At 35.7% G+C, this 72089-nt stretch overlaps 8 protein-coding genes and 1 pseudogene across 10 annotated transcripts; 8 read left to right on the top strand and 1 right to left on the bottom strand.

Annotated features, from left to right (window-relative positions):
* Positions 1–2421: 2421 nt before the first annotated feature.
* On the bottom strand, positions 2422–28192 carry LOC141649837 (auxin-responsive protein SAUR68-like; annotated as a pseudogene).
* LOC141648232 (uncharacterized) lies at positions 2683–5038 on the top strand. 2 transcript variants are annotated; one of them, XM_074456744.1, is made up of 3 exons: positions 2683–4101; positions 4249–4610; positions 4707–5038. In XM_074456744.1, exons 2-3 carry the CDS (start codon positions 4266–4268, stop codon positions 4794–4796), a joined length of 435 nt encoding a protein of 144 aa, XP_074312845.1. In that variant the 5' UTR covers positions 2683–4101; positions 4249–4265; the 3' UTR covers positions 4797–5038. The 2 variants fall into 2 exon arrangements, with proteins under 2 accessions (XP_074312845.1, XP_074312846.1); XM_074456745.1 differs by having other exon boundaries at positions 4264–4610.
* Positions 8593–9181, top strand: LOC141646363 (auxin-responsive protein SAUR62-like). Its single transcript, XM_074454275.1, has one exon. The coding sequence runs from the start codon at positions 8710–8712 to the stop codon at positions 9100–9102; it is 393 nt and encodes a 130-aa protein (XP_074310376.1). The 5' UTR covers positions 8593–8709; the 3' UTR covers positions 9103–9181.
* Positions 27943–29860, top strand: LOC141646364 (uncharacterized). Of its 2 annotated transcripts, none has more exons than XM_074454276.1 (3): positions 27943–28229; positions 28346–28707; positions 29096–29860. In XM_074454276.1, the coding sequence occupies exons 2-3, from the start codon at positions 28363–28365 to the stop codon at positions 29183–29185; spliced, it is 435 nt and encodes a 144-aa protein (XP_074310377.1). In that variant the 5' UTR covers positions 27943–28229; positions 28346–28362; the 3' UTR covers positions 29186–29860. The 2 variants fall into 2 exon arrangements, with proteins under 2 accessions (XP_074310377.1, XP_074310378.1); XM_074454277.1 differs by having other exon boundaries at positions 28361–28707.
* Positions 29669–30081, top strand: LOC141649838 (auxin-responsive protein SAUR66-like). The gene is made up of 2 exons (XM_074458510.1): positions 29669–29805; positions 29856–30081. Exons 1-2 carry the CDS (start codon positions 29669–29671, stop codon positions 30079–30081), a joined length of 363 nt encoding a protein of 120 aa, XP_074314611.1.
* A 1242-nt stretch (positions 30082–31323) lies between these two features.
* On the top strand, positions 31324–31704 carry LOC141649839 (auxin-responsive protein SAUR66-like). The gene has a single exon (XM_074458511.1). It carries the CDS (start codon positions 31324–31326, stop codon positions 31702–31704), a length of 381 nt encoding a protein of 126 aa, XP_074314612.1.
* Positions 31705–32853: 1149 nt separating this feature from the next.
* LOC141649840 (auxin-responsive protein SAUR64-like) lies at positions 32854–33234 on the top strand. The gene has a single exon (XM_074458512.1). It carries the CDS (start codon positions 32854–32856, stop codon positions 33232–33234), a length of 381 nt encoding a protein of 126 aa, XP_074314613.1.
* Positions 33235–57605: 24371 nt separating this feature from the next.
* On the top strand, positions 57606–58789 carry LOC141648233 (uncharacterized). The gene is made up of 2 exons (XM_074456746.1): positions 57606–58128; positions 58514–58789. Exons 1-2 carry the CDS (start codon positions 57787–57789, stop codon positions 58601–58603), a joined length of 432 nt encoding a protein of 143 aa, XP_074312847.1. The 5' UTR covers positions 57606–57786; the 3' UTR covers positions 58604–58789.
* A 1023-nt stretch (positions 58790–59812) lies between these two features.
* On the top strand, positions 59813–60220 carry LOC141649841 (auxin-responsive protein SAUR66-like). Its single transcript, XM_074458513.1, has one exon. The coding sequence runs from the start codon at positions 59813–59815 to the stop codon at positions 60218–60220; it is 408 nt and encodes a 135-aa protein (XP_074314614.1).
* Positions 60221–72089: the final 11869 nt, after the last annotated feature.

Consider the following 72089-nt stretch of genomic DNA (forward strand, 5'->3'; position numbering starts at 1 on the left):
CCCATAATTAAGTTAATTACCCCTAGAGCTCCATGGCATAGATTTTGGTTAATTAATGTTGTATTTTATGATTCGGTTATGGTTAACTATCCAGAGTTAATAAATATTCCTCTTGTTATAGAGTTTGTTAATGTTTCCTTTTTCTCTCCATTCACGTATTACGTCGTCAAGCGATAGTCTTTATAGTTGATCTACGTCGTCAAGTGATCCCTAAGGGCTAAGTCCTATGGAATAGTTTTTACATGAATTCACAAGACATGTTTGAGAATTGTTGCAATTTCTTCATGGTACCATCTTGTTGATTTTTGTTTATCTCATTGTATATATTTAGAACCGTCATCGGTAGGCAGTTGGATTCTGTCTACTTGTAGACTTAAGTCCTTTTAAGCGTAGGAATGCAAAGAGGCTAAGAAAGACTAATGTGTACGTTTGAGTAGGTCAAGTTTCCTAATTGTACGTAAATTCGTACTACAGCTTTTCCTTATTGCAGTTGAAATCCTTTAACGTACCCGATTCCCGTTCCCGTTTGCTATATATACAACTACAAGCCTGACCATTAATTCAGAAAACAAAGATCAAGAACAATGACGAATGAGTGCTGGGGAAGTCTTCTACCAGGTGAGCATGCAAAACAATTCTCCACGGGCGATAGATCAAGAACAATGATGAATAAGTGGGGATTGTTGGAAATAGGGGCTATATTAGCCAAGAGTGTTTTTTCAAATTGTCCCACATTGGTGAGGAGTGGAGTGATTTATGTGTTTATAAGTGTACTCTCTCTTTACACTATCACTAGTGGATGAGCCTTCTGCTCCTGATTTCGTGCGGTTGACTGCTGCATTCTAGAGAGCACGATTTTGCTCTTAACCTGCTTGGCTATATAAGAGCCTCACTTCAACTATCAGAAAATACAACTCATAATCATTTCTGGGTAAAGTATTATTTCGTTCTAGGTCTCTTACATTCGAGTGGTAGTGTAATCCTTGGGGACTACCGGTCATCTCTTACATTCTGCTCCTGATTTCGTGCGGTTGACTGCTGCCATTCTAGAGAGCACGATTTTGCTCTTAACCTGCTTGGCTATATAAGAGCCTCACTTCAACTATCAGAAAATACAACTCATAATCATTTCTGTGTAAAGTATTCTCATCTTTCTCTCATAATCATTTCTGGGTAAAGTATTATTTCGTTCCAGGTCTCTTACATTCGAGTGGTAGTGTAATCCTTGGGGATTACCGGTCATCGCTGATCGCCACCACGGTCGATCCGGGCAAATAGTTTTCAAGTCAGCGGTTCTTTATCCGCGTCACTACCTTCCTGATTCTTTGTCACTGTCTTATTCTTTTTCGAATAACAGGGATGTCTTCTACTAGCTGTACAACTTGCATATCAATTCTTCAAAGTGGATGATGAAGTAAAACAATTCGTTTTAGAAATTCGGAAGGTGTTTCAATTCATTGTTGCGTCGATAGTTGGTTGGGGTTTGGGTCTAATTGGCACTTACATTATTCTATTTTGTATTATAAGGTTATTTACTCTTATAATAACTTCACTTCCTTTAGAGCTCCATAACATAGGTTTTCCAGTTAATTACTGTTAGAGCTCCATAACATAGATTTTCGATAATTAATACAATGTTCTATTTTATGATTCGGTTATAATAATTAATTATCCGGAGCTAATGGATATTCCGCTTTTTATTGAGTTCTTGATGTTTACTAGTTTACTAGTCCATCCCGTTGTTGATTATTTATGTTTCTCTGTGTGCTTTGAATCTGTTAGTCCTGCTTCAAACAACTATGATCAGGGTTTTATGGAGTACTACTCTAAACTCTCTAAGCCTCATGCATATTATAGCTTTTGTATCCGAATTTGTAATCTGTAAATCCCCTCACAAATTAATAAAACTCTCCTCCCTCCTGCCATGTGAACGTAGCCAACACACGGTTGGTGAACCACGTAAATCTGTGTGTATTGCTTTCTTTATCGTTCTTTGTCTTTCTCGCTTCTATTATAACAATCTCATTGTATTTTGAACATCACGACAACCATATCATGCATGTACTTAACTAAAATCGAGGTTGGCAATATCATTATTCGTTAATCACACGTAATGTGAAGAAACCCAAAGTCCCACTTGTAAGGGCTGTCCCACATTGATAAAAGAGGAGAAGAATTACCACTTTATAAGGCAAGGGGCTACTCCCTCTATTGCCAATTGGTTTTAGAGTGGAACCCTCTTGGGTCTACGTTGTGAACTCTTTCTCCTTCGTTTGGGTGTGGCCCAAATCCAAGGTCTGCTCTGATTCAAACTTTTTATGTTACGCGAGTGAATAAACAATTGCTACATCTATAATATCATGTCATTTACAAAGGAGGAGAAGACGATTACTTCTCCGCTGCCTAGCTAAAAACTACTCCCTAACATACTAAGAATTGGTGTTTGGTGTGATCTTGCTGCAAGCATAAAGTCGAGCAACAGTCACCAAAGGACAAAATAAATGCCTTCTGAAAATCCTCGGTCGAAGGTCTTTGTATCATAGAAATGGCATATTCAATTAAAGTTGAATCACACGGTAATGTAATAGGCCCTTCACTTGTTAGTCCAAACTCTTCTTCTGCCATTCTAAACAGCTCCTGAAGAATATCAATCTTGAGATAAGTTAAGGGGATCTATTAGGATATTAGGCCCATATTAGGATATTAGGCCCATTAGGGCCGCCAGCTATCGTCTAGGGTTTAGAGTATTAGGGTTTGGATTTCGGTACTATAAATAATGTATTGTTATCCTAAGTTACACAACTCAATAATACAAGATTCATGAAATACTCTCCCCTCTATAATCTTAACATGGTATCAGAGCCTCTTTCCTGAGGTCTCTAGATACGCTTCCGCTTTCTTGCCGGTGGGCGACAATCTACAATATGCTCACCGGCGGGATTTTCAATAATTTACTCATTTACTTTTCTTCCGTTGAATTCAAATCAGAAAAAATAAAATAAAATTGTTTATCAATTCCCACACAAAATCGTTTCTGGCAGTACAACATCATTCTCTTTGAGTTGTTTCATGCAACTCCATCCCTTAGAATCATCTATTGCGTTCTCTGCACTTCTCATACAAAAGCAATAAAATGATCCACCCACAGTCATGGGATATATCATCATCTTTAAAACTTTATTTCAAAATCTTCAACTTGAGCAAGGTGGTACAAAAAAAAAAAGAAAAAAAACTGGCAAGTTACGCAACTGAGTAAAAAAAACTGGCGAGTTACGCAACTGAGTAAAAAAACTGGCGAGTTACGCACTGAAAAAAAAAAAACTGGCGAGTTACGCACTGGAAAAAAAACTGGCGAGTCCTATACGCAATGAAAATTGTCTGGCGAGTCCTATACGCACCCCCTTACCACCTTGTGAAGATAGAAGCTTTATGAAGAAAGATAGAGATGAACCGTTTTTTTTATTGATTATAATTTTATTGTAATTCTCCAATCGTAAAGTTCGTACAATGTACAATCTTTACGATTGCGGGAGGGTATTAGGATATTAGGCCCATATTAGGATATTAGGCCCATTAGGGCCGCCAGCTATCGTCTAGGGTTTAGAGTATTAGGGTTTGGATTTCGGTACTATAAATAATGTATTGTTATCCTAAGTTACACAACTCAATAATACAAGATTCATGAAATACTCTCCCCTCTATAATCTTAACAGGATCGTAAACCTTTTGCCATCATTTGCGTAAATGAAGAAGTGACCTTTTTCAGCGACATTTGTTCTCGGCCAGGAAATTCTCCTTATGCTGGCAACTGCACTAGCTTTTGCCACTTCCTTGCCATTTTTATGAGTACTAATCATATTTGGAGCCAATTAAAATTAAAATTATCCGATGAGAGTAATCGGTCTGAAAAAGTCAAGCAATATGGGCCTTGAAGCAGAGTTTGGTAAAATCCAACTCAAGTTGCCGTCACAAGCAAGACGGACTAAACCCCCAATAACTATCCATTTGAGAGAATCACTCGAACAATCTAACCCTAAGAAAAATGGACGAGTAAGACGACTCATCTATCTTTATCACTCTTTACAATCCTTGAATTAGTTGGTATGATATTAATCTTTTTATTGTTTATATATGCATACGATCTTGATAGCACTGATTTGTCCTTGAATTAGTTAGTATTGATTTGTTATTGAATTTCAATTACTACTAATTTGATAACCATACTTTTATTTACTATTCAATTTGTAGTATTGATTTGTCCAGGTATGGCCGCCGCCCCATATTCGCCCCCAAATATGGAAGATTTCAAAGAGCTTGACTATCAGCAAAAATTTGATGTTTTTGCCGAGTATCTGCATAACGATGAGCTTCGCAATGGAAATGCAGGACCTTTTGAGGAACATGTTATTCGTGATGTTATAGCGATGCGGGCTCTGATGAAATCAGATGTTGTGTACACCATATCAGAAGTGTATCATCTCACCGCTCTTCACAATTTGCAGCAGGGGGAGATATGGTCGGGTCAATATGCTCGCTGTGCTAACTCCCTCTCCAAAAACGCCCAAACTAAATTAGTAAGCACCGCAGCAAACTGGAACCTTAACTTCAAGGTAATTTAATTTAATATTTTTTATGTGATTTTGTTGGTAATTTAATATAATATATATAAAAAAAAGCTGATAATCTCATCCTTTAATGTTTGGTAGGTCCTGTTGAAGAAGGAAAAGCTTCCTGTCTTACTCACTCCCAAACCATCAAGCAACCGCTTCTCTGCCTCCAGCTCACGCTCTCACTAAAACAACAAGAAACATTGTCAGTTACCAGTGAATTCCGAGTGAATTACTCCACAAGTTTGATTGCGTTTATGTGACATGTTTTCGACTTGGGTGCGTTGTTACTTATGATCCATCATTATTTTGAACATGATAATACCAAGCTTTTAAATTGGATCGGATGTTATGGTTAGTTGTTAGTTAGTTCAATTGTTGTTTGGTCTCTTGTTCATACCTCTTTGATTTGATACAAGACATTCATGAGTTGTTGATACGCCAAAAATGCAAAGAAACAAAGTTGGAGTGGAGAAATTACTTGGGCACGCTCAAACACGGCACACTATGAGTAGTGCCTCCGCCGCCATTTCATTTCACTGGCACGACACGAAGCCCACTTTCGTGGGCCTAGGCCGTGCCAATTTCTCCTCCAAACACGAGGCGTTGCCCGGCACAGCCCACTTCCATCTCTATTGGTGAGGATTCTTTTCTGATCGGTTTGATTCAAATGTAGAATGTAGTCATGTAGAGTTGGCCAACGTGGCGGTATATGCTGCCTCACCTCATTGGGCCCATTTTAACCAGCATTACTAGCCCAATATAACCCGCCTTCCAACTTGTGGGTGTTGCCATGTAAATTAAGACAATTGAACACTCGCCGCTCAATCTGTAAGGTTGGATAAGGATCCAGTCTCAGGTGTGGTTAGTTAGGTCCCATCAGTTTGGTCAGGTTTATTATCGAATGTCCCGGGCTGCTACATTGTCACAGTTATGATGACTCCAAATGATGTAGGAAAACTCCAAATGATGAAATGGACATCCACATGGGTCTGCTTCTGAAGTAGGACTACAAGGTTGTTACATTAATGTTACATGTTTTCAGGTCCGAGCTTTAAAGCCTATAGCCATTTGCCCATTTCATCCAAGTTGAACAACTCACTTAATCTCAACAATTTTCCATATATTCTATTCTTCGAAAGTTTCTCTCTTTATCTCAAATAAAATTCGACAAAAATGATCAGTACAAAGAAACTCATCAAGATGGCAAGGAAGTGGCAAAGAATAGCGATTGCCAGCAGGAAGAGGGTTTCTTGGTCGAGACCAGTGACCGATGAAGGTCATTTTGTTGTTTGCACAACTGATGGAAGACGATTCATGATTCCCTTAACGTATCTAAAGACTGATATTTTTAGGGAACTATTAAAAATGGCAGAGGAAGAATTCGGCATAGCTGCTTCAGGGCCAATTACCTTGCCTTGTGATTCGAGTTTCATGGGGTATATCATCTCTATGATCCAAAAGCATGTGGCGAAGGACTTGAAGAATGCATTGATTGCTTCTTTGTCCGGCTGTAGATACTCGTCATTAGTTGAACATCAACAGCAAAATAATCAACATTTGCTCATTTCTTGTTTCTAGAACATAGTACAGTATTTTTCTTTGAATCTTTTGTACAGAACAGATGTAGTTTTGCCTTAGAGCTCAGATTAATGAAACTTCTAGTGAATTCATCAGAAACAATTGTTTTTTTAGCTGTTTACGGAGTACTATTCGTCTATCTAGGAAATTAATCAAATGCAAGAACTTTTATAAAAACATGAATTATGTGCTTCAATAAAATGGATCAAAAAATGAAATGATGCATTCAACAAGAAATGTCACAAAGGCGCCCACTTTTGACATGGTAATGCATCAAACTGTTTAACCTATGAAAGCCAGTTAAAGTAAAGGTCTTTCTAACTCATCGATCAAACTGTTTCTTTTGTGGTGCTCATTTACACAATGTTGGTATTATCGTCTTAATCGAAGACAAGGCTAGAACTAAACCATGTGCATATAAGACCACAGGAGGAGCTAGTACACTCAGGTGGGTACTCCCTGCATTTATTAGTTGCAGGACAACTGCATGCACTGATGTACCCTTGTGTACATTATTAGGTGTACCTTACTTTGGTACAATGGTACTGTACATTAGCAAATTTAGTGGACAACATGAGTCCTATAAGTTACTACAATCAATCAACAAGAAGACATCTTGGTAATCAAACAAATCAAACATACCCACCTGAAATTTCCACATGCTTTGTCCTCCAAACTATCAAAACAAGGTGTTAGTTAGCATTTAAGTGATATGTCTTTAATTTGAGACTATAAAACTTGACCATTTCTCCAAAGTTAATTCACAACACAACACAACACAACACAACTACTTCATCTTTACAACATTTTCTCATTGTGAAATATTTCTTAAAACCGGCAAAAATGATAAGTACGAAGAAACTCATCAAGATGGCAAACAAGTGGCAAAGAATAGCGATTGCCAGCAGGAAGCGGGTTTCCTGGTCAAGACAAGTGACCGATGAAGTTCACTTTGTTGTTTACACAACTGATGGAAGACGATTCATGATTCCCTTGACGTATCTAAAGACTGATATTTTTAGGGAACTATTAAAAATGGCAGAGGAAGAATTCGGCATAGCTGCTTCAGGGCCAATTACCTTGCCTTGTGATTCAAGTTTGATGGAGTACATCATCTCTATGATCCAACAGCATGTGGCGAAGGACTTGGAGAATGCATTGATCGCATCTTTGTCTAGCTGCAGATACTCATCAATAGTTGAACATCAAGTGCAAATTAGCCAACAACAATTGTTCATCTCTAGTTTCTAAGGCATTCTTTTTGTTCCATTCTTTTGTACAGAGCACATGTAGTTAACCTCGAAATCAGAATTAATGAAAATAGATTTCTTCAGAATCGAACAACAATTTTCTCGGCAGCAACATGTCCATATGCTTTTAGCTTTTTGGTGTTAGGCAGGATGATCAAACACATCAAAGTGACCTATTACTCTTATAGGAAATGAATTACTAAGTAGTGAAAAATCCATGAATCAAATTTGATGCAGTAGAAGTGTAGAACAGCAACAAGTGCCTGAAAGCAGCCCACTTAGAACGAGGTACAGAAGTTGGATGTACGTAGCCATACCCATGTGTGTATTCAGCAGCAAAGAGAACATATTTCTGGATGACTCGTAACGTGAATTGTGTCCAGAATTGATGCAATATATTGTTAAAAGTTGAAAAAATATCAGTATGACAGAACATCATATGGATTTCAACAACACAGCACCTGCAAATTTTTCTCACTTTGTGACTATAAGAATCCTCTGACATGCTTACTGTTCAAAAACAGTCCTAAAATAAATCACAGCACATGCTTACTATTCTAAAACAGTCCTAAAATAATGTATTTTACTCGTTTACCACGGCTATCAAGGAACTGGTGACTTCACTAATATTTCTGAATTAATGGTTAGGCTGGTGACTTCTGGTGGAAGCACAAATAGACTGTTCTCAGATTCCCATTTATATTTTTGTCGAAACATGAATTTATCGACTGTGTTACTTCATGAGATGCGAAATAAGTTTATACTGTAAGTAATTTTGTTTACTCAAATCATTAAACTCAAATAATAACCCGTCATATTCTGTACCAGTCAGCTCTTGATGTTGAAGCTGTCATGCATTTCAGAGTTCAGACAAAAGGACAGCATTGCTGGCGAGACGTCGCATAAACATTACTCAATTGAAATTGTGGAATGATCAGTCAAGCAAAGTGACAGGCTAAAGCATTTAATCAATAATAATAACAGTAATCAAGAAACATCTTTGGGCTACATACATGTTTTGAGATCGTCCAAATTGATACGGTTGTCGAAATTTATATCTGATAGCCCCATCTGTACAACTCACATGGTTTTGCCTCAAAACTTCAGGAAAAAAACAGGCAACATTGAAGTGACTTGTCCTTAGCATGAAGCTATAAAACTTGATCATTCTCAAGTCTCAAGCATCAAATCCAAACACTCTTCAAGTAATTTCTTATCCAAGAACAAAAAAAAGCCATACTATACATTCATCACCCCTTCAAACCCACAAAATGATTAGCACAAAGAAGCTTATTAAGATGGCGAAAAAATGGCAAAGACTGGCAATTTCTAGCCGGAAGAGGATTTCTTGGTCAAGACCTGTTGCCAAAGAGGGTTACTTTGTTGTCTACACAACGGATGGAAGACGGTTTATGATTCCACTGACGTATTTGAACAACGAGATTGTAAGGGAGCTCTTGAGATTGGCTGAGGAAGAGTTTGGGATGACGAGTTCAGGTCCGATTACATTGCCCTGTGATTCAAATTTCATGGAGTACGCTATCTCTATGATTCAAAGACATGCTTCAGACGATGTAGAGAGAGCATTGATTTCATCCTTAGTCACGTGTAGATCATATGAACATCAAGGGATGAACCAACAGTTGCTCATCACTAGTTTTTAGATCACAAGTATATTCATTTGTACAGTGTATTTAGCATTTCAGAATGTAGAACAAGTTAACTTGGGATCTAATGAAATTTAACTGAAATAGTTATACTCTTACAGAAAACTAGCAATTATCTCTTTGATTCTTTCTTTCCTTCATTGGCTAAGCACTGTGTTCAACGTCTTTCGAGAAAGTTCAATTTTAACAATAGCAACATGGTAGAACAAAAAAAGATGTTTAACATCGTCTTCCTGGCTGAGAATTCTAATTATGAACCACACCATATATTATTACTTGTTCAAATTATCTCCAGGAAGGAATTATTGTACAAAGTCTAACTGGCCAAAGACGATGGACTTTGATGGTGACAGTAGCCGCACATACGCAACCTTAACCTAATTCAGTAAGTTCACTATACCAAAAGGACAGTCAATCTAAATAGCTTCTTCATGTTTTATGTCAAAATAAACAAGGGTAAACATAGTCTAAGTGGACTCATTCAGTAAGTTGTCCATATACTGAAAATCGGTTTTGTGTCGTTTAGCTAACAGACACGGTCTCTTCATTATTTGGATTAGCTTACAGAAACTTAAGTGACAGGTAACAGCTAAGATGTTAGATGAAGTCTTTCATATTATCCAAAACAAAGGCACATTAGTAGTACATTACTTTCATACAATATAAGTACAAATCTAATGGATAAACAATGAAAGGTGCTTGTAATTAATCAGCAAGAAGACATCTTAGGTCTACATAGCCTGAAATTAGACAAACCCACCTGAAATTTCCACATGGTTTTGCCACCAAACAATCAAAACAAGGTGTTAGTTAGCATTAAAGTGAGCTGTCTTCAGTTTGAACCTATAAAACTTGACTATTTCTCCATGTTTTTCATAACCAAAGACAACACCTATTAGTTCATCTTTACATTTCTTAATTACAATACTTTCGCATACTTTTCACATAAAACCTTACAAAATGATAAGTACAAAGAAACTCATCAAGATGGCAAAGAAGTGGCAAAGAATAGCGATTGCCAGCAGGAAGAAGATTTCCTGGTCGAGAATTCGAGATCAGTGACCAATGAAGGTCATTTTGTTGTTTACACAACTGATGGAAGACGGTTCATGATTCCGTTGACATATCTAAATACGAATATTTTCAGAGAATTATTAAGAATGGCAGAGGAAGAATTCGGCTTAGATGCTTCTGCACCAATCACCTTGCCCTGTGAATCAAGTTTCATGGAGTACACCATGTCTATGATCCAAAATCATGTGGCTAAAGACTTGGAAATAGCTTTGATTGCATCTTTAGCCAACTGTAGATTATCAGTAGTTGGACATCAAGAGCAAACAAACCAACATTTGTTTATCTCTAGTTTCTAACACTATTTTTTCATTATTTTGTACAAAGCAGATCATGTAGTTTTACCTAGAAATCAGAATTAATGAGATTAAATTTTCGTGTGAGTTAAACAACAGTTTTCTGGCTTTTTTTATTATAATTAGACAAGTTGTTGCAAAAATTTGAACTTCTACTCTTCTAGGAAATTATACAATACAGCAACAAATGCCTCAAAGGATCCCTCTTATAAGACTTAGGGTCCGTTTGGATTGAAGGAATTGGAGAGAATGGGAGGGGAGGGAAAGGGAGAGATTTAATTTCCTTTGTTTGGATAAAAAATATGGGAGAAAGGAAATGGAAGGGGAGAGAAATGAAAGGACTTATTTTCTCTCCTATAGAACAAACTATAATCTTTCCAAGGGTGGCAAAATTTGGAAAGAAAACATTATTTGGACTAATTATACCACCAGCATCCTTCAATCCTCCATCCATTCTTCATCTCCCTCCTTCCTCCCCTTCCATTTCCCTTCATAATTTTTGTTATCCAAACACCCATATCCCATTTGCCCTCCCCTTCTCTCCCCTCCCTTCACCTCCCCTCCCCTCACCTCCCCTCCCCTTCCCTCCTAAAATTGTATCCAAACGGACCCTTAGGGTTGAATGTTTTGTATTTCTGAGTGAATGATACTAATCCTAGAAGCTTATTTGAGAAAGGAAAAGGGAGCCTATACAAAAGATTTATGTACTAAAAGATTTTATACTCTTATCTTTACTATATTTACTAAGATAAAATATTATGGTTAATACGCCCCCGCAAGATGGACGTCGAAGGGAGAAGGCCAATCTTGTCTCGTAGGTTGAAGAAATGTTGCTTTTGAAGAGGTTTAGTGAGAGCATCAGCGAGTTGATCTTTGCTTGCAACATGTTGGATGCGGATAGCATTGAGTTGAAGTTGTTCCCGAACAAAGTGGAAGGATAGAACCATATGCTTCATTCTCGAGTGGAAAACTGGATTTTTAGCATAGAGTGTGTCCGACATGTTGTCACAATATATGGCTGGTGGCTTGGTAATGGTGACATTGAGCTCAGTAAGAAGATTGCGAAGCCAGAGTATCTCAGTGGTGACGGATGCAACTGCACGAAATTCAGCCTCCGTTGTAGATAGGGCAAGACCACGTTGCTTTTTGGAGGACCAAGATATTGGATTTCGGCCAAGATAGAGGATGTATCCAGTCGTTGATATGTAGTTATCTTTGTCTCCTGCAAAGTCGGCGTCACAAAATGCATGAAGACAAAGTGGATTGTTTGAGTAGAGTTGAATGCCATGATGTTGAGTGCCTTGAAGATAGTGAAGTAGGCGTTTTAGAGCAGTCCAATGCGTAACAGTGGGATGATGGAGGAATTGGGCAAGGCGATACGACAGGGTAAGGTTGTAAGGGCGCTGGATATACGTAGCCATACCCATGTGACTATTCAACAAAGCGAGCTTATTTCTAAGTGACTCCTACTGTAAATTGTTTCGAGAATTGATGCAATATTGTATTAAAATTGGAAAATCATCAATCGAGCATATAACCTTTTCTGATTACTCTTTGTATATGGAAATCACCAGATGTATAAGACACCACCAGCAAGTTTTCTCACTTTGTGACTATTAATCATTGTGGAACTTCATTGAACATACCATAAGTCTCCTTGTGTTCTGTAAAAGTCTTACTATAACTTTGGGGAAGTTAGCATTTTGATCGTTTGTGTGGCTCATGCATTTGAAGGAAATGACATTTTTCTTGTTGCACTTCAGTGTCTCCAATTGATTTCTTACAAGTTTGCTGTTTCCTGCACGTCAATTGCCCCTATTTTACATGGGAATTTTAGTTATGAATCTTGCTTGACTTGCTATTGCCCTAATTTGGACTGATTCAACCCATAGCCATATTGCCCATATACAAGTAATAGAAAAGGCAGGTTTAAAAAAAATTTCTTTGGATAAAACTCAATTCCAGCTAATAATTATTTATGTGAAAGCGGGAAGGTTGGTATTTATTCGGAAAATTATAAGAAGGTTAGGTTAAGAGCAAGTACAATGGTTGATCAATTTTAATACAATATTGCATCAATTGCCTCTTTCGTTTGGTACATGTTTTCATAACAATCGTACCTATTTTATCATATATTGTAACCATTTTTATTAGTACCTGATTTTATAGCATACGTATTTATTTTATTACTTTTTGTACCACTTTTCCGTGAAGTTATAGTAGGTCTCTCAATAAGTTTAGTGAGAGACCGTCTCTTAGGAGACATACTCCTTATTTAATTAGAGAGTCAAATTTACACCAACCTAATAAACTATACATTATACAATTACAAACCATACATTATACAATTAAAATATACAGAGTAAAAAAATTATGTCATTTCAATATTCCAGACTTGAAAAAATGTTTAAAAAAAACGACTTATTTACATCAAATAAATCCCAAAAAAAATAATAAAAAAATGACTGCTATTAATTCAAATTTTATCATGAGTTCAAAAATAAATTCAGTGATGAGTCAATTCATTTCACATCAAAACAACACCAGAAATGAAGGATCTACTATGAACTCACTAAAATGCAAAAAAAAAAATGGTACAAAGTTGGATGTGATCTTCAAAAAATTAGAGATCAACAAAAAATAGTACAAATTCTGAAAAATAGGTAATAAAGAGAAAAATATAAGATAATTCTTTCAGAAAAATTAATAATCCAGTCATAGGACATTAACACCCCTTATTCAAAGTATAAATGATGAAAACAATCAAGAAAATGAGGATTTGTACACAAAAAAGGAGAAAATATACACGTAGATTGCAAAATAGATGCTTATAATGTTAAATCATAGACCATGCAAATAAAATGGCCACATATTTTGAAGTTATAGAATACACAAAAGATTAATAAGATGGTGAGGAAAAGGGTTGACATTGCATATCTGAGGTTGAGAGTTGAGCAAGTAAAAGGCAAAGCTGTGAGTTACGGAGGCAAATAAATAGTTAGGGTTGGACTTATTATGGGTGGGGTTAGATGGATTGCGTTTATGGGCTATGTTAATGGACCGTGTTCTATTAACGATGTGTTATACGAGTATTTTAAAGGTCATAATAATGTGTGCAAACTTTGTATTTATGGGGAAGATGTAAACTAAACGCAAGTAGGATAAAGGGTTTTGTATGATTTAAAATCATTTCTTTATTTTTATTTTGTAAAATGTAAGGTGGAAGAAATGAGATTAGAACGGAATATACGGGTAAATATGGTATCCTAAAAAAAGTAGGTAGATAAGTGAGTAGAGTTTGTTTTGTGGTGGGGTAGGAAATACGGATTATATAAGTTTTAAGCCTATAATATATCGAGTAAGATAATAATTATTGTGTGAAACGATCTCACAATGTAAAATGGTTCATTTGTGTAAAAATCACACTTCACACTTTTATTGATTGCAAAGAATGAATTAATTTTTCTAATAGATGATCGTCTCACGGTGACCATCTTATTCTATAATTTGTTTAAGAGCTAATAAGATTTCTAAATCTAATAAGTCGTTGACAGAGTTAACGAATTAAAAGGTGAAGTCTACGTTGAGAAGTTTTCAATAATTAAATTCAATTTTATCCCATTTTAATAATTTATTTATTATTATTTTTAAAAGTAAAAAAAAAATATTATCACGTAAAATCGTCTATAAATTGTGCCAGCAGTAAGCGTACATCTAATACAATATCTAACGTACTTTACAAGGAAATTTCTGATTATTTTTAATTTTATTACATTGTTTATATTTCCTGTAAGACATATATTAGATTATATATACACAACTCTAATAAAACAAAATAAATTAAAAGTTACGGAATAAACTAAACGTTATGAGGTAAATAAACTAAAATCATATTTTAAAAAAATAGATCACCGAATCTGAGTAACTTAATTTATATGTACGTCCAATCTCCAATTGTTATCGACTTATTTATATTGTCACGACATTAAACATTTAATAATCCTCATTTATATGCTCATATATTCAATAAAAACGTCTATAATTACGACCCGTGCATTTTTTGCACGGGTTTAAAACTAGTTGTACGTAAATTCGTACTATAGCTTTACCTAATTGCAGTTGAAATCCTTCAACGTACCCGATTCCCGTTCCCGTTTGCTATATATACAACTACAAGCCTGACCATTAATTCAGAAAACAAAAATCAAGAACAATGACGAATGAGTGTATTAACCATATTTCCTGACATTAGGAAATATTCACACAATCTTCATATATTGTAAATATAGCAAAGCATATCTTTTGTAATTATAGTTCTTACCTTATTTTGCACATCCTGTAAACTATATAAACCTTGTATCCTTACCTTTGTGAATACATATTCTAATTCCCATAAACTTCAAGTTCTATATGGTATCAAAAGTCTCCAATCGATCCAACCCTAACCTACGACCAAAACCCCTCTCCTTCAAACGCCGCAACACATCCTTTTCTCTCTGCATTCCGTCAAGCACCATGGCAGGTAATATCAACAACAACGACATTGTCGTACCCAACCCTCACGAAACCGCAAAACCATTAACATCGCTTAACCTCAACCACTGTGTTAAGCTAAACCCCCTTAATTACACCGCCTGGCGGTTCCAACTCACAAACATACTGTTCGGTTTCAGCCTTCTCGGCTTTGTAACCGGCACCGACCAACCACCAAATGAAACCATCACCGATGAAAATAAAGTGCAACAACCCAATCCGTCCTACTTGACATGGCTCAAGCAAGATGGACTCATCCTTGGTGCCCTCATGGGTACCTTGTCTGCCGCCTTACAACCATTAATTGTAAGAGCGAAAACCGCGAAAGAAGCTTGGGATATCCTTGCTTCAACCTACGCCAACCCCTCTCGGGCTCATATTATGCAACTCAAGGAACGATTTGATTCCTTAACCAAAACCACTGAACAGACCGTCTCGGATTATATGAATTCCATCAAGGTCTGTGTCGACCAGCTTGCCCTTATGGGTAAGATTCTTGACCCGGAGGATATCATTGCTCAAGTTCTTAAAGGACTTGATTACGAAACCTTCAAACCTGTCATAACCACCGTTCGCGCTCGGGATACACCCATAACATTCGAGGCACTTCACGAGAAACTGTTGCAACACGAAATACTCATGAAACACGACACCTCAACCACCCAGAACCACTTCTCACCATCTGCCAACCCCGCTTATCGCAACACCCACCACCAACGTCCCACTTCACGCCAACCCACAACCACCTACCTTCCATCAACCAACAATTATCACCCATCAGTCAACACCTATCATCAACCTACCTCCACCTATCACCAAAACCAGTCCACTCCACGTCCTTTTAAGGGAAGATGCCAGTGGTGTCGAGAGGTCGGTCACGTTATCGCCAACTGTCCTCTTTTCAGAAAGTTCTTTCCCCATATTGCGTTTCCTGAACCCTCATATCGCCAAAATCAACCCACACCATCGGCTCCACCACAGGCCCATGTCGCCAACTATGGCAACTCCACCTCTATTCCCGCTGCTCCCACCAACCCGACCTATGCTAACCCCATCCCAAACCCGAATTTTCTGTTCGATAGCGGCGCCTCGCACCACTTAACACTGTAACACCCCCATACTCCAAGTGCCTTACCAGGACCACTCAGGTATAAGGATGCCACCATCTCGGTTACCCGAGGCATGATAACCATAAGACAATGAAGAAACATACTTAATTAAATAAGTTTAAGTGATTACATTACAAACCAACTGAAGCAAAATACAACTGTTCTCAAACTATAAACCAACTGAAAGGAACTGTCCTAACAAACACAGCGGAAGACTAAAGACTCTGATATGTGATGACTCCATCCCCAGCTAGATCCCACGCGTATCAAGATATACCGCAAGCTTAAATCGCTCACCACCCCCGAATGGATCACCACAGTTTTTAAAACATTTAAACGGGTCAGTACTAATCACACAACTTATATACATCAACAATAAGATAAACAGACAATTTGAATGTCACACACACACACCACCAACCAATTCCCATCATCTCAATATCGACCGTCCACTTTGGACCCCACGCCCGATGGGGGACCGCACCGTTCCCACCTAAGCCCCGCTCATCATACCGAGCGATAACCCTGTCCATTAATGTGCACATCCCCTTCCGTGGCGGGTTCCACGAAGGGCGAAACTAGGGCGTGAGATCACTCCCGCAAGTGACCCCACTCAGCCGAGAACGCATCTCGAGAACCATCAACAAACACAACCACAATCACAATCACAATCACAATCATCATATCAAACAACTAACTACAAAGACATCACCAATATCCCATTATGGGACTAATGCGAGTAGGAAATCCTACCCGGAAAGCAACACCACACGCAGACGGTATCTACAATTTGTATCAAAACGGCTCCTCTACGAATTCTCCTCCTATCATACAGCACATAAAGACTACACATCACAAACTACACACCAAAACCCCCAATTCCTAAATTAGGGTTTCACCAATCTTAACAAAACATTATAGAAATTATATTAAAAGCTTACCCTCGACGCAAGGAATCCAACGACACGAACTACGCTACGAACTGACCGTCTGAACTCCGGGAATTGTCAAGAACGCGATTAGGAAGAAGAACTAGTTGCTTTCTCTCTTAAACAGGTTTTAGGTTTTGTAAAAAGTGATTTAAAACAATGACGAATATGTTTAAATACCTTAATCGCGTAATTAACAAAACCCGAGAAAACTCCCCCGTAAAACCGGACACTCGATCGAGTACCCAAGGCACTCGATCGAGTACCCCCTTACTCGATCGAGTACCCCAGCTACTCGATCGAGTACCCAACAGGTCAGAAACTATTTTACTTCGCAACTTACCCTTACTCGACAGAGTAAGGCCTACTCGATAGAGTACCCAAAGACTTATAAATACGGAGTATTACAGTCTTCCCTCCTTAAAAGAACTTCGTCCCCGAAGTTCAACCCATACATAAAAACAACCATACTGACTCGACCAAGACACAACAACTTAGCTAAGGACTCAAGAACTCGACCGAACATAGAACATGAACTCTTAACCCCCATTCTACCAACTATGTTTACTTCCACAACATGACTCACTATATCGTATCTACCACATATATATCTCTCACGACACCAACTCCATACATAATCAACTACCATCCTCTAATGCTGCTAGCTCCATAATATCATCAACTATCAAACCCAATACTAAGACACTCATAGACATCAAACGGAATGTTACATTCTACCACCCTTAAAAGGAACTTCGTCCTCGAAGTTTACTCAGACTCATAACATCATCCTCCAACTGTCAACACTATATAAAATATTCTCATACTCCGAAGCATCACCCTACTACAAGCACGGCCATGGCCTTTTATAAGTATCGTCCACAAAACAAATCCCTCCTTTACGCTACGCTAACACTCTACTTCCAATTATATTACAACATGCACCACCATGAAACTCTCTTTTATCGCATCCTACTCCTCTTAAGATAAATGTTACGTCCTCGTAACCTACTAATACTATATCCTTAGTTATATCTTCTCGTTATTCTCATCATCATCACATGTCATAGATAACCACCTATACTCTAAACACTCGCCATGCATGTATCCAAGGCTCTCTTACTTAAACAATTCTCACACTTCAATTCACTCGTCACACCACCTAACCTATACCTCAAAATCTTTATCTTAACCCAAAACTTCAACTTTCCACATTACCGCAACATGACATACCTCTCTATATAAACTATATGAAACTCCCATCATCAAAAGCATAACTCGCGATCCACACTTGTTACGTGCACTCATTCCAGATCCTTAAGTTCTTTCCTTCATTACCGCAAAACTCATACATAACCTAATATGACACTAATTCCCCCAATACCCTACACTCACTGTCCCAACAAAAGATTAGGAACCACCTGCATCTTTCGGGTCATTACCACACATGTCCTACGACTCACTTGCCATTACCATGTCTCTTTGAAACCTTAACTAGAACAAGATCATAATTATTGTAACAACCTCTCACAACCGTGTCCCATTAAGAATGTCACTATACCATGACAACAACGAAAACATATACAACTCTCTTTATATTAAACTCTACCCTCCTTCTCAAACTGAAACTTGTAAGAAACATTAGCAAACAAAACAATAGTCTATTTGTCTAAACTGAAACTCACAGGAAACAACGACAAATAAAACAACAATCTATGTATGACTGGTATGTATTTTTGAAACTCGAATCATAATCATCCCGCCTACTCCACCACAACCGGTGACGGCATCACAACACCGCCACCAACAGCCACACCGTAGTGCGAAAATACCCGTATCACAAAGACTATGTACCGTGCCCGGATCACCACCCGAAGCACCACAACCACACCGATAGACATCACAATCGCATACCATTCCCATAAACACCGACTCAAAGATAACTTCTCGGACAAGAAAAACTTACTCAAATCCACTTTATTAAGTCACCACGCAACATATTATATGGATACATAGATAAGCATCTCATGAACATCATCTCTACCATTTCATGGAATACACATGTGTTATTAATACACATAAAATTATAACTAGCCATGTCAATTAATCAAATTATTACCCTTTTGGATATCATTCAATTAAATTACCGTGTCCAACATATATATTACAGAACATTCATAAAACAACTTTATAATTATCACACCATACCACTTCTTGTGAGGTCAGAACCTCACACAAACATTTACACATATCATAGACCCGTAATCACAACCAACTAGTCAATCCCGACCACGTAAGTTACCACTCAATAAAGGTTACCTGTCGCCCGAGTTTAACTCATATGCCCCTCATAACATATTCTCCCTTTCGCATATCCATCACCCTCTGCCAAATGTAGCCACACCATTAATACTCAACTACTAACAACCGCCTCATATAACCACATCTTATACTCCTTCATAATCGTACTTATCGATCTGGTCTCGCAAAATCAACCTCTTTAGAATTGTTACCTTTCTAATATACCATTACCCTTAACCACTAGTCACAAACCATAACACTACCGCTGTCCGGGCATCAAACCTCTTACACTCATCTCTAAACATCACGATTTGTTTCCTATCTTTGGTTGACATCCCAAATAACGAACATCCAATCCATTAACAAAATTACCTCAACATTCTTCCCAATACTATCCTTAATTGTATCATCATCTAACTCTCCACCAAAAATCTCGTATCGTGCAAATACTCCACCAACTTCATACTCCCTTAATTCCTCGAAACTCATGATTAATCATGTTGTCTGAAACTTCGTATAACTATTAACTTACTTACCCTTGATAGTATCATACATCTCGACGATTCCTTACTTTATGTCACATAACTCCGGTGAACTTTTCTCAACTTACTTTTATCCTTCTTTTCTCGTTATACTCAAAAATACCATTAATAGCTCAGCTCCTTATTACTTCTATCTAACTCTTTAGTGCTCCGATTATCTTTTCATTGCTCCAAAACTCAAATCCCATTATTTCATATCGATATCATCTCACTCTTTCTTACCATAAATATGTTCTCTTATTATGCCATTAATCACCCTTGCCTCTAGTTTATCCATAAAATCAACGTTCACTGTTCTAACAATTTCATCTCCTTTGTACCTCTCTAGAAATCAGAATTCCTTTTGTACCATTAATTGCCCAAGGAAATCACACAGTAGTTTCATCTCTTAATAAACCAAATCTCCCAAATCCACCTCGCGACATGTCTCCACAAAGTTCACTATATACTACTCTTCTCAACTCCTTTAAAACGCACTTTCACTACATATATCCTTACTCAACTCTATTTCTAACCATCTCCCTCCATAATTCTTTACACATCTCAAGCTGCCACTATCCGCATCCTTACTTTTCAATCTTTTTATTCTCACGTTCATTATACTCACATCATCCCTTGCCCATATTCTCTTACTTTTACATTACTCAACACACAATCATATCACTCATCCCGTCTCGCAAAATGTGCTCTATGCCTCAATAAACTATACCAATCTTCCTTTTCTTTTTCCACCATCTATCATAATCACATATAACTCATGTCCTCCCCACCGAACTCATATTCATCATAAGTGCCACTCTTTACATCATAAGATTGGGTAACTTACGCTTCAGGACCAACACATACGTAAAACAATGCATAAAGAAGCAAAATAATAACTTTGAATTAAACATAATATGCAACGAAGTCAAAAGATAAGCATATGACCCAAAACAAGGGTCACTAGATCGAGTACAGGCCACTCGATCGAGTAAGGGACTTACTCGATCGAGTAGGTCAAGATCAGAAGCACGTAAAACAAATCACCAGGGCTACTCGATCGAGTAACTAACGTACTCGATCGAGTGCCCCCTTACTCGATCGAGTACCGAGGATACTCGATCGAGTACCCCAATTCTCAGACTTTGTCAGTTTTCGTAAAACAGTCATAACTCACTCATTTCTTGGTCGTTTTGGGCGTGTGACCTATCGTTAGAATCGTAAAAGGACAAGCTATCACCTCCAATTGGAATCACATCAAAATCATTTATGAATCTCAAGTTATAACAGTTTAAAAACAACTTTGCTGTAATCAGACGACATAACTATTTGATTTTTACTTCCAAATAGTTTAAACAACAACCAAGCAAACAAAACCAGTCCAAAACTCATAAAACCAGTATTCATAATCATATGTTATTATTTTCAAAAGCCAAGCAACAACATTCATCATGCACATAATTTATCTAACTTGCCAATTATGACTTACCCACATGTTTTTATTCTATCTCTTTTCCGTAAACAAAATCACAAATACATGACATCAAGTCCCCTATTCACATGTTACTAGCATAACAACATTATAAAATAACTTTCATTATATAACATGCTTAATCGGAACCATGTTACCATACCACGATGATTCATCTTTTTCCACTAATTCATCCATCATACCACATATTTATCCACCATATTCGTTCAACATATTCACCCAAAGACATGTTTAATTCACACTCCCAACCTTCGTACTTTTACTCAACACGACAACAACAACATGTATACTTACACATCGCTTTATATATATATATAGACAAAACACTTTTCCTTACATAATTATAACATGTCAAATTACATGTATCAATCATTATACTTTCATGCTTTACAATCCACCAACATATAATTCACGTCATCATCATCAATTCATGCAACATACTACTACATAGATACACACAGCACACAATATGCACATAACGATCCCGACACTTATCCCATGGTGACCGGTTCAAAATTGTAGGGCGAGTTCGCGACTTTAGGACGTCTCCCAAGTCTTTGCATTAGCTCCTACAACCTTTACCCCGGGTTCATTTTAATTGACTCCCTATGTTCATTAAGTTCATTGGTTACAGGTTTCAGGATCGTCGCTCTGATACCATTTGTAACACCCCCATACTCCAAGTGCCTTACCAGGACCACTCAGGTATAAGGATGCCACCATCTCGGTTACCCGAGGCATGATAACCATAAGACAATGAAGAAACATACTTAATTAAATAAGTTTAAGTGATTACATTACAAACCAATCAAGCAAAATACAACTGTTCTCAAACTATAAACCAATGAAAGGAACTGTCCTAACAAACACGGCGGAAGACTAAAGACTCGATATGTGATGACTCCATCTGACTAGATCCCACGCGTATCCAAGATATACCGCCAAGCTAAATCGCTCACCACCCCGAATGGATCACCACAGTTTTTAAAACATTTAAACGGGGTCAATACTAATCACACAACTCAATATACATCAACAATAAGATAAACAGACAACCGAATCACACACACACACACCACCAACCAATTCCCATCATCTCAATCGATCGTCCACTTTGGACCAGCCCGCGATGGGGGACCGCAGCCGTTCCCACCTAAGCCCCGCTCATCATACCGAGCGATAACCCTGTCCATTAATGTGCACATCCCCTTCCGTGGCGGGTTCCACGAAGGGCGAAACTAGGGCGTGAGATCACTCCCGCAAGTGACCCCACTCAGCCGAGAACGCATCTCGAGAACCATCAACAAACACAACCACAATCACAATCACAATCACAATCATCATATCAAACAACTAACTACAAAGACATCACCAATATCCCATTATGGGACTAATACCGAGTAGGAAATCCTACCTGGAAAGCAACACCACACGCAGACGGTATCTACAATTTTGTATCAAAACGGCTCCTCTACGAATTCTCCTCCTATCATACAGCACATAAAGACTACACATCACAAACTACACACCAAAACCCCCAATTCCTAAATTAGGGTTTCACCAATCTTAACAAAACATTATAGAAATTATATTAAAAGCTTACCCTCGACGCAAGGAATCCAACGACACGAACTACGCTACGAACTGACCGTCTGAACTCCGGGAATTGTCAAGAACGCGATTAGGAAGAAGAACTAGTTGCTTTCTCTCTTAAACAGGTTTTAGGTTTTGTAAAAAGTGATTTAAAACAATGACGAATATGTTTAAATACCTTAATCGCGTAATTAACAAAACCCGAGAAAACTCCCCGTAAAAATAGGACACTCGATCGAGTACCCAAGGCACTCGATCGAGTACCCCCTTACTCGATCGAGTACCCCAGCTACTCGATCGAGTACCCAACAGGTCAGAAACTATTTTACTTCGCAACTTACCCTTACTCGACAGAGTAAGGCCTACTCGATAGAGTACCCAAAGACTTATAAATACGGAGTATTACAAACACATGATTTAGACACCCTCGCCTTTCACTCACCTTATGACGGCCTTGATGATCTTATAATTGGCGACGGCTCCGCCCTCCAAATCGCTCATACAGGTTCGTTTCATATGCACAACCTTCAATTTAAAAACGTTCTTCATGTGCCGAGAATTTCTCGTAATATTATTTCTATTTCTAAGCTATGTTCAGACAATGATGCTTATGTTCTTTTTACCTCTGATTTTTTCTATGTGAAGGATCGTCAAACCCAGAGAACACTTCTCCAGGGCCGAGCAACCAAGGGGGTGTATGAATGGCATCCACCACCAACTGTCAACCAAGCTGCGCTTAATACTAGAGGAACCACGCCTCCTTCGTGGAAAGGAACCACGCCTCTTTCGTGGCACCATAAGTTGGGTCATCCCACAAACGATGTAACCAAACTTATCAATAAAAATTTTTCTTTTCGTATTCCTTCTTTTACTCACTGTGATTCATGTTGTGTTTCGAAAAGCACCAAACTACCCTTCTCTGTATCGTCATTCACCTCACACGCCCCACTTGACTTGCTCTTTTCGGATCTTTGGACAAGCCCGGTCCAATCTTACGACCATTATAAGTATTATGTTATTTTCGTTGACCATTACACTAAATACGTATGGCTATACCCATTAAAACGTAAGTCCGAAACCACTACAATTTTTATACAATTCAAAGCATTGGTTGAAAAATATTTCAATAGACCCATCAGACGATTTTTTAGTGACAATGGTGGTGAATATGTAAAACTAAATCAATCTCTTCTCATTAATGGAATCTCGCATAATACTAGTCCGCCACACACACCGGAGCACAATGGCTACGCTGAACGACGACACAGACACATAGTGGAAACTGGCCTTGCACTATTAAACCATGCTGGCCTCTCCACGTCCTACTGGCCCCTTGCCTTTTGTACGGCTACTTACTTAATTAATCGCCTTCCCACGAAAGGCTTGGGAGGTGACACCCCTTACTTTAAGTTACATAAAATACACCCAGACTATTCTAAGTTACACAATTTCGGGAGTCTATGCTACCCGTGGTTACGACCTTATACAAAGCATAAATTAGAAAACCGTTCTATCGCATGTATTTTTGTAGGTTACTCGAACACCCAAAGCGCATACCACTGTTTAGACCCCAAAACCCATCGCATTTACACTTCTCGCCATGTTAAATTTTGTGATGACCATTACCCATTTCGAACCACCTCCTCGCTGCCCACTCCTACTCCACCCGCCACCACTGATGCGTGGTGTACCCTCCACATTCCCATCCTCCCTCCTGCGGACTCTACCATCCCCACAGTCCCAATTCCACCTTCCATCCCGACTCCCACTCTTCCTGTCAAACCACCGATCACTCAAGTCTACACCCGTCGCTCTCAATCCTCATCCACTCCCACTCCACACCACGACCAACAACCTGCTACCCCCCCTTCTCCTTCCGCTGCACAACCCCATCCCACACCACGTCAAGGTGTTCAACCGCCCCCACCACGGACCATTGTCACTCGTCTTGTCAATGGAATTAGAAAACCAAACCCAAACTATAGCAATAATCTAGCTCAAGCTTCCTCAACCAATGATGTCTTACCAAATACGGTCAAGCAAGCACTTGTTCTCCCTCAATGGCGTCATGCTATGCAAGAGGAATTTGATGCGCTTGAACGGAATCAAACCTGGACTCTTGTTCCACGCACCTCTTCCCAAAACGTTATAGGTTGTAAATGGGTTTACCGCAACAAATTTAACCCTGATGGCACCCTTAAACAACACAAAGCCCGTCTTGTTGCTAAGGGATTCCATCAACGCCCTGGTATTGATTTTAATGAAACCTTTAGCCCTGTTATCAAACCAACGACAGTTAGACTTATCTTAGCTTTAGCTGTTACCAACTCCTGGTCTCTTCGACAATTAGATGTGAATAACGCGTTTCTTCAAGGGACACTCACTGATAATGTTTTTATGACACAACCTCCTGGTTTTGTCAATCAAACTAAAACCGATTACGTCTGCAAATTAAACAAAGCGATTTATGGCCTAAAACAGGCTCCTCGCGCATGGTACACTGAATTAACCTCTTATCTACTATCTTATGGTTTTAAACAATCTATATCTGACTCTTCTCTGTTCATTCTCCACACCAAAACTACTTTTATTTACATGCTTGTTTATGTCGACGACATTATAGTCACTGGTCCTCACCCCGCTCACCTTCGATCATTCATCGATAATTTATCCCAACGTTTTTCCCTAAAAGATCTGGGCCCGTTGTCTTACTTCTTAGGCATTGAAGTCACTCATAACTCACTTGGCCTTCACCTCAACCAATCGAAATATATCTTTGACCTTCTCACCAAATTTAAAATGATAGATGCCAAACCCAATACCACTCCCATGGCAACATCACCCACCTTAACTCGTGAAGATCATTTACCCATCCAAGACCACTCTGATTATCGTGCCATTATTGTTGGCAGCCTACAGTATCTCTCTCTCACGAGACCTGACGTTGCCTTTGCTATTAATCGCCTCGCTCAATTCCTGCATCACCCCACTGCCACTCACTGGACTGCCCTGAAACGTCTCCTCCGTTATCTACAAGGGACTCAAACCATTGGCCTCCAGCTCTATCGCACCTCTCCTCCTCGCCTTCATGCTTTCTGTGATGCAGACCATGCCGGTGACAAAGACACCTATGTTTCTACCACTGGTTATATCATCTATCTCGGACGAAACCCTATCTCCTGGTCCTCCAAGAAGCAACGCGGCCTTGCCCTATCAACTACTGAAGCTGAATTCCGCGCTGTTGCCTCCGTCACCACCGAAACACTTTGGCTCCGTAACCTTCTCCACGAGCTTCATATCTCCGTCACTACTCCTCCGGCGATCTTCTGTGACAACATTTCTGCTACTCTCTATGCCAAAAACCCGGTCTTTCACTCTCGCATGAAGCACATGGCTCTCTCCTTTCACTTTGTCAAACAGCAGTTGCTTCATGGTCAAGTTCGCATTCAACACGTTGCAAGCAAAGATCAATTGGCCGATGTTCTCACCAAACCACTCCACAAAACCCAGTACCTTGAACTTCGCTCCAAGATTGGCCTTACTCCTCGGACGTCCATCTTGCGGGGGCGTATTAACCATATTTCCTGACATTAGGAAATATTCACACAATCTTCATATATTGTAAATATAGCAAAGCATATCTTTTGTAATTATAGTTCTTACCTTATTTTGCACATCCTGTAAACTATATAAACCTTGTATCCTTACCTTTGTGAATACATATTCTAATTCCCATAAACTTCAAGTTCTATAGAGTGTTGGGAAAGTCTTCTACCAGGTGAGCATGCAAAACAATTCTCCACGGGCGATAGATCAAGAACAATGATGAATAAGTACTGGGGATTTCTTCTACTAGCTGTACAACTTGCATATCAATTCTTCAAGGTGGATGATGAAGTAAAACGATTTGTTTTAGAAATTCGGAAGATGTTTCAATTCATTGTTGCGTCGATAGTTGGTTGGGGTTTGGGTATAATTGTCACTTACATTATTCTATTTTGTATTATAAGGTTATTTACTCTTATAATAACTTCACTTCCTTTAGAGCTCCATAACATATATTTTCGAGTTAATTACTGTTAGAGCTCCATAACATAGATTTTCGATAATTAATGTTGTATTTTATGATTCGATTATAATAATTAATTATCCGGAGTTATTGGATATTCCGCTTTTTATTGAGTTCTTGATGTTTACTAGTTTACTAGTCCATCCCGTTGTTGATTATTTATGTTTATCTGTGTGCTTTGAATCTGTTAGTCTTGCTTCAAACAACTATGATCGGGGTTTTATGGAGTACTACTCTAAACTTTCTAAGCCTCATCCTAGCAGTTATGCATATCATAGCTTTTGTATCCGAATTTGTAATCTGTAAATCCCCTCACAAATTAATAAAAACTCTCCTTCCTCCTGCCATGTGAACGTAGCTAACACACGGTTAGTGAACCACGTAAATCTGTGTGTATTGCTTTCTTTATCGTTCTTTGTCTTTCTCGCTTCTGTTATAACAATATCATTGTATTTTGAACATCACGACAACCATATCATGCATGTGCTTAACTAAAATCGAGGTTGGCAATATCATTGTTCGTTAATCACACGTAAGAAGGTATAACATCAAATCCAAGGTCGGCTCTGATTCAAACTTTTTATGTTACGCGAGTGAATAAGCAATTGCTACATCTATAATATCATGTCATTTACAAAGGAGGAGAAGACGATTACTTCTCCGCTGCCTAGCTAAAAACTACTCCTAACATACTAAGATGGCATACTCGATTAAAGTTGAATCACATGGTAATATAATAGGCCCTTCACTTGTTAGTCCAAACTCTTCTTCTGCCATTCTGAACAGCTCTTGAAGAATATCACTCTGGAGATAGGTCAAGGGGATCGTAAACCTTTTGTCATCATTTGCGTAAATGAAGAAGTGACCTTTTTCAGCGACATTTGTTCTCGGCCAGGAAATTCTCTTTCTGCTGGCAGCTGCGCTAGCTTTTGCCACTTCCTTGCCATTTTTATGAGTACTAATCATATTTGGAGCCAATTAAAATTAAAATTATCCGATGAGAGTAATCGGTCTGAAAAAGTCAAGCAATATGGGCCTTGTAGCAGAGTTTGGTAAAATCCAACTCAAGTTGCCGTCACAAGCAAGACGGACTAAACCCCCAATAACTATCCATTTGAGAGAATCACTCGAACAATCTAACCCTAAGAAACTTGGACGAGTAAGACGACTCATCTATCTTTATCACTCTTTACAATCCTTGAATTAGTTGGTATGATATTAATCTTTTTATTGTTTATATATGCATACGATCTTGATAGCACTGATTTGTCCTTGAATTAGTTAGTATTGATTTGTTATTGAATTTATTTACTATTCAATTTGTAGTATTGATTTGTCTAGGTATGGCCGCCGTCCCGTATTCGCTCCCAAATCTGGAATATTTCAAAGAACTTGAGTATCAGCAAAAATTTGATTATTTTGCCGAGTATCTCCATAACGATGAGCTTCGCAATGGAAATGCAGTTCCTTTTGAGGAACATGTTGTTCGTGATGTTATAGCGATGCGGGCTCTGATGAAATCAGATGTTGTGTACACCATATCAGAAGTGTATCATCTCACTGCTCTTCACAATTTGCAGCAGGGGGAGATATGGTCGGGTCAATATGCTCGCTGTGCTAACTCCCTCTCCAAAAACGCCCAAACTAAATTAGTAAGCACCGCGGCAAACTGGAACCTTAACTTCAAGGTAATTTAATTTAATATTTTTTATGTGATTTTGTTGGTGGTTGGATTTTATATCTGTTTATTAATTACGATTATTTGCTGCTCGTGACATTATAGTATTCCTAAAAGCTAATATGAATTATCTCAACTGAATGAATAATTGGCTCACATCATACTAAATTATTACAACTGACATAGTTAACAATAAGATCACATAGGACCAAACCTCTACGCTTCTTGCTGCTTCTGTACTCGAGTTTATTTAATGCATAAAAGTCTCAAGTTGTGTTTAGCTCAAAAGGTAGTGTGTGCATGTTGTCGGGAATACTCTTATATATGTATTGGATATGGATGTCACTTTTAAATATATATAAAAAAAGCTGATAATCTCATCCTTTAATGTTTGGTAGGTCCTGTTGAAGAAGGAAAAGCTTCCTGTCTCACGCACTCCCAAACCATCAAGCAACCGCTCCTCTGCCTCCGGCTCACGCTCTCACTAAAACAACAAGAAACATTGCCAGTTACCAGTGAATTCCGAGTGAATTACTCCACAAGTTTGATTGCGTTTAAGTGACATGTTTTCGACTTGGGTGCGTTGTTACTTATGATCCATCATTATTTTGAACATGATAATACCAAGCTTTTAAATTGGATCGGATGTTATGGTTAGTTGTTGGTTAGTTCAATTGTTGTTTGGTCTGTTGTTCATACCTCTTTGATTTGATACAAGACATTCATGAGTTGTTGATACTTGATTCCGAGTATGGAAATGAGAGGGACTTGATTTTGATAGAAAAGTCAAATGGGATCAATTGCAACCAATTTGGGGGTCGGTAGAGATGGAAGTGAGCACGCGAGCTATAAAGCCTATAGCCATTTGCCCATTTCATCCAAGTTGAACAACTCACTTAATCTCAACAATTTTCCATACATTCTATTATTCGAAAGTTTCTCTCTTAATCTCAAAATAAAATTCGACAAAAATGATCGGTACAAAGAAGCACATCAAGATGGCAAGGAAGTGGCAAAGAATAGCCATTGCTAGCAGGAAGAGGATTTCTTGGCCAAGACCAGTGACCGATGAAGGTTACTTTGTTGTTTACACAACTGATGGAAGAAGGTTCATGATTCCCTTGACGGCTTGACGTATCTAAACACTGATATTTTCAGAGAACTATTAAGAATGGCAGAGGAAGAATTCGGCATAGCTGCTTCCGAGCCAATTACCTTGCCATGTGAATCAAGTATCATGGAGTACATCATGTCTATGATCGAAAAGCATATGGCAAAGGACTTGGTGAAGGCATTGATTGCTTCTTTGTCCGGCTGTAGATACTCGTCATTAGTTGAACATCAACAGCAAAATAATCAACATTTGCTCATTTCTAGTTTCTAGAACATAGTACAGTATTTTTTTTGAATCTTTTGTACAGAACAGATGTAGTTTTGCCTTAAGAGGTCAGAATTAATGAAATTTCTAGTCAGTTCATCGCAAACAATTGTTTTGGTTGCTGTTTACGGAGTAGTATTCGTCTATCTAGGAAATTAATCAAATGCAAGAACTTTTATATAACATGAATTATGTGCTTCAATAAAATGGATCAAAAAATGAACCGATGCATATCATGCATTAAACAAGAAATGTCACAAAGGTCAAAGGCCATCGCTTTTGACAGGGTAATGCGACCTGATTTACGCTGTCATACAGTCATAGGGCATTTTCAGTCGATTCATAACTATTAAATCCAGAATTGACTATATGAATCATCCAATCTGTTAACTTTGATCTTCCAAAAACACACAACAAGAAATAAATCACAGACCATCTTTCTACCATGTGAAATATAATGAAAATCCTGAATTTATACACTTACAATATGAGGGAAACAGAATAAATCAGAATCTCGCACTAATCGACTATTTAACCTACGAAAGCCGGTTAAAGTAAAGGTCTTTCTAACTCATCGATCAAACTGTTTCTTTTGTGGTGCTCATTTACACAATGTAGGTATTACTGTCTTAATCGAAGACAGTGCTAGAACAAAACCATGTGCATATAAGACCACAGGAGGTACTACAATCAGGTTGGTACTCCCTGCATTTATTAATTGCAGGACAACTGCATGCACTGATGTACCCTTGTGTACCAAATTTGTTGGCCACCTTGGTGTACTTGTCCTTATCAAACTTTCGTGAGTTCAATTTCCATATAAACACCATAAGGGATTGTCCATACAATTCTTTAAGCAATTTGTAGATTAGCATCAAACTAACAAAATTGACAGGTGACAGCAAAGTTATCAAATTATCAGATGAACTATGTAAAAATAGCTACAATCAATAAAAAAGAAGACATATTGGGTCTACATAATTGGTAATCAAACAAACCCACCTGAAAATTCCACATGGTTTTGCCCCCAAACAATTATAACAAGTTGTTAGTTTACATTTAAGTGTTATGTCTACATTTTGAAGCTATAAAACTTCACCATTTCTCCTAAGTTTTTCACAATCAAACACAACACAACACAATTACTTCCATATCTACACTTATTTGCAACACTTTCTCATATTCAAATATTTCTCATTTTTTTTCATAAAACCTGCAAAAATGATAAGTACAAAGAAACTAATCAAGATGGCAAAGAAGTGGCAAAGAATGGCAGTTGCCAGCAGGAAGCGGGTTTCCTGGCCGAGACCAGTGACCGATGAAGGTCACTTTGTTGTCTACACCACTGATGGAAAACGGTTCATGATTCCCTTGACGTATCTAAAGATGGATATTTTTAGAGAATTATTAAGATTGGCGGAGGAAGAATTCGGTATAGGAGCTTCCGGGCCAATTACCTTACCTTGTGATTCAAGTTTGATGGAGTACATCATTTCTATGATCCAAAAGCATGTGGCTAAGGACTTGGAGAATGCATTGATCGCATCTTTGTCTAGCTGCAGATACTCATCATTAGTTGAACATCAACAGCAAATTAGCCAACAACTATTGTTCATCTCTAGTTTCTAAGACATTCTTTTTGTTCCATTCTTTTGTACAGAGCACATGTAGTTAACCTCAAAATCAGAATTAATGAAAATATATTTCTTCAGAATCGAACAACAATTTTCTCAGTAGCAACATGTCCCATATGCTTTTAGCTTTTTGGTGTTTAGACAGGATGATCAAACACATCAAATTGACCTATTACTCTTATAGGAAATGAATTACTAAGTAGTGAAAAATCCAAGAAATAAATTTGATGCAGTAGAACAGCAACAAGTGCCTGAAAGCAGCCCACTTAGAACGAGGTATAGAAGTTGGATGTACATAGCCATACCCATGTGTGTATTCAACAAAGAGAACATACTTCTGGATGACTCGTAACGTGAATTGTGTCCAGAAATAAACTATTCTCAGATTGGCAGTCATATTTTTGTCGGAAATTGAATTTATCGACTGTGTTACTTCATGAAATGAAAAATAAGTTTAAAAGTAATTTTGTTTTAACTCCAGTCATTTTCCAAATTCAAATAAGAACCTGTCATATTCAGACATTGTCTCTAAATTTGGTCTAACTATGCAGTAGAGGACTTCAATTATGTCTTTCCTAACTTTCTACCTTAACATATCTTGAGTATACAAAACTATGGCTTGACCGGCGTCCTTGACTCAATAATTGAGGAGTCTAAAATCACATTTCCATTATTTCTAGGCCGAAGATCCGTCTATAACTATAAAAACCAGTTAACCAACCACTGCACAAGGGATTATCCATACAACTCTAAGCAATTTGTGGATTAGCTTATACTAACAATATTGACAGGTGACAGCAAGGTTATCAGATAATTAAACTCATTCAAATTATCCAAAACAGTACTAGTAATCAATCAACAAAATAAAAGACATCTTGGGTCTACACTCTACAAATTTGCAATCAAACAAACAAACCCACCTCAAATTTCCACATGCTTTTGTCCCCAAACAATTATTTACATTTAATTGATATGTCTTCATTTTGAGTCTATAAAACAAGGCCATTTTTCTAACTTATTCACAATCAAACACAACACAACTACTTCATCTTTACATTTCTTAAATTACAACTCACAACATTTTCTCATTGTCAAATATTTCTTAAAACCTGCAAAAATGACAAGTACAAAGAAACTCATAAAGATGGCAAAGAAGTGGCAAAGAATGGCGATTGCCAGCAGGAAGAGGGTTTCCTGGTCGAGACCAGTGACCTCTGAAGGTCATTTTGTTGTATACACAACTGATGGAAGACGCTTCAGGATTCCCTTGACGTATCTAAACACTGATATTTTCAGAGAACTCTTGAGAATGGCCGAGGAAGAATTCGGCATAGATGCTTCTGGGCCAATCACTGTGCCTTGTGATTCAAGTTCCATTGAGTACATCATCTCTATGACCCAAAACCATGTGTCTAAGGACTTGGCGAGTGCATTGATTGCATCTTTGGCGAGCTGTAGATACTCATCCTTAGTTGAACCACAAGAACAAACTAGGCAACAACATTTGCTCATCTCTAGTTTCTAAGACATTATTTTTTTTTTTCATTCTTTTGTACAGAAGCAGATGTATTTACACCTCTAGATCAGAATTAATGAGAGTAATAGATTTCTTGTGAATCGAACAACAATTTTCTTGGTTGCAACATGTCTTTGCTTGATTTTAGCTTTTTGGTGCTTAGACAGGTTGATCAAATCCAAATAATAACCTGTCATATTCTATACCAGTCAGATCCTGATCAAGCTGTCATGTATTTCAGAGTTCAGACAGAAGGACAACCTTGCTGGCGAGACGTCACATAAACATTACTCATTCGATTGAAATTATGGTAAGATCAGTCAAGCAAAGTGACAGGCTAAAGCATTTAATCAATAATAATAAAAGTAATCAAGAAACATCTTTGGGCTACATACATGTTTTGAGATCGTCCAAATTGATATGGTTGTCGAAAATTTATATCTGATAGCCCCATCTGTCCTACTCACATGGCCTTGCCTTAAAACTTCAGGAAAAACAGGCAACATTGAAGTCACATGTCCTTGGCTTGAAGCTATAAAACTTGATCGTCCTCGAGTCTCAAGCATCCAATTCAAACACTCTTCCAAGTAATTTCTTATCCAAGAATAAAAACACCATTCTATACATTCATCGCCCCTTGAAACCCACAAAATGATGGCCAAAAAATGGCAAAGACTGGCAATTGCTAGCAGGAAGAGAATTTCCTGGTGATTTTGATCACAAGTACATTTAAGTGCATTCGGATTTCTTATGTCAAAACGGTTTGAGCTCGTAATGGATATAATGTGAGTCGGGAATACGGAGTGTATGCTCATATAATCGTATATCGAGTTCATGTATATAATGGATAAGGGACACTATAAAAGTGTTGTCGTAGTATATTATGTACCCTATCGGGGTATATATACTCGGGGTCAAGTATATCTTATACTTAGCGAAAATTGAAAAGCAAAAATTGCGAATTAAAGAATTTATTCACGTCCCCGATCGGGGTAACATTCCCCGACAGGGGTTATAATGCTCTCTCTGTTTTCGCGCGTGAAAGCAACATATTTTGGCGGTTGTCATTGGCTTTCATTGGTTGGTAATATGTTAACCAACATTCTTATCCATTTATTGTCAGTATGTGTGTAAATTCCATTCACTTATACACACGTATATATTCTGAAATCTGAATGTCAGAGAAATAAGTTTCTCGGTACATTTTGCATATTTTCGTTTTTGACAAATACTAAGTAAAAAATAAAACTCTCTTATTGTTCTTTGTTCTTTGCTCTTTGCCTTAGACAAAGGAATCGTCTTATCCTACAGAGATTTCGTGATACCCAAAGGCTATAGGGTCGAAATACTCTAAGGAAAGTGTGTTCAACACGATTCGATTGGGTGTAATATACCGTCTTATATTGTTTTCATTTCTGTTTTAAAGCCTTTGTTTGTATTATTTACATACTTGTAATCTTTGTAATACAAAAACAACAACAGTTATAGTTATAGTTATTATTATTATTATTATTATTATTATTATTATTTTTATATTTATTATATTACTATTATATTTATTAATAATTTATTCGTATTGTTTATATTATTATATTTATATTTAATATATTTATTATTATTATTATTATTATTATTATCATTATTATTATTATATTGTATTTACTATTTTATTAATATATTCATTATTATTAATATTATTCATAACATATTTATTATTATTATTATTATTATATTTAATATTATTAGTTTATATTTATTATTTTATTAATATACTCATTATTATTAATATTATTAATCACATATTTATTATTATTATTATTATATTTAATATTATTATATTATTATTATTATTATTATTATTATTATTTATTTTTAGTTATTATTATTAATATATTATACTATTATTAATAATGCTATCATTTATATTACTAATATATTATTATTATTATTATTACTATTTTATCTTTTAGATTATTATTATTATTATTAATGAATAATATTATAATAATATTTATTATTATTATTGGTATTATTTTTATTATAATATTTATTATTATTAGTATTAGTATTATTATTATTACTAATATAATCTTTTTATTATTATTTCAGTTCAGTTTAGTTCAAATCAGTTCATTTCAGCTCTATTAAGTTAAGTTAAGTTCAGTTCAGCTCCATTAAGTTCAGTTCAGTTCAATTCAATTCAGTTCAGACAATTTCAGTCCAAAAGAACAGGCCTTAGACAAACCCACCTGAAATTCCCACATGGTTTTGCCACCAAACAATCAAAACAAGGTGTTAGTTAGCATTAAAGTGATCTGTCTTCAGTTTGAACCTATAAAACTTGACTATTTCTCCATGTTTTTCATAACCAAAGACAACACCTATTAGTTCATCTTTACATTTCTTAATTACAATACTTTCGCATACTTTTCACATAAAACCTTACAAAATGATAAGTACAAAGAAACTCATCAAGATGGCAAAGAAGTGGCAAAGAATAGCGATTGCCAGCAGGAAGAAGATTTCCTGGTCGAGAATTCGAGATCAGTGACCAATGAAGGTCATTTTGTTGTTTACACAACTGATGGAAGACGGTTCATGATTCCGTTGACATATCTAAATACGAATATTTTCAGAGAATTATTAAGAATGGCAGAGGAAGAATTCGGCTTAGATGCTTCTGCACCAATCACCTTGCCCTGTGAATCAAGTTTCATGGAGTACACCATGTCTATGATCCAAAATCATGTGGCTAAAGACTTGGAAATAGCTTTGATTGCATCTTTAGCCAACTGTAGATTATCAGTAGTTGGACATCAAGAGCAAACAAACCAACATTTGTTTATCTCTAGTTTCTAACACTATTTTTTCATTATTTTGTACAAAGCAGATCATGTAGTTTTACCTAGAAATCAGAATTAATGAGATTAAATTTTCGTGTGAGTTAAACAACAGTTTTCTGGCTTTTTTTATTATAATTAGACAAGTTGTTGCAAAAATTTGAACTTCTACTCTTCTAGGAAATTATACAATACAGCGACAAATGCCTCAAAGGATCCCTCTTATAAGACTTAGGGTCCGTTTGGATTGAAGGAATTGGAGAGAATGGGAGGGGAGGAAAAGGGAGAGATTTAATTTCCTTTGTTTGGATAAAAAATATGGGAGAAAGGAAATGGAAGGGGAGAGAAATGAAATGACTTATTTTCTCTCCTATAGAACAAACTATAATCTTTCTAAGGGTGGCAAGATTTGGAAAGAAAACATTATTTGGACTCTAATTATACCACCAGCATCCTTCAATCCTCCATCCATTCTTCATCTCCCTCCTTCCTCCCCTTCCATTTCTCTTCATAATTTTTGTTATCCAAACACCCACATCCCATTTGCCCTCCCCTTCTCTCCCCTCCCTTCACCTCCCCTTCTCTCCCCTCCCCTCCCCTTCCCTCCTAAAATTGTATCCAAACGGACCCTTAGGGTTGAATGTTTTGTATTTCTGAGTGAATGATACTAATCCTAGAAGCTTATTTGAGAAGGGTGGTGCTCATTCATGTACGAGTTTTACTCTTTTATGGACGTAAATGACTATAATACCCCTTTTATTTTTAATGATTTCATTTTTTACCCCTTTTCAGCTTCATTTACTCTTTTCTCACTCTAACTACCACCATCCAACCACCACCCGTCAGCCACCATCCACCACCCTCACCGCCGCTTCCCTTGCGCCACCGGTCGGTCTTGACGACCTCCTCAGACCGGCACAGATCCGCCTTCTAGCAATGATCTTAATCCGGTATATTTCTCGTCAGAAAATATATGGTGTAATGGTGTTCAACGATGATATTAATCCAACGATGACGGCCTCCTCAGTCTCCTATGATATTTCAAGCAGAAAACAATTGCACGTCCTCCATGTTCTGACAATTGAGAAACATATGGTGTAGTGCGTGGTGTCCCCACCAAATTATTAGGCAACAACAAAACAAACTACTCGTACATCCGAAGGCCGAAGAATAAAGTTGCAGTGCTCGGAGTAAATCTTACAATTACAAACCCTAATTTAATTAGTATAAATCTATTTCTTAATTTGATACTCCGTATAATACAATTAATAAAATTAAGAATTAGAATTATTACTTGATCGATACGAGAATTAGCATCCATAATTGTGAAATTTGACGGATTCGATTAATTTTGTAGATTTGATTAACCTTGTAAGGGGGGGAATTAGAGAGACTTCAAGAGAATTAGAGAGAATTAGGCTAAGGGCATAGTATGGAAAAGTAATGAAAAAAAGTACATGAATAAGTAAAATTCGTACATGAATGAGCAACTACGTTTGAGAAAGGAAAAGGGAGCCTATACAAAAGATTTATGTACTAAAAGATTTTGTACTCTTATCTTTACTATATTTACTAAGATAAAATATTATGGTTAATACGCCCCCGCAAAATGGACGTCGAAGGGAGAAGGCCAATCTTGTCTCGTAGGTTGAAGAAATGTTGCTTGTGAAGAGGTTTAGTGAGAGCATCAGCGAGTTGATCTTTGCTTGCAACATGTTGGATGCGGATAGCATTGAGTTGAAGTTGTTCCCGAACAAAGTGGAAGGATAGAGCCATATGCTTCATTCTCGAGTGGAAAACTGGATTTTTAGCATAGAGTGTGTCCGACATGTTGTCACAATATATGGCTGGTGGCTTGGTAATGGTGACATTGAGCTCAGTAAGAAGATTGCGAAGCCAGAGTATCTCAGTGGTGACGGATGCAACTGCACGAAATTCAGCCTCCGTTGTAGATAGGGCAAGACCACGTTGCTTTTTGGAGGACCAAGATATTGGATTTTGGCCAAGATAGAGGATGTATCCAGTCGTTGATATGTAGTTATCTTTGTCTCCTGCAAAGTCGGCGTCACAAAATGCATGAAGACAAAGTGGATTGTTTGAGTAGAGTTGAATGCCATGATGTTGAGTGTCTTGAAGATAGCGAAGTAGGCGTTTTAGAGCAGTCCAATGCGTAACAGTGGGATGATGGAGGAATTGGGCAAGGCGATACGACAGGGTAAGGCTGTAAGGGCGCTGGATATACGTAGCCATACCCATGTGACTATTCAACAAAGCGAGCTTATTTCTAAGTGACTCCTACTGTAAATTGTTTCGAGAATTGATGCAATATTGTATTAAAATTGGAAAATCATCAATCGAGCATATAACCTTTTCTGATTACTCTTTGTATATGGAAATCACCAGATGTATAAGACACCACCAGCAAGTTTTCTCACTTTGTGACTATTAATCATTGTGGAACTTCATTGAACATACCATAAGTCTCCTTGTGTTCTGTAAAAGTCTTACTATAATGCGGAGCAGTGTATTTAACAGTACCAACCAGTGTTAGCTTGTTCGGATACTAGTATAAAGCAAAGAGGTTTATGTGAAATGTTTTCTTGATTAATTTCTGAAATAATGTACACTATTTATAGTGAGTTTGTCCTATACAATTATGCTAATTGATTTAGAGAATTATCTATTGCTATAATTACAAAAGGTGATTGCTAGATTAAAGGGATTGTGATTACAGAATAATAGTTTGCTATTTTTGAGGAGTTGTTGATATAGTATTTGATATACTGTTAATACGCCCCCTCAAGCTGGACGATCTTATGATAAGGCCAAGCTTGTCTCGTAACGAATGATGTTGATGCTTGTGCAGCGGCTTGGTAAGGATGTCTGCTATTTGATCTTGGCTGGCAACATGGGAGACACGAATTCGACCTTCCTGAAGTTGTTCTTTGACAAAGTGAAAATAGATGGCCATGTGCTTCATTCTGGAGTAGAAGACAGGATTCTTAGCGTAGAATGTGGCTGAGATATTATCACAGAAGATGGCAGGTGGTTTGGTGACCATTACGCGAAGCTCAGAGTCTCGGTTGTGATTGAAGCTACAAAGCGAAACTCAGCTTCGGTGGTGGATAGAGCAATACCGGTTTGTTTCTTGGAGGACCAAGAGATCGGGTTTCGACCAAGATAAACAATGTAGCCTGTGGTGGAGAGGTAGTTGTCTTTATCACCTCAGCATCACAAAACGCATGAAGGCATACAGGGTTGTTTTTATGAAGCTGAATACCATGGTGTTGAGTTCCCTGAAGGTAACGAATTAAGAAGCCGTTTCAATGCTGTCCAGTGAGTTACAGTAGGATGGTGAAGAAATTGGGCAAGACGATTTACATGAAGGCAATGTCGGGTGTAGTGAGAGACAGATATTGTAAGCTCCCAACTATAGCACGATAAGTGGTTTGATCATGAATAGGTTTGACATCTTCGCGTAGAAGTGGAGGTGAATGGAGGGGGAGAGATTTGAAGGGATCCAATTTCCCTCCTCCGTGTCTAATTAAAATTTCTCCACAATAGACAAGATTTGGAAGGAAATTGTATCCAAACACCCACACCCCATTCCCCCTCCCCTTCCCTTCTCTCCCTTTCCCTCCCCTCTCTTTCCCTCCACTTTTGCTATCCAAACATACCTAAGGAGCACACTCATGTAGTAATCAAATTGCTGGTACGGAAAATTTAATGATTATTATTTGTGCTTTGGTAAAACAAATACTCATCTATTTGTGATTAAGAACTAGCAGAACGTACAACGTGTTAGAATATATTTCTATCACAAAGTTAGTAGGCTAATAGTAAAAGCATAGAAAAATGGCATAGAACGATAATTGAATCAGGTGATTAAATTCTTCAATAAAGTTCATAGCAAAACAATTCCGTAGGTTCATATAGTTTGAGAAACGGAAAAGAAGCAAATTATCCCCATAACTTATGTACTATGTGCAATTCAACCCTCTAAGTTTCTTTTGTAGCAAATTACCCCCATAAGTTTTCAAGAATATGCAATTAAGCCCAATTCAATTTTTCTACCATTTTTTTAAACTAAAATCTATTATTTTCTATTATAAAAATCATTTTAAATATATCTACTAAAACTTAAATATAGGTGTTGTTTGGCCTTATTTGTGTGAAAGAGCTTCTCCTTTTTAGAAAAAGTTTTTTCACAAGCTACTTTTTGGAAAAAAATTATTTGTTTGGCCATACTTTTGTAATAACTACTTCTTATCAAATTTATATGTTTGGCCTAACTTTCCATCTAGTTTTTTTTTAACACTTGTTTTGTTTGAAGAATCATTATTTGAATAAAAACTAATTTTTAAAAATTTATTGTAATCACTCGAGAATTGTACTTAAAACATATGATTACTCTTCAAAATAGTTTTATACACCTTTGTCGAATCAAATTACGCCGATAAATAGTTGGAGTTGATGATTGATTATATGGTACTTTAATGGTGTGTATGTGAGAGAGACAAATGATTGTGCAGAAGAGAGTAAATGGAAACACCAATAACACAGCATATATGGTGCTGTTTGGCCTTGCTTATGGAAAATGACTTTTCCTTTTTAAAAGGAGTTTATTCACAAGTTATTTTTCGGAAAAGTTTTAAATGTTTGGCCATACTTTTGTAAAAACGGTTTCTCACAAAATTTACATGTTTGGCCTAACTACTTTAATACAACTTTTGTTTGCTTATTTGGTTATTTATGTAAAAAGTAGGAGTAGAAGTAATAAATATCTACTTCTTCTTTTGGGGGTAAATAATCAGTTTTTGATTTCTCAAAAGCACTTTTAGAACTCTCTAATTTACCATGTTTGGCCAAGCTACTACTTTTTCAATTACAAAAGCACTTTTTAAGCTTGGCCAAACAGCACCATAAAAGGGTAAAGATTTTCTGGAGGCAAAAAAAAAAATTGCCAAAACACTTGGATTTTTTGGTGCTTCCTTGAAAAGTAGAATGAGAAGTAGAAAATTGTTATTTCTACTTTTTGTGGCCTAGAATGAGTTTTTGACTTTTCAAAAGTAGTTTTACATTTGTATAAATTATACTGTTTGACCTGGCTTCTCCTTTTCCACTTAGAAAAACACTTAAAAAGCTTGGCCAAACAGGCCCACAATATTTACATATTCAACAAAAACTGTGAACCAAATTTAAGATCAAAAAAATTTGGGCATATAACTTTTCATTGTAACTTGACTAAAAATTAAAAATTCTCATATTATGAATTTTTTTTCACCAAAATACAAAATAAAATAAAATAAAAAATTAAGCATGTTTTCTAATAATTAGGAATTTCAGGATTATATTTGATCAATAATTTTGACTTTTAATAATAGTAAATATATTTAATTTAGTAAATTTTATTAATTTTAGGCATGGGATAGAAAAACTCTTAAAAATAAGATATGTGGTGAATTGCATATTAAGAGAAATATGTGGGGCCTATTTGCTACATTTATAAGTTAAAGGATTTAATTACACATAGTATCAAACTTATGGGGTGGTTTGCTATATTTCTCGTTTGCGAAACTTAGAAAATGTACATCCATTTACGCCTTTACGGTATCCAATTTATGTATATTTATCCTTGTACATAATTATCATTAAATTACCGAAGATGTCTTAGTTTAGTGGTTAAGACGGAGGTATTGTGGACAATAGGTCCCAGGTTCGAATCCCCACTCCCCTTTATTGTAATGCGACTATGTGCGCGCTTCGTGAGACCAAAAAAAAAAAAAAAAATAATTATCATTAAATTAAAAAAAATTAAAAAATCGACTTTAAGAATTTTTGTTTTTGTTTTTGTTGACCAGGAGTATCCCCTAGCAATCGAACCCTATACCACTTGTCTAAGATACGAGAGCCCTTATCACTCACACCAGCCAATTTCGGTACTTCGCAAATGGCCAAATCACGAAATTGTAAATATATATTATTGTAGATATGGGACTTTTATAGTGGTAAAATAGATAATGAAATTCACGAATTTTTTGTTTTTTGGATGATGAGGGGTTTAATCCCCGAGTACCTGCAATATCCTGCAAACCACATGTACCAGGTAAGACATCCCTTATGATGACAGGTAACCGCAACACTCCCGTATAGAAGATTGAACAATCAATATAAAAAACCACACAAATAAAAGTATCGAAAATTGTACTATAAATTAGTTGGAAACTTGTGGTTAATGTGGAACAAATTACTAGTTTATTTGCTTCTTTTTGAAACATTAAATCCAACGCAAGTTTAATTTCCTAGGTACATGTACATAATAATAAATGGAAAATGAGTTATAGTTTCCTTTGATTGGAATTGAAGTCCTTTTAGGTACTCTAATCCGATTCCCATTTGCTATATATACAAATACAAGCCTAACCATCAATTCTTCATACTACCTCCGTTTCATAATATATAACTAGATCGTTCTTTCCGTCTCTACAACTCAAAACCCAAAATATGTATAATCGAATGTCATCTTCAGGAAACATCGATCAAAGAACAATGATGAACAAGTGGGAAAAGCTTCCACCAAAGCCCGAAGGCCGATTCTTGAGGGTGGATAATGAAGTAAAAGAGTTCGTGTTTTTATTGTGGATGGTATTTCAATTCTTTGTTGTAGCGATAGTTGCTGCGTGTTTGGGTATAATTGGCACTTACATTATTGTATGTTGTATGGTGAAGTTGCTTTTTCTTGTACTAACTCTACTACCTTGGTTTGGAATACCCCCTGCATAATTATCAAGTTAATTACCCCTTAGAGCTCCATGGCAAAGATTTTATGATTCGATTATAATTAACTATCCTGAGTTAGTGGATTTAATTCTCTTGTTATAGTGTTCGTTGATGTTTACTAGTCCATCCTGTCGATTTATGTTTTATCATATTGTATTTTAAACATCACAACCATATCATGTACGTAATCAAAATTGAGGTTGACAAGATTACGTCATTGTTCGTTGATCAAAAGTGACATCGTAAGGAAGGTATAATAACTGAACGTCCATGGAAAACAATTGTGCCTCTCGAACTTAAGATCAAATTAAATTAAAGGTCTGTATTTATTCTAACTTTCAACGTCACGCCATTGAATTACTGCCGTCTGTTGATCTATCGAATTACTGACGCGCAAAGATGTTCGTATTTAATTGTTGTCGTAGTATTTTATATGTATGTCACTTGAACGTTGGGGTAGATGTAGAGGTGTTAATTGGTCCGGGACCGGACCGGACCAAATTCTCTGGACCGAAGACCAAAGAAGCGTTAAGAGGTGGACCGAGGACTGGACCATATTAATATTAGTCCGGTCCAGTTTGGACCATAAAAACGCGTGGACCGGACCGGACTGGACCAAATGGACCAAATATTATTGTCATTGACATGTTTTAGCATATAAAACTAGAACTCGAGAAGTTCGTAACGATCAAAATAAACAACATTATTTTTTTACTAGATTTAACTACATAATTACACATTTTATAATACGTGTAAACAAAGTAGAAAATAAAATCAATAATATTATAATTTAAAAAATTCTTTTCTTACATAACTTCGGTCCACGGTCTGCTACGCGATCTATTCGGTTTGGTCCAGGACCGGACCGAAGACCAAAGTAGAGTAAATAGGTGGACCGTGGACCGGACCAAACAAAATTCGGTCTGGTCTGGTCCAGACCAAATGGTCCGGTCCGATCTGGTCTTTGGTCCGGACCACTGAGTGAACAGCGACTATTAAGGGACACAACGGACACTCATGTAGCAATCCATTTGGTATGAAAAATTTATCGTACAAGTCTAGGAGTGCTAACGAGCCGAGCCGAGCCCGAGCTTGGCCTTGCTCGGCTTGTGCTCAAGAACCAAAACTCGATCTCGAGCCGATCTCGAGCTTACCCGAGCTTGTATAAAATGTGCTCGTTATCAAGCTTGCGAGCTTTAACGCGAGCTCGAGCCAAACTCGAGCTCAAATCGAGCCTATATATAATGATTTATTTTTTTTTCTTCCGATATTTTCAGTAACAAGGCTCAAAGGTTTAATGTAAAATATTTGGCAAATCGGTGAGACATTTGATATATGCGATACAAAGATATAATCATTATAAAACATTTTTATAAAATATAACCAATATCTTATATAATCACACAAGTTCGAGCTGCTCACGAGCTTTTCGAGCCAAACCAGCATTTGCTCGGCTTGACTTGTTAAGCTTTCGAGCCGAGCCCGTGTTCGATCCGATCTCGCACGAGCCGAGCTTTGACCGAGCTTTGACCGAGCCGATCTCGAGTTGCTCGCGAGCTGTCTCGTCTCATTAACACCCCTACGTACAACAGATCGAATTTTTCAGTAACCATTTTCTCTCATTAATAATAGAGTTATATTAGGATCCGTATTACTATTATATTAGTGTAAAACTGTCTTACACAAAACATACTAAAAAATAACTACGTAGGTTCATATAGTTTGAGAGACTTAAAATGTACATCCATTTACGATATTTTTTTTTTTTTTTTTTTTTTGGCAGCGGTAAAGAAAGAGTTTTACATTATAGTGGTACGGCTCACTAAACCATACCTATAAACTACAACATAAAACACCATAGAGCTACTAATAACATAGACTAGAGCATGGTAACAATTGTATCGGTAAACGATGTCGTGTTGATGGCGTACGACGGTAGTCGGAACACGCTCTTCAAACTCAAAATGCACCCCAATCTCTAATGGATGAGCAACGCTGACCAAAGGAAAACACCCATCTTTGCTTGTCTTGATTGATGTAGCTTCAGAGAAATACCTGCAACAAAACCCAAGAAAGTGTCTCGGAGATTCATCTCCTTGGTTGTGAAAATCTTCCTCGGAAAACCAACGAGCCTCCACAAACTCATTTTTACTCGTCTTAATCAAAACAGCTTTAGAGAAATACCTATAACAAGACCCAAGAAAGCGTCTCGGAGATTCATCTCCTTGGCTGTGATACACCTTATCTGGACACCAACGAGCCCCTTGACCCAACGAGAGAAAACAAAGTGCACTTACGCCCCAAGGACGTAGAAAGAAAAGGCGGAAAGCAGACCACAAAAATCTGTCTCCAGAGGAGAATAAACTCCTACACTTTGTAACACAAACCCCGCTGACCAGAACCCCAAAGTCAAGAAACGCGAGTAAATAGATGGGAACTAAAGGAAGAAACCACTTGAAATTCCCCCCAACCAAAACCATCTCTGCAGACCGCAGAGAATTAGGCTCAACACAGACCCAATGCAAAGTACCAGCCGTCCTAATTAACCCGTGGATAAGAGGACAGGACACCCCAAACCACCAGGAGTTTATTAAAAGAAAAAGCAGAAAAAACACAAACCGCGAGGTTATTATTAATATAAACAGGACGAGGCGAAAGCAAAGACCCACCGTCATAATGAAAAAGTCAGGAACCACCACAACCAACCAGTGGCGTATCTAGGATTTAGATCATGGGGGTGCGGAAAGTTAATAACCAAAAGATGTCATGTGTAGATGAAATTTAACTCTCCGACAACGGTGCTCAATTTAGGCGTAAAATTTATATATATCTCATCCTTTTGAGCAATATTGTGTTCGATCCAAAACAAAGTTAACCGGAACTTAAATTCCTATATATTTATTTTAAATACTTCATATAAAGTTATTAAGTTGACGAGATTAAATTTATTCATATTATAGTAATATATACCCTCTTTTTGTTTTATAATATGTATACTAAAACGACTTATAAAATGAAATAAACGAAGTAGAACATAAACTTTGGAAGTACATATATAATTCTAAAACAACTCAATTCAAAGGATTCAACTAATAAATATGCTTAGTAAAAAACGAAGTATTTTATATGAATTTTTCAACGTAACTAATTCATTTAATATGGTATAGCAGTCATTGACGAAAATTTGAGACAACAAAAGCATTTAAATATGGCATGGTATTAATGACGCCAGTAATTGCAAAAGCAAAAACACAAAAGCATTTAAATACGGCATGGTATTAAACTATTAATGACGCCGGTAATTGCAAAAGCAAAAAAATGTTCCACAAGGAGAATTGAACCCAGAATCACTCAATCAAAATACAAGGGACTTGCCACTAGACCCTTCACATTTCCTTGATACATAACTGCACTTAATATTATTTATTTCTGAAACCAAAAGGGATGCAGTCGCACCCACTGCACCCCCTTTGGCGACGCCACTGCAACCAACCCCACCAACACCATCATCCAGCCCAAACAATCCCCAACCAAAACGACTCGAGAGCAATGTCAAACACCGACACCAAGACACCCACAGCCAAAAGACCAGGACTACGCCCACATCCGTGTCCGCCACCACACGCAGGAAGCCGCCCAAACCCAAAGCCCACCCAACCCCATCAACAGCGACCAACACCAAACATGAAAAACCAACGACGACCCCAACGGCCAGAACGACTCAAAGACGGTAAGACCAGCCAAGACCAACATAAACAAAGAGGACCCAAAAACCGACTCTGACAGGCCCAAGACCCATGCATGCCGTCCAAAGAACCAACAGGTGGGGGAAGGGGGCGAGGGGAAGGGGAACACCGTAAGACCTCCATGCACACCATACAAGAGACAAGGACTTAAAACCACAAAACAAGGATGAAACATACCGGAGAGGAGGGGGAAGGGGGCGAGGGGAAGGGGACAACCTCTCTGGCACCACCCTGAGACGCACACGGCAGGACCACTGTCACCACCATCAGGGAAGAGTCTCTGGAACGATCGGGGGGCCAAAAGACAAGAACGGAAGAGGGGGGAAGACAGAGGAGACCGGCGACAGAGCAACACGTGGCAGACCGATGAAGGACTGCATCCCGATCAAGCGACAAGGCCAAAAAGGGAATCTGGTAAGGTATTAAACAAGGTGGAGTCGAAACGAATCACCGGAGATGGGCCCAAGAGAAGCCACATCTCCGGCGATAGGGTTGAGAAAAACAATGGGGAGGACGATGGGGGTAGGGCGGCGGCAGTGGAACAAAAATGTTAGGGTTTTTTTGGGGGTTTTTTGTAGTGAGAGGTGAGAGCTTTTATTTTAGAGAGAGAGTATTCCATTTACGATATCAATTTCTATATATTTATCTTTCTACATGATTATTATTAAATGTAAAAAAAAATGACTTTAGAAGGTTAGAAAGTGTGATCGACTATCAATAGAGTAATCAAGTTATAGGAAATACTTCCTCCGTCCCGGTTAATAGTTATTTATTTTCGTTTTGAGGTGTATCATTGAATAGTTATTTATTTTCATTTTTGGCAACCTTTTGTGGTTTATGTTGCATGTGTATGTGGGGTTAAGTGATTTGTGTAGCAGTGTGGTCCAAATTCATTCATATTTATTTTCTTAATCTTTGTGTCAAAAGTAATATAGTAGATCACAAAATACCGTTTTCTCTCACAAAATACTGATTGAGAGGTGGGTGGGAAGCACATGGAGAGTGCCCACCTTATCCCCTCCCCCTTCTCTCACAAGCTTGTGACGGGATTATGCCGTCACAAGCAAGACTAGCTGACAGTAGATAACTATTGATCGGACTACAGGAGTAATATCTTAGTAAATAGACATAGGAACTCACAAAATTTGTATAGAATGATGGTGTGTTTAGCAGATTGAACCATCACTATAGAAGACCACAAAAATTAAATATTGAAAATTGTATAATTAGTTGGGAAATTGTTTCATAATTAATGTGGAACATTAATTCAACGTATTATAGCTTCCTTTGCAGTTGAAAACCTTTTACATACCCGATTTTCGTTTATTATATAGAATGCAACTAAAAGCCTAAACCATTAATTAATTCATACTCCCTCCGTTTCATAATATTTAAGTTGATCTTTCCTTCCGTCTGTACAACGTCTTCAGAAAACATCGAATCGACCCAGAAGAATGAGGAAGAGGGAAAGTCTTCTACCGGATCGTGCAGATCAATTCTTAAGGGTGGATAATGAAGTAAAACAATTCGTTTTAGGAATGTGGAAAGTGTTTCAATACTTTGTTGCAGCGTTACTCGGTGCGGGTTTCAGTATAATTGCCACTTACATTATTGTACTTTGTATGATAAAGTTGTTTGTTCTTGTACTAACTTTATTTCCTTGGTTTGGAGCATCGTCGTCATAATTATCAAGTTAATTATCCCTTGGAGCTCCATGGCAAAGATTTTAGTTAATCAATACTATATATTAATTCCAGAAACCAAGGGACTTCAATGTAATTAAATAAATCTATACAAATTAATTATACTATATAGTTTTTAATCATAGCACTGTGTGATGGACCCGACCAAGGGACTTCAATATAAATCTATATCTATCTATATTAATAAAGGAAGCTTTTTTCGAGCGATTCTAGAGACTCCAATATTGTCGAACTACCTAAAATTAATAGATAATGTTGTCGAACTACCTAAAATTAATAGATAATGCTAATTAAATCTAAATGGAAACAAACAGGCTGGAAAAAAAAGATATTTTATAGACATACCAAACGTACAATCGTATCGTGCATCAATCACCTAAGTTGCATAAACTATTCAAATTAAATCTTATATAGAAAAAAAGAAAAAAAAAACATTAAAGAACCCCAAACGTATAGTATTACAACCAGCAACTATCAATTAATTTGTTAAAAAAGTGAATAAAAAACCCATTCGTACACCATTGCAGTTCTATTCCCATCATAACACTGCAAAAAAAATTATCGGTACAGCCATTGCAATTCTAATCCTATCATAAAACCTTGACTCTCAAGCTTATTCCCAAATCCAATAATCAGTTTCCTGCATAATGTAAAATTCGTTTCATGTTAGGAGAATTATGGAGAATTATACGGGGTACACACTATATATAGAGGTCTTTTCATATGTCAAATTCCACACCCCAACTAACCCATATCTCATAGATCTTCTTGTGAATTACCTTCAACAATGGAACCATCCAAATCTAGGTTTATTTTGCTCAAGGACAAACCCTAACGCATATAGGGATCTTTTTGCCAAAACTCGTGTTTAGTCATGGCCAGTTATATGTAGCAGCTTCAAGGACGACATCCCCAAAAGGTATAAAATTCTTCATCGACGATTCAACCCAAGAGTTCAAAGGTCACGCGAGAAACATTGTCTATAAAGAAGTATTTAACAATCTACAATCTCTATAGTGAACAATCAATGCTATGCAGATTTATTATTTGGGCGGTTGTGTAGACTTCTGAACACCAAAGTAAAAATTAAAGCTTCAAGTTTACGAATTCTAAACACCACTACCACTGACTACATTTTATAGAAAATAATCTTTCCGTTATTTACCTTTTATATCTAAAATCGTAAGTTCTTCATTTTTTTGGGTATTTCTATGTGCAATTGCAATAATAAAGATAATGCAAAATCTTTCCTTTGCATTTACAGCAGAGCTGTTCCTAGGGATGGCAATGGGTATGGTCTGGGAAGGGTCACTCAGACGATGAGAGGTATAGCTACTTTAACCCAAAGTTCATGAGAGTATATGCTTCGATCGCCTCTTTTCATTCCTACAAAAGCACCAACAATAGGCTCGTGCACCGCACGGGCATTAAACCTAGTATATATATAAAAGAGAGTTTTTTCGAGCGATTTGAGAGCGTCCACATCATCAAAAATCAATTTAGGAAAGTATAATTTTTTATGTAAAAAATAAAGTGGAAAATCTTTTAATTATTATAATATGTATATTTCCTAAATTATATTCAAGTGATATTTCCAATTTTTATATCAAACTTTTACATTTCATTTGGCAAAAAAATATCGTTAAAAAAATTATGAAACTAATATAATTAGCTTTGTGTTAAAAAATGCTATCATTAGAGTATAAATTTCATATTATTTGCACATATTAAAGTTGGTGTACTTCTTAATACGTAAATTTGTGTACTTTTTAGTATGTTTTGTCCCACATTGGAAAATAAGTAAGTGTGGTGAATATACTACATATAAATAGTAGAATTGTCCCACATCGAAAGATTAGTATAAGGTCATGTGATCCTATGATTATAAATAGGATGCATATTTGGAACTTATGTATCCACCCAAAAATTTTTGAGTCTCATAAATATTATTTTAAAGAGCTCTTAAGATTTTCTATCATTATCTACGATATGATATAAAAAATAAAGTAGAAATCGTTGGGAACTACCCGGGAAAGAGTTAAGAACATGAAGAAGAAAATTAAAAAAACTAAAGATTTTACTAATGGTTGTCTTCTGAATGCAGTAATAGAGCGTTAATGAGTCGTTATATGTACGATGTAGAGATTCATATCTAATGATCGAGACTAAGTGATTTTACCTTCAAAGAAAAATAATATGTATACAATAGTGGTTTTTTAAGAAAAGACATGTATTTCTTGGTATGTTATATCTTTCACATTGAAAAATAATGTACGCATTATGAACATACTACGTCTAAATAATTAAATTATGTATCTCACATTGAAATAATAGTATACGGTAGGGTGATTCTATAAATATAAATAGGAGGCATCCTTGAAACTTATGTATTAATCCAAAAATTTTTGATATAAAAGATTTAGACTTTTAAGTATGTTATATGTCCCACATTGAAAAATAATGTAGGTGTTCTGAATATATTATGTATAAATAATAGAAATGTCCCATATATATACATTTTCTATATTATATTAAAGTGATGTTTATAATTTTGATATAAAAACTTTATATTTCATTTGAAAAAAAAGTATCGTATGAAAATTATATAATTAGATTCTGACAAAAAAATGCTACCATTAGAGTGTATATTGTATTGTATTGTATTTTCTTATTATTAAATGGGGTTGATGTCAAAGTAGGTGCAAAAAAAAATGGTGTACTTAGTATGTTATTTGTCCTACATTGAAAAGTAACGTAAGTGTCGTGAATATACTATGTATAAATATTAGAATTGTCCCACATCGGAATATTACCATAAGGCATGGTGATCTTATGATTATAAATAGAAGTCATAACCCAAAATCTTTTGATTCCCTTAAGTATTGTCAGAGATAACTCTTAAAAGAGTTTGTATTACTGTCTCTGCAATAATGGTTTCTAATCTAAGTTAATGTTTGGAAAATCTTTTAGTTATTATAATATATACTATGTATTTCTTATTTTATATTCAAGTAATGTTTTTAATTTTTATATAAAAACTTTTAAATTTCATTTGACAAAATCATGTAGGTAAAAAAATTATGAAAATAATATTATTAGATTCATGGTAAGAAATGCTATCATTAGAGTATATATAGATTTCATATAATTTGCACATATTAAAGATGGTGTATTTCATAGTATGTTATATCTCCCACATTGAAAAATAATATAGGTGTGATAATTATACTACATATAAAAAATACTTAGAATTTTCCCACATCAAAATAGAGCATAAGGTGGGTGATTCTATGAGCATCCTTGGAACTTAGGCATCAACACAAAATCTTTTGAGTCACTTAAGTATTGTCTTGGAGAACTCTTAAAAGTTTATATCATTATATTTTCTACCTATAGATTTTATATGTCCCATATTGAAAAATAATGTAGGCGTGGTAATAAATATACTATGTTTAAATAATATAATTAGAATTGTGTTAAAAAATATTCTATCATTAGAGTATAGGTTCTTATCATTTGAACATATTTTAATTATGATAAAAAAAATAGAAACCAAACGTCCATGGCAGCATGTGTAATCTATCAAAGTTCAAGGTTACCATGAGAAATTTCCAATATTATAATGATATAGTTAATTAAATTTGCATTTAAAAGAGAGATATTCGTACCAATAAAACAATAAAGAGGGTATTATTTTTTAATTGTTATTTTATTCCCACGACATCAAACTTAACGTCCATTTAACAGCCTTTACATTATGGGGTACCATGGGCAAAAAAATGGAACCTCAAGGGTACCATAGGCAGATTTTTAAAAGTAGGGGTAACATGGAAAATCTAACAAAATTAAGGGGTACCACGAGAAATTTCCGTATCTCAATTGTGTTAATTTTTTTTGAAGAAAAATAACATACAAATATTAATGGAGAGTACTTGATCATAATATTAAATTTAAATATAACTATTAGATATAATAAGTAGCAATTGTCTGTAGTCGGTATTCGAGATCTGGTTGGATGTCGAACTAAGTGCAGAAAAGATGGAGTAATTCTGAGTATGTTATTTGTCCCACATTGAAAAATAATGCAGGTTTGATAAATATATATTACGTATAAATATTAGAATTGTCCCACATCAGAAAAAAAATCCAATTTTTGTGAATATATTACTTATAAATAGTAGAATTGTCCCACATCGAAAGATTAGTATAAGGTGGGGTGATTATATGATTATAAATAAGAGTTAACCCACGTATATATTAATCTTTTATTTTTTTTGAAAGAGATATTTTAATAATATGTAAACAAATCATTAGACATATAATGTAAACATTAAACGCTTATAACAGTTTTTTTTTTTGCATTATAAATAAGCTAATTACCCCGTTGCAACTCACGGGCATTCAAACTAGTATTATATAGTTTTGGTTGAAGTATAAATTTAGAGAACACTATAATATGGTGATTTTCCTTAAAATAACATGCCCCACTTATGGTATTAATTTGTATAAGGATGTTAATTATTTAACATACACGAATATAATATAATATAAGTACTTTATATTTTGGAAACTATTAAAAGGTAAATAAATCAATCTAGATTTCCAAAAAATATAATTTTCCAATAATAATGATTGCTCTTAAATAATATTCTAATCTAAGATTTATTTAAATATATAACTCTAATACAACTAGATAATCAACTACTATGATATGATAGTAACCACCCACGTGAGTACTAAAAGCAACAATAATAGCAACCGGAGTAGTGAATGCCATACTAACAGCAATGAGAGTAGTGAAATTAACAATAAAAAATGCGGGAGTAGTGAAAGAAAAAATTATGGCGGCGGGAGAGGTGAAAGTAATAGTACTATAGTAGTCACAAAACATGTAATAAAAGTAACAATAGGAACAACAGAGAGAGTATGAAAAATTAACTATCAATTCGATTTTAAGAAAATATTAATTTATTTAAATATATGAGTTTGACAAAATTAACGAGTTAACCGTAAAAATAGCAGGAGTAGTTAAACAAACAACATTAACCGAAGAAGTAGTGAACATAATAGTATTAACATGGGATGTAGTGAAAGTAATAATATTAACAGCGGGAGTGGTGAACGTGTCACATAATTTGTTGATTAATTTTAGATTTCATCATAATTTCAAGATATAAATTGTAAACGTATGTGTTAACCAAATTTGTCGAAACATATTTCATAGAAAATAAAATTTAAATGGTAAGTAAAGGTAGTCCGGGCGTAGCCGGACACCAAACCTAGGAAACCAAATTTCTTTAATGTAATTGAAGAAAGTTATACAAATTAATTATGCTATATAGTTTTAAATCACTAGCACCGTGTGATGGATCTGATTAAGGGATCTCAATGCAAATATTATATAGTTTGCGTTACAATTAAATTATATAGAAACTTGGTAATTTTCCTAAACATTTGTAAGAAACTAAAATATGGTCAATTTCTTTAAAATAAAATAATTAATTAAGATGGTCAATTTCCTTAAAATAAAATAATTAATTAATTAAGATGGACAATTTCAAGGAGACTAAAAGAAAGAAGATGCTTGGTAATTTTCCTAAATATTTATAGAAGACTAGAAGATGATCAATTTCCTTAAAATAAAATAATTAAGTATAAACATGCACACTTATGGTATTAATTATTATCATCATACAAAAATAGTTTACAGTTTATTAGATGTATATAAATGTTAATTATTTAACATACAAGAATATAATATAAGTAAGTTATAAATAATTCAAGTTAGATTCCATAATATATAATATTGCATAATTATTTCGATTTGATTTAATGCATATATGTAATATAAATATATAATCCTCTTAAAATTGCATGCCTAAGTATTAAAAGTAATTTCATTAGTAAAAAAAAAAAAAAGAATTGTAGTAACATTGGATATAGTTATATGATAGTAATCACTCACTTGAATAGTAAAGTAACAATATTATTAGCGAGATTAGTGAAAGTGGTAGAAAGAACAACGGAAGTAGTGAAATAATCAATATTAATGCGGCAATAGAGAAAGTAACAATAATTACGGCGGGAGTAGTGAAATTATCAATATTAATGCGGCGAAGAGTGACAAAAGAACAATAATTACGGCGGGAGTAGTGAAAGTAACAATTATTACAGGCAAGTAGTGAAATGTTATTACTATTGTTTCATTAATAAGAGTAAAATATTAATAGCGGGAGTAGTGAATTCGTCTCAAAATTTATTTCATCGTAATTTTAGAATATGTCATAGAAAAATATATTAATGATAAATTTATGAGTTATGCAACTTTAAATAATTTTATTTAATGAAAAAAAAAAATTTAATGGTAAGTAGAGGTAGCCCGGGCGAAGCCGGGCACCAATACTAGTTAATGTTGTATTTTATGATTCGGTTATGATTAAATATCAAGTTAATTATCCCTAGAGCTCCCTAAGGGCTAAGTGCTATGGAATAGTATGATTATTATCCAGTGATCGATATCAAGTTGTTACGTACGTAATCTATTTGAGGTCGATGTTAGATTGGAATACTACATTATGGTTTTTACAGCTCGATTTTAGAAATTAACGATTCAATTCTATTGGTTTTCTCTTGTTATATATGTTTCATACTTAAGTTATGTTAGTTGTCCGTCTTAATGTCTTATATAGACGATGTCTGATCACAAGAGGTTAATCCCCCTTATACTAAAAGAATAAGAGTTTTTTAAATTTTTCCCGCCTAAATAACTTGCTATAAATAGGGTTGATTATATTATATCATATCTGCAAGGACTACAATAGGGCCATACTATTCTATACAATATAATTTTATCCCGTTTAAAACGAGTACAATATTTTTCAATTTGTATGAACACATTGATACGATTTTCTATTTAAAAGTAAATTTCATAATTAAATTACAAATGGAGTTACTATAACGATAAAATTGTTAAGTTATCTAATATTTCTATCTAAAAAGTCGCGCATTCGCGCGGGATCTATTCTAGTTTCGATCAATGCTAATCTAGTTTTTCATTCAAAATCTGGGATTTAATCAAAATTGCTGATCTAACGTAAAATAGTTCGTGCACAAAGTAGTGATAATCTGAGAGATAACGATGGGAGATTACATTAAGTAACATATCCATGCGATTTTTAACAAGAAGCAATCTAAATAGTCTAAATAGTACAAAAGTTGAGTTCTTTAGAGAGCCCTTAAATTGAAAAAAAAAAAAAGAATTTTAAATAAGTGGTCCATATTGCAAGTAGTGGGTGTTTAAGTGATTTAATTTCTTTCCTCCATTAATACAAACATACAACCATTATCTAACACATAAATATACATTACAATATACAAAGCATATGTTAAAAAATAATTGTGAACGTGAAAAAAAAAAAAAAAAAAAAATTGGCCAATTGTGTACATTCTCTTAATTTTTTTTTGGTTTAAACCGGGTGTCTACCGTCAACAACAGTGTATAATCGCCTCATGACTCAGAGTCAAAATTTTCAAATATATCATCGTTTATTAACTGATTTGTGGATTTTCGAACAATAAAATATATGTGTAATAAATATTATCAATGCAGACCGGGCGTAAAACTAGTTTTTACATGAATTCACAAGACATGTTTGAGAATTGTTGCAATTTCTCCATGGTACCATCTTGTTGATTTTGTTTATGTCATTGTATATATTTAGAACCGTCATCGGTAGGCAGTTGGATTCTTTCTACTTGTAGTCCTTTTAAGCGTAGGAATGCAAAGAGGCTAAGAAAGACTAATGTGTACGTTTGAGTAGGTCAAGTTTCCTAATTGTACTTAAATTCGTACTATAGCTTTACCTAATTGCAGTTGAAATCCTTTTACGTACCCGATTCCCGTTCCCGTTTGCTATATATACAACTACAAGCCTAACTATTAATTCAGAAAACAAAGATCAAGAACAAAGTCTTGTACCGGGTGAGCGTGCAAAACAATTTTCCACGGGCGATAGATCAAGAACAATGATGAATAAGTGGGGATGTATTCTACTAGCTGTACAACTTGCATATCAATTCTCCAAGGTGGATGATGAAGTAAAACAATTCGTTTTAGAAATTCGGAAAGTGTTTCAATTCATTGTTGCGTCGATAGTTGGTGGGGGTTTGGGTCTAATTGGTACTTACATTATTCTATTTTGTATTATAAGGTTATTTACTCTTATAATAACTTCACTTCCTTGGTTTGGATTGCCCCCACCAATCTACCATAAGTATCTAAGTTAATTACCGTTAGAGCTCCATAACATAGATTTTTGATAATTAATGTTGTATTTTATGATTCGGTTATAATTAACTATCCTGAGTTAATGGATATTCCGCTTTTTATTGAGTTCTTGATGTTTACTAGTTCCATCCCGTTTTTGATTATTTATGTTTATCTGTGTGCTTTGAATCTGTTAGTCGCTGCTTCGAACGACTATGACCGGGATCTTATAGCGTACTATTTTGAACTCTCTAAGCCTCACCCTAACAGTTATACATATCATAGCTTTTGTATTAACACGCGGTTAGTGAATCACGTAAATGTGTGTGTTGCTTTCTTTATCGTTCTTTGTCTCTCTCGCAACTGTCATAACAATCTCATTGTAAATCATTTGATTAATTATGAACAAAAAATATGCTACATCTATAATATTTTGTCATTTACATAGAAGGAGAAGACGATTACTTCTCCCATGCCTATCTAAAAACTAACATACTAAGATCGAATTGGTGTTTGGTGTGATGTTGCTGCAAGCGACAATCACCAAAGGACAAAACGAATGCCTTCTATGTCTTTGTATCATAGAAATTGCATACTCGATTAAACTTGAATCACAATGTAATGTAATACGCGAGTGAATAAGCAATTGTTACTCCAAACTCTTGTTCTGCCATTCTGAACAGCTCCTGAAGAATATCACTCTGGAGATAGGTCAAGGGGATGTTAAACCTTTTGCCATCATTTGCGTAAATGAAGAAGTGACCTTTTTCAGCGACATTTGTTTTCGGCCAGGAAATTCTCCTGCTGCTGGCAGCTGCGCTAGCTTTTGCCACTTCCTTGCCATTTTTATGAGTACTAATCATATTTGGAGCCAATTAAAATTAAAATTATCCGATGAGAGTAATCGGTCTGAAAAAGTCAAGCAATATGGGCCTTGTAGCAGAGTTTGGTAAAATCCAACTCAAGTTGCCGTCACAAGCAAGACGGACTAAACCCCCAATAACTATCAATTTGAGAGAATCACTGGGAACAATCTAACCCTAAGAAACTCGGACGAGTAAGACGACTCCTCTATCTTGTATTTCAATCCCTAATTGGAGCCTTATCTTTATCACTCTTTACAATCCTTGAATTAGTTAGTATTGATTTGTTATTGAATTTCAATTACTACTAATTTGTTAACCATACTTTATTTATTTATTCAATTTGTATTGATTTGTCCAGGTATGGCCGCCCCGTATTCGGCCCCAAATCTGGAAGATTTCAAAGAGTTTGACTATCAGCAAAAATTTGATTATTTTGCCGAGTATCTCCATAACGATGAGCTTCGCAATGGAAATGCAGGACCTTTTGAGGAACATGTTGTTCGTGATGTTATAGCGATGCGGGCTCTGATGAAATCAGATGTTGTGTACACCATATCAGAAGTGTATCATCTCACTGCTCTTCACAATTTGCAGCAGGGGGAGATATGGTCGGGTCAATATGCTCGCTGTGCTAACTCCCTCTCCAAAAACGCCCAAACTAAATTAGTAAGCACAGCAGCAAACTGGTACCTTAACTTCAAGGTAATTTAATATAATATTTTTTATGTGATTTTGTTGGTGGTTGGATTTTATATCTGTTTATTAATTACGATTATTTGCTGCTCGTGACATTATAGTATTCCTAAAAGATAATATGAATTATCTCAACTGAATGAATAATTGGCTCACATCATACTAAATTACAACTGACATAGTTAACAATAAGATCACATAGGACCAAACCTCTCTGCTTCTTGCTGCTTCTGTACTCGAGTTTATTTAATGCATAAAAGTCTCAAGTTGTGTTTAGCTCAAAAGGTAGTGTGTGCATGTTGTCGGGAATACTCTTATATATGTATTGGATATGGATGTCACTTTTAAATATATATAAAAAAAGCTGATAATCTCATCCTTTAATGTTTGGTAGGTCCTGTTGAAGAAGGAAAAGCTTCCTGTCTCACGCACTCCCAAACCATCAAGCAACCGCTCCTCTGCCTCCGGCTCACGCTCTCACTAAAACAACAAGAAACATTGCCAGTTACCAGTGAATTCCGAGTGAATTACTCCACAAGTTTGATTGCGTTTAAGTGACATGTTTTCGACTTGGGTGCGTTGTTACTTATGATCCATCATTATTTTGAACATGATAATACCAAGCTTTTAAATTGGATCGGATGTTATGGTTAGTTGTTAGTTAGTTCAATTGTTGTTTGGTCTCTTGTTCATACCTCTTTGATTTGATACAAGACATTCATGAGTTGTTGATACGCCAAAAATGAAAAGAAACAAAGTTGGAGTGGAGAAATTACTTGGGCACGCTCAAACACGGCACACTATGAGTCGTGCCTCGGCCGCCATTTCATTTCACTTGCACGACACGAAGCCCACTTTCGTGGGCCTAGGCCGTGCCAATTTCTCCTCCAGACACGAGGTGTTGCCCGGCACGGCTCACTTCCATCTCTATTGGTGAGGATTCTTTTCTGATCGGTTTGATTCAAATGTAGAATGTAGTCATGTAGAGTTGGCCAACGTGGCGGTATATGCTGCCTCACCTCATTGGGCCCATTTTAACCAGCATTACTAGCCCAATATAACCCGCCTTCCAACTTGTGGGTGTTGCCATGTAAATTAAGACAATTGAACACTCGCCAGACCTGCCTTGTCCCTGCAAGAATGACTAAATGTGCCATCTAATGACATAAGTTGAAGTTTTCTGCAGAAGAAATGACCTTTTTCAGCCACATTTGTACTAATCATATTTCTCCTTCTGCTGGCAGCTGCTAGCTTTTGCTACGTCCTTGCCATTTTTATGAGCTTCTTTGTACTAATCATATTTTGAGTGTTTTTACGACTTGAGTTTCGAACTACTAAACGTAAGAATGTAATAAGATGTTCATAAGAAAAGTTGTTTTAAGTTTGATGAAAGTCTGAGTAGGGACTAAGGTTTTATAGCATTTCACCAAAAGACATGAGACTTAAATGTATCTTGTATGATTGTAACTCTTTGGTGCAAAACCATGTGAATGTAGGTCACAAGTGAACTAGACAAAGCTGGTGGAAATGTCTGGTTTCTGGTTGTCTGAATTGAACATTTGAAAGGAAGTACTCATCAAACTTCGGACCCATGTAGAGGCGAAAGATGTCACTATATTATATCAACCCTATCTTCAAGTTCCTTCTATATTCGGAAGTTTCTCTCTTTATCTCAAAATAAAATTCGACAAAAATGATCGGTACAAAGAAGCTCATCAAGATGGCAAGGAAGTGGCAAAGAATAGCCATTGCCAGCAGGAAGAGGGTTTCCTGGCCAAGACCAGTGACCGATGAAGGTCACTTTGTTGTTTACACAACTGATGGAAGACGGTTCATGATTCCGTTGACGTATCTAAAGACTGATATTTTTAGGGAACTATTAAAAATGGCAGAGGAAGAATTCGGCATAGCTGCTTCAGGGCCAATTACGTTGCCTTGTGATTCGAGTTTCATGGGGTATATCATCTCTATGATCCAAAAGCATGTGGCGAAGGACTTGGAGAATGCATTGATTGCATCTTTGTCTAGCTGCAGATACTCATCAATAGTTGAACATCAACAGCAAAGTAGCCAACAACAATTGTTCATCTCTAGTTTCTAAGGCATTCTTTTTGTTCCATTCTTTTGTACAGAGCACATGTAGTTAACCTCGAAATCAGAATTAATGAAAATAGATTTCTTCAGAATCGAACAACAATTTTCTCAGCAGCAACATGTCCTATGCTTTTAGCTTTTTGGTGTTAGACAGGATGATCAAACACATCAAATTGACCTATGAAGCAGAGGACTTCAATTATGTCGAGAGGGAACGACCCTTCCTAACTTTCTATATTAGGATATTAGGTCCATTAGGATTTGCATAATTAGGGATAGGTTTAATTAAGATACATACATCTGCTAAAAAATATATGGCTTGACCGGCGTCCTTGACTCAATAATTGAGTAGTCTAAATTCTAAAATCACATTTCCATTATTTGTAGGCCGAAGATCCGTCCATAACTATAAAAACCAGTTAACCATGTAAGTTTAATTTCATTCTTAATCATGTATATTCTAATTACTAAATGAATATACGAACAAATAAATTGCGGAAGCGATAAATAAAGATCGAGAATTAAAACCTCCAGCCATTGCTTATCGGTATTCCTGAACAGCTTCTAAACCCGAATAAAGAAATAAACCCGTTTCCGTCTTTCCGATAACTCGTCTGTGTGTCCGCACGTCTGTCTTTTCTTTCTCTGATTTCGGTTCCGAACCCTCCTTCTCACTAATTTAGATGGTGTATATTATCTTAAGGGAGAGTAGGTTTGGTGACCTTTACCAGATGTTATCACGTTTCTTTTATACTATTTTTCCCATCAAAAAACAGTTTCTAAGTGACTAAAGAAGTGGGTGGTGGTGGCTGTAGAATAGGAGAGGATCATGGGTTGTTACCTTGATCATGGGTAACTTCCCACATAAAATGGACCACTTAATTATCTGAAAACTGAATTTAATTATTTACTAATTAATTAACTAATAAAATATTTCAGATATTCTAACATTCTCCCACTTGGTCCATTTAAAATAGAAACTTCATGTACGGATCATAGCGACGAATTCTCTTGAGCGAAAATTAATCTTCCATGTATTACGATACACTTAGTCTCTCACCACTCACACTTAACTTAATGAATAAACCATATGTTTACTCTAGGTCAAAACATAATGATATTTCTCAATAAAATAAATAACCAAAGTATGTACGTACATAATCCAAAATGAGAAATATTCAACTAAATGAAAGGTTTAAAAAACAATATAAATGAATGTATCACATTACAGGACCAAGTCCCATACTTACTACATGACCCTTGAAACCTTTAGGTGGCATGTCTTTAGTCAAGGGATCAGCAATCATCGATTCAGTGCTAATGTGTTCTATGATCACTTTCTTTTCTTGAACACGCTCTTTTATGGCCAAATACTTAATGTCGATGTGTTTACTTCGACTTCCACTTCTATTATTCTTAGCCATAAATACCGCAGCTGAATTATCACAATACATTCGAATTGGCCGACTAATAGAGTCAACGACTCTTAGCCCGAATATGAAACCTTTCACCATACACCATGTGAGGTAGCCTCAAAACAAGAAACGAACTCGGCCTCCATAGTAGAAGTGGTGTCAATGTCCGCTTAGTACTCCTCCAGGATACGACTCGTCGGCTAGCATAAACACATATCCCGATGTGGATTTTCGTGAATCAATGCAACAAAGAAAGTCCGAGTCGGAGTACCCCACCACTTCAAGACTATCGGTCCGTCTATACATAAGCATGTAATCTTTAGTACCCGAAGGTATCTCAACACTTTCTTTGCGACCTTCAAAGTGATCGGTGCAGGTTACTCGATATCCGCCTAATACTCCAACAAAGATATGCAATGTCGTCCGGTACGGACTTGAGCATACATAATGCTACCAACAAAGTGAAGCATATGGAACATTTTTCATTTGTTCCCTTTCTAAATCGTTCGGGACACTTTGGTCTAAATCGAATCGGTCACCTTTCACAATAGGTGCTACAGTTGGTGAACAATCTTTCATTCTGAACCTTTCAAGTACTTTATTGATATAGGCCTCCTGAGACAAGCCTAAAATGCCTCGGGATCTATCTCTATGGATCTTAATGCCAATGACATAAGATGCCTCGCCCATATCTTTCATATCAAAGTTATTTGAAAGAAATTTTTTCACCTCATATAAAAACCTCTTATCATTGGTTGCTAGCAAAATGTCATCCACGTATAACACAAGGAAACAAATCTTACTCCCACTGACCTTAAGGTATATGCATTGGTCCATGATATTTTTTTTTCAAAACCGAATGAAGAAATTACTTCATGGAACTTCTTATACCATTGGCGGGAGGCTTGTTTCAAACCGTATATGGATTTATTTAGCTTACAAACCAGATGCTCACCATCTTTAGAGGAGAATCCTTCAGGTTGTTTCATGTAAACCTCTTCCTCTAAATTGCCATTGAGAAATGCCGTTTTCACATCCATTTGGTGTAGCTCGAAATCAAAATGAGCTACTAATGCCATGACAACTCGAAGAGAATCTTTCTTTGATACAGGAGAAAATGTCTCCTTGTAGTCGATCCCTTCTCTTTGAGTGAACCCTTTAGCAACGAGTCTTGCCTTATGTCTCTCGATGTTGCCAAGTGAGTTTCTTTTAGTCTTAAAGACCCACTTACATCCAATGGTTTTTACACCACCAGGCAACTCGACGAGATCCCAAACTCGATTAGCCGCCATAGAGTTCATCTCATCTTTCATAGCATCCATCCATAAGTTTGAATCTGTAGAACTTATGGCTTGTGAAAATGACATAGGATCATTATCAGCTCCAACATTGCAATCCGATTCTTGTAAATATACTTCATAGTCGTCAGGAATAGCCGATCTCCTTTCTCGAATAGATCTTCTTAATGGAATTTGTTCAACCTCACGGTGAACTTCTTCCTCATTATGATCCACCCTATTTTGATCGACATTTTGTGGAATTTCTGTATTTGGTTGTTGAACTTGCGGTCGATCTTCAGGACCGTGAACAATAACCAACTTTGTCACTTAAAACAGAGGGTGAAGCTTCATGTTGATCCTTTTCGAGTTCAACTTCTATAGTACTCCCATGATTAAGTCATTCTCTAGAAATTTTGCATTTCTAGATTCCACAATCCTGGTACTATGAGATGGACAATAGAACCTATACCCTTTGGACTTTTCGGCATATCCAATGAAATGCCCACTAATAGTCCTTGGGTCTAGTTTCTTTTCTTGTGGGTTGTAAATTCTCACCTCAGACGGACATCCCCAAACGCGTATATGTTGCAAACTCGGTTTCCAACCTTTGAATAACTCAAAAGGCGTCTTTGAGACGGCCTTGGAAGGAACCCGATTTAATATATACGCAGCCGTCTTTAGTGCATCAACCCACAAAAATGAAGGAAGTTTAATATTACTTCTCATACTACGCACCATTTCAATTAATGTCCGATTCCTTCTTTCTGCTACACCATTCTGATCCGGAGAACCGGGCATATTGTATTGGGCAACAATCCCATGCTCTTGAAGGAATTTAGCAAAAGGACCAGGTGCTTGTCCATCCTCAGTATATCTACCATAGTACTCACCACCTCTATCTGATCTCACAATTTTAATGTGCTTACCACGTTGTTTCTCTACTTCAGCCTTAAACAATTTAAAGGCATCAAAAGCTTCGTCTTTGGAACGAAGTAAGTAGATGTACATATATCGTGAATAATCGTCAATAAAGGTAATAAAGTATTTCGGATCATTAGCGTTCATGTCCGGACAACAAATATCCGTGTGTATGATTTCTAATAGGTCAGAACTCCTCTTAGCACCTTTCTTAGATTTGTTAGTTTGCTTTCCCTTAATGCAACTAACACAAGTATCAAAATCGGTAAAGTCTAAAGTACCAAGTACCCCTTCCTTTACCAATCTCTTAACCCTCTCAATGGAGATGTGTCCCAATCTCCGGTGCCATAACATAGAGGACTTCTCATTCATAATACTTCTTTTTAAACCAGTATTAACATGCATAGTATTTTGAGTGGTATCATTTTGTAAATAAAGACGATATAAATTATCAGACAAAGTACCATGACCAATAACTTTAGAATTTCTGCAAATACTGAAACCAGAATTCGAAAAGTTAAAAGTAAATCCAAACGGTACAAGCCTTGAAATTGAAATTAAATTCCGAGCAAAATTCGGAACATAAAATGTCTTTTCCAAAACCAAAACAAAACCACTACTCAAAACTAAACTACATGTCCCTACGGCCTCCACGTTCGAGCCTATCCGGTTTCTGAATAGATAGAGCTTTCACTTGCCACTTTGGTTTCCAGGTTTGTCATACCCCGCAAGGTATTCGAAACATGGATTGTAGTACCAGAGTCAATCCACCAAGTATTATGAATAACATTAACCATATTAGATTCATAACAAACAAACGCATGAAAATTACCTTTCTTTTTAAGCCAAGCCTTGAACTTTATGCAGTCTTTCTTCATATGTCCCTTCTTTTTACAGAAGAAACATGAAGACTCCTTCTTAATGGTCGGCTCAACAGACATCTTACCCTTTCCCTTATCCTTATGGTGACCCTTCTTAGTACTAGATGATTCTTTATTAGTACTAGTAGTTAGGTTCACCTTTTCGCCCTCCTCCAACAACAACCTACCCTCCTCTTGAACACACATGGTCATTAATTCATTAAGAGACCATTTATCCTTATGTGTGTTGTAAGAGATCTTAAATGGGGCATATTGTGCTGGGAGAGAACACAAAATGAAATGTACTAGGAAAGAATCAGACATAGTAACTTCCAATACCTTAAGTTGGGCTGCAATATCCCTCATGCGCATGATGAAATCACGCACTCCATTAGTGGCATTGAGCTTCAAAGAAGTAAATTTCATAATTAAGGTGCTTGCCAAAGCCTTATCAGAAGTTTCGAACTGTTCATCTATTGCTTTAAGAAGGTCTCGAACTTTAGTATCTTTGCTCGACGGAACCTCGGATACTAGCAACACGTTTTGTCTTTATGAACATCGTGCAAATATAGTTTGATTTCTCCCACTTTTCACGATGGTCTACTTCATCTGGTGTGCTAGTTTTCTTTATCTCAGCCGGTTCCTCGTGTTGTATAGCATAATCGAAACGCGTGAATCCTAAATGCAATAAAACTCTTTCCTTCCACACCTTAAAATTATCACCAGTTAATTCAGGAACGTCTATTTTGATATCATAGGAACTTCCAGGTAAACTTGCTGCAAATTTTAAATATACATGCTTAGTAACAAAAATTGAGACTTAACTTTATCACAACTTACCAATGTAAATTATGCTTATATGAATCTAGTGACATAAACTTGCCTGTGGGCTAAAGTCTACTCAAATTAGATGCATAAAAATTAAACTTTATGATGAAACTATCAAATTATATTCATTTCTCAACTCCTGTGGGTATATTAAGAAACATAATTCAATATAACATCCTAATTAATTATATAAATATAATAAGATTCCTGTGGGTAAGTCTCATTACATTACGTATAATTAATTACAATAAAATGTCTAGTTTCCACATGTGATTTCGAACAAAATTTAATAAATTAGAGATGCTGTGGCTACTCCCTAACTAATAAATTTAAAATCACTCGACATTTAAAACATTAATCTGTATACTCAACTAAATGCATATAATACACGCTAGAGAGCAAAAAATAAAATAAACAAATACTCATACATGTGAGTAAGAGGAGCAGAAGAAATATTCTTCAAATAAATATGTACAAAAAGGCGGAAAAAAAATTCAACTGACAAAAGTAGTAACCAAAAACCTTTGGACTTTCTAGAAATTTGTACACACTAGAAAATAGTAACTCATAGTACCCACTCAATATAGCTGTAAACTAATATGTACACATACAGCACATGCTAAAAAGTGACTAACAAACTGAGGGTCAAAGAAGTATTCTGCTACTATATAAAAAGCATACAATACTCCCTGCTTTAGTAATTTATACTGTACACACAGACGAAACAAAATTTTGGCAAAACTTCATCCCCTACCTCCCGTCTTCCTCCATTAAACCCAGAAAAACCCAACAAAATTTTCAGATTTTAATGGCAATAGACGGAAACATATTTTAATCAAGTAAAACAACCGAATATCAAATAAATCCATATTCTGATTAAAAACGAGATTAGCAGATTATATCACGGACGGAAAACTGAAGTCGGAAATCAACAAGCAAGACAGAGGCGATAAACTCGCTCTGATACCAAATGTAAGTTTAATTTCATTCTTAATCATGTATATTCTAATTACTAAATGAATATACGAACAAATAAATTGCGGAAGCGATAAATAAAGATCGAGATTTAAAACCTCCAGCCATTGCTTATCGGTATTCCTGAACAGCTTCTAAACCCGAATAAAGAAATAAACCCGTTTCCGTCTTTCCGATAACTCGTCTGTGTGTCCGCACATCTGTCTTTTCTTTCTCTGATTTCGGTTCCGAACCCTCCTTCTCACTAATTTAGATGGTGTATATTATCTTAAGGGAGAGTAGGTTTGGTGACCTTTACCAGATGTTATCACGTTTCTTTTATACTATTTTTCCCATCAAAATACAGTTTCTAAGTGACTAAAGAAGTGGGTGGTGGTGGCTGTAGAATAGGAGAGGATCATGGGTTGTTACCTTGATCATGGGTAACTTCCCACATAAAATGGACCACTTAATTATCTGAAAACTGAATTTAATTATTTACTAATTAATTAACTAATAAAATATTTCAGATATTCTAACAAACCAGCCACTGCACAAGGGATTCAAATTATCCAAAACAGTACTAGTAATCAATCAACAAAAAGACATCTTGGGTCTACACACTACCTTAATTTCCATTGCTAGTTACACTAACGCGCGAAGATGTTCGTATTTGATTGTTGTCGGGTAGATTTTTAGTATTTGATGTTATTTGAAATATTTAGTATTTTTATTTAATTTTTACAAATTTATTTGTTCTATTCGGATTTATTACACGTTTTACCAACAACTTTTTTATATCAATCAATACTATATATTAAATCCAGAAACCAAGGGACTTCAATGTAATTAAAGAAATTTATACAAATTAATTATACTATATAGTTTTAAATCACTAGCACCGTGTGATGGACCCGATTAAGTGATCTCAATGCAAATATTATATAGTTTGGGTTAAAATTAAATTATATAGAAACTTGATAATTTTCCTAAACATTTGTAAGAGACTAAAATATGGTCAATTTCCTTAAAATAAAATACGTAGTTAATTAAGATGGTCAATTTCCTTGAAATAAAATAATTAATTAAGATGGCCAATTTCAAGGAGACTAAAAGAAAAAAGATACTTAATAATTTTCCTAAATATTTATAGAAGATGGTCAATTTTCTTAAAATAAAATAATTAATTAGTATAAACATGCACACTTATGGTATTAATTATTATCATCATAAAATTACATATTAAATTTAAAATCTATGCAATTTTATTGAACTTTATAGTCTATTAGATGTATAGAGATGTTAATTATTTAACATACAAAAATATAATATAAGTAGGTTATAAATATTTCAAGTTAGATTCCATAATATATAATATTGCATAATTCTTTCGATTTGATTTAATGCATATATGTAATATATTTATATAAATATATAATCCTCTTAAAATTGCATGCCTAAGTAGTAAAAGTAATTTCGTCTTTCAAGAAAAGAATTTTAGTAACATTGGATATAGTTATATGATAGTAATCACTCATTTGAATAGTAAAAGTAACAATATTATTAGCGAGATTAGTGAAAGTGGTAGAAACAACAACGGGAGTAGTGAAATACTCCTCCATACTGCATCAATGGTAACACTTACCTAATACTACGTACCACACCAATGGTAACATTCCTTATTTGACCCACAACATTACCAAGTTATCCTTTTACCTTTTTTATATTTACAAAAAATGTCATTACATACCCCACCTATCAACCCACAATTAAACCCAAAATTACATACCCCACCTATTTTTTTTCCCTCTTTACCCCTACTTTTACCCTCTTTTTTTAAAAACCCCATTTTTTACCACGTTACCATTTGTTTGGTATGGAGGGAGTAATCAATATTAATGCAGCAATAGTGAAAATAACAATAATTACGGCGGGAGTAGTGAAATTATCAATATTAATGTGGCAGTAGTGACAGTAACAATAATTACGGCGGGAGTAGTGAAAGTAACAATGATTACGGGCAAGTAGTGAAATGTTATTACTATTGTTTCATTAACAAGAGTAAAATATTAATAGCGGGAGTATTGAATTTGTCTCAAAATTTATTTCACCGTAATTTTAAGATAAAAATAGAAAAATATATTAATGATAAATTTATGGGTTATGCAACTTTAACTAATTTTATTTAATGAAAAAAAAATAATGGTAAGTAGAGGTAGCCCGGGCGAAGCCGGGCACCAATACTAGTACTATATATTAAATCCAGAAACCAAGGGACTTCAATGTAATTAAAGAAAGTTATACAAATTAGTTATACTATATAGTTTTAAATCACTAGCACCGTGTGATGGACCCGATTAAGGGATCTCAATGCAAATATTATATAGTTTGGGTTAAAATTAAATTAAATTATATAGAAGCTTGGTAATTTTCCTAAACATTTGTAAGAGACTAAAATATGATCAATTTCCTTAAAATAAAATAATTAATTAACATAGTCAATTTCCATAAAATAAAATAATTAATTAAGATGGTCAATTTCAAGGAGACTAAAAGAAAGAAGATGCTTGGTAATTTTCCTAAATATTTATAGAAGGCTAGAAGATGGTCAATTTCCTTAAAATAAAATAATTAATTAGTATAAAGATGCACACTTATGATATTAATTATTATCATCATAAAATTATATATTAAATTTAAAATCTATGCAATTTTATTAAACTTTATAGTTTATTACATGTATAGAGATGTTAATTATTTAACATACAAAAATATAATATAAGTAAGTTATAAACAATTCAAGTTAGATTCCATAATATATAATATTGCATAATTCTTTCGATTTGATTTAATGCATCTATGTAATATATTTATATAAATATATAATCTTCTTAAAATTGCATACCTAAGTAGTAAAAGTAATTTCGTCAGCAAAGAAAAGAATTGTAGTAACATTGGATATAGTTGTTATATGATAATAATCATTCATTTGAATAGTAAAAGTAACAATATTATCAGCGAGATTAGTGAAAGTGGTAGAAACAATAACGGGAGTAGTGAAATAATCAATATTAATGCGGCAATAGTGAAAGTGTTGGACCTTTAGTCTTAATTAGTTGTTTTGATAATGACAGTAATGATTTGTATGTGGACTTAATATTATAAACATATGCGTGTAATTGTGTGCTTAAGTCTTAATTTAGAAAGGAACAATTACAATGACGCAAGCTTGAAGTATTGGACCAAGGAGGTTTTACTTCAAAGACATTTGATCGTAATGTTCAAGATCAAGACCAAATAACAACCACGAGACTCAAGATGAGAGACTTGTGAAGAGACGATTCGTTATCAAGATCTCTCGAAGATTAGATAGTATAGGTCGTCATCCGGTAATGGTTTTACTTTGTTTGATTTAAAGGTTAGTGAAGTTATGACCTCATAGCCATAACTTCATTGCTAGACAAAAATGATGCGTTAATTTTTGGAAAATATATTTTTAATGATTTATAAAGATAAGAGAGTATTTATTTAATTAGAATTAATTAATAAGAATTTAAGTTGAATAAACTATTGGTTTGTAACACGATATTTATGTCGTCATGCAACCTAGAGTTTTAACTAAATTCTATCTCGATTTGTTGTGGACTATGGAAGCAAGAGGGACCGAATGGGCCAGCCGAACCCTAGTGACCGAAACCCTAAGAGGCCGAATTCCTCCATCATTTGCCTCTTACTTGTTCGTCAAGTCATTTAGGGTTTTATACATTCCAAAATATTCCTAAACCCTAATTCTCTACAACTATAAATACTCTTCTTCATTCAACAATTAAAAGTGACACACATATCTACACTTTTAGAGAGAAAAATATTTTAAGCAAAATTCTTTGAGCTTTAATTCTTATTTTACAATTTGCTTATACAAAAGTTGCGCATCAATTTTGTCAATCACTCGAAGAAAAATCGTTATAGGATACTAAGTACACAAAGGTAGTATACTCACTCGCATAACGTGAGATTAGTATTTATCGTTGTACTTTTCTTATTAACGTAAGAGCAACCTAGAGTATTTAGCGATACTCAATCTGATTTATAATCATATACTTGATTATACGAGTGGATTGATAATTTTTGTAATCCGGAGAAAGGTACTAAAAATTATTAATCGAGAATAGTGGACGTAGGTTTCGACTTGTGAAACTGAACCACTTCAAAATCCTATGTGTCTCTCTTTCTCTCTCTCTCTCTCTCTCTCTCTCTCTCTCTTTATTTTTATTATTTTGATTTTGCGCTTATTAGTATAATTAATTAGTTGATTTTAATCAATAAAATCAAATAATTAATTTTACATCATATATCTCGAAAAAGTGGTCATCGTTTTAATACTCAATTCACCCCTCCTCCCCTCTTCCGTATTCGATCAATAGACTCCTCAATTGGTATCAGAGCCTCATGCTCTTGATAGCCTAATAGCTAGAGTCTGATCTTTTTTTTGAGTTTATTTATCGTTTTTCCGCTGCATTTATTTTTTATCAAATGGATTCCAAACACCTTAAGTGTCCTATATTCAATAGGAAGAACTATGGTTTATGGAAGAATATGATGACCCATTTCATTAAAGGAAACGACTGGGAGTGTTGGTTGATTATCAAGAATGGTCCGAATAAGATCTTACTTGCAACCAATAATGGCACTACCGTCGAAAAGAAAGAAGAAGATTATATTGAGGCGGATTATAAAAAGGCTGAGAAGAATTCAAAAGCAATAAGCTTATTGCAAAACGGTATGATTGCTACTGAATTCGATCGTTTCTCAACCAGTTCATCTGCCAAGGAAATATGGGATGGTCTAGAATTAGCCTATGAAGGAACCACTGTTGTCAAAAAGCAACGTATGGCATTACTTGTTGGAATATGTGTCCTCCGACAATAATGCGTTCACGACTGTTGATCATGATGATCACATGTTTAAATCTCATTATAAAGAATACAATTGGGAAGTAATATTTTACTGTCAACTGATCAGCATATATCGGTAATGATTGGCTGACTAGAGTTTGACATTACTGTCGTGCGACGGTGGTGATCAGTTGATCCCCTAGGTCATACCTATAGGGCAACACTCTTAATTGATTATTTAATTAATCGTATAATGTTACGAGTTAATTAAATTACTTGAAAATTGACGGACGATTTTGGAAGTAAAATTTACGTATCATGTTGAAATGTGATTAAATAAGATACGGTCTGAGTAATCGAATTGTATCATTACTCGGATGAAATTATTGTTTAAAGAAACAATTGAAATTGAATGAATTATTATAAATACAATCTGTTGTGATTTATAAATGGTAAAATATTTTGGTACAAGTAATTATGAAATTACTAAGTCAATTTTGTATGTGACGTATTTTTAATAATACGTTGATTTTTAATATGTTAAAAATACATAACAAATTTATGTGACATATGACATGTGACATATTGACAATTGACAAAAATAAAATGGATTACTTGTTATCCATGTGTGCCGAAATAAAGGAGTGGTTTAGGCTAATATTGTGTTTGATTAAGTTAATGGAAACACAATGATTACCTACTATGTAGCCATGCAACCCTATTGTT

Source organism: Silene latifolia, chromosome 3, assembly GCF_048544455.1.
Source record: "Silene latifolia isolate original U9 population chromosome 3, ASM4854445v1, whole genome shotgun sequence".
Taxonomy (NCBI): Eukaryota; Viridiplantae; Streptophyta; class Magnoliopsida; order Caryophyllales; family Caryophyllaceae; genus Silene; species Silene latifolia.

Bases quoted from the DNA above. Each gene is read 5' to 3' on its own strand.
- LOC141648232 (XM_074456744.1), top strand. From the start codon at position 4,266: ATGGCCGCCGCCCCATATTCGCCCCCAAATATGGAAGATTTCAAAGAG. The intron at 4,611-4,706 runs GTAATTTAATTT...AATGTTTGGTAG, and splicing joins ACTGGAACCTTAACTTCAAG to GTCCTGTTGAAGAAGGAAAA.
- LOC141646363 (XM_074454275.1), top strand. From the start codon at position 8,710: ATGATTAGCACAAAGAAGCTTATTAAGATGGCGAAAAAATGGCAAAGA.
- LOC141646364 (XM_074454276.1), top strand. From the start codon at position 28,363: ATGGCCGCCGTCCCGTATTCGCTCCCAAATCTGGAATATTTCAAAGAA. The intron at 28,708-29,095 runs GTAATTTAATTT...AATGTTTGGTAG, and splicing joins ACTGGAACCTTAACTTCAAG to GTCCTGTTGAAGAAGGAAAA.
- LOC141649838 (XM_074458510.1), top strand. From the start codon at position 29,669: ATGATCGGTACAAAGAAGCACATCAAGATGGCAAGGAAGTGGCAAAGA. The intron at 29,806-29,855 runs GTTCATGATTCC...TGATATTTTCAG, and splicing joins TACACAACTGATGGAAGAAG to AGAACTATTAAGAATGGCAG.
- LOC141649839 (XM_074458511.1), top strand. From the start codon at position 31,324: ATGGCAAAGAAGTGGCAAAGAATGGCAGTTGCCAGCAGGAAGCGGGTT.
- LOC141649840 (XM_074458512.1), top strand. From the start codon at position 32,854: ATGGCAAAGAAGTGGCAAAGAATGGCGATTGCCAGCAGGAAGAGGGTT.
- LOC141648233 (XM_074456746.1), top strand. From the start codon at position 57,787: ATGGCCGCCCCGTATTCGGCCCCAAATCTGGAAGATTTCAAAGAGTTT. The intron at 58,129-58,513 runs GTAATTTAATAT...AATGTTTGGTAG, and splicing joins ACTGGTACCTTAACTTCAAG to GTCCTGTTGAAGAAGGAAAA.
- LOC141649841 (XM_074458513.1), top strand. From the start codon at position 59,813: ATGATCGGTACAAAGAAGCTCATCAAGATGGCAAGGAAGTGGCAAAGA.